This window comes from Cynocephalus volans, chromosome 10 (genome assembly GCF_027409185.1).
Source record: "Cynocephalus volans isolate mCynVol1 chromosome 10, mCynVol1.pri, whole genome shotgun sequence".
In the NCBI taxonomy this organism is placed as follows: Eukaryota; Metazoa; Chordata; class Mammalia; order Dermoptera; family Cynocephalidae; genus Cynocephalus; species Cynocephalus volans.
The window spans coordinates 57,468,952-57,529,899 of NC_084469.1; the positions used below are offsets into that span (position 1 = coordinate 57,468,952).

The following is a 60,948-nucleotide window of genomic DNA, read 5'->3' on the forward strand; positions in this document are numbered from 1 at the left end:
ATTCCTGAAGGGCAGGAGAAAGGAAAAGATATCAAAAACCTACTCAAGGAAATAGTAACAGAAAACTTCCCAGGTGTAGGGTGAGATACAGACCTCCAGATCCAGGAAGCTCAAAGGGTCCCAAACAGATTCAACCCAGAAAGATCCTCCCCAAGAAATATTATAGTTAAATTCACAAAGCTCAAAGACAAAGAATTCTACAAGCAGCAAGGGAAAAGTGTCAGGTCACTTATAGGGGAACCCCCATCAAACTAACAGCAGACTTCTGAACTGAAACCCTACAGGCCAGAAGAAAGTAAAATGATATATTCAAACTACTAAAGGAAAAAAACGGCCAGCCAAGAATTCTTTAACCAGCACAGCTCTCCTTCAGAAATGAGGGAGAAATTGTGTATTTCCCAGACAAACAAAAGTTGTGGGAGTTCACCATCACACAACCAGCCCTGCAAGAAATTCTCAAGGGAGTCATTCATCTGGATTCTGAATAATGGTGACCATCATCATGAATACACAAGAAAGAGCAAAACCCACAGTTAAAACAAAAATGCCAGCAAAAAAGAGAAAGAAGCTAAACCATTCCACCTTAAATCCCCAACTCACATTGAAGAAGAGAAATAAAAGGGGGAAATAATGATCAAAAGATATTTAAAATACCTAAATAGCAATTAAATGACAGGAATTAAACAATACTTCTCAATAACTACTCTAAATGTGAATGGACTAAACTCCCTGTTCAAAAGACACAGATTAACTGACTGGATTAAAAAGATAGACCCAAGTATATGCTGTTTTCAAGAGACCCACCTCACCTGTAAAGACACACACAGACTAAAAGTGAAGGAATGGGAAAAAATATACCATACAAATGGAAACAAAAAATGAGCAGGAGTGGCTATTCTTATATCAGACAAAATAGACTCTAAACCAAAAAACATTAAAAAAGACAAAGAAGGCCATTATATAATGATAAAGGGAACTATCCAGCTAGAAGACATAACAATCATAAACATGTATGCACCCAGTACTGGAGCACCCAGATATATCAAGCAAACACTCTTAGACCTAAAGAAGGAGATAGGTACTAGTACATTAATAGTGGGTGTTCTGAACACCCCTCTCTCCATATGGGACAGGACTTCCAGGCAACAAGTCAACAAAAAGACACAGGATTTAATCTACACCCTAGACCAAGTGGACTTGGCAGATATATACAGAACATTTCACCCAACAGCTAAAGAATATACTTACTTCTCATCAGCTCATGGTACATTCTCCAGGGTAGACCACATATTAGGCCACAAATCTAGTCTCAGGAAATTTTTAAAAATTGAAATCATTCCAACAATCTTTTCAGACCACAATGGACTAAAACTGGAGATAAACAATAAGCAAATCACTGGAAGATATACAAATAACATGGAAAATAAATAATAGGCTCCTGAATGACCTATGGGTCCAAGAAGAAATTAACAGGAAATCAAAAAATTTCTAGAAACAAATGAAAACGAGGATACATCATACCAAAACTTGTGGGATACTGCAAAAGCAGTACAAAGAGGGAAATTTATTGCAGTAAATGCTTATATCAAAAAAATGGAAAGACTCCAAATAAATGGCCTAATGCTACACCTCAAAGAACTTGAAAAACAACAACAATCCAAGCCTAAAGGCAGTAGACAGAAAGAAATAATTAAGATCAGAACAGAACTGAATGAAATAGAGGACCCCCAAAAAACAATAGAAAAGATTAACAAAACTAAAGACTGGTTTTTCGAGAAGATAAACAAAATAGACACACCATTAGCTAGATTAGCAAAAAGAAGAAGAGAGAAGACCCAAATAACAAAAATCAGAAATGAAAATGGAGACATTACAACTGACACCACAGAAATACAAAGAATCATTAGAAACTATTATAAACAACTTTTTGACAACAAATTTGAAAATCTGGAAGGTATGGATAAGTTTCTAGACACATATAAATTACCAAGACTGAACCAAGAAGAGATAGAAAACCTGAACAGACCAATAACAAGCAAGGAGATTGAAGCGGTAATTAGCAATCTTCCAAAAAGAAAAATTCAGGTCCAGATGGCTTTATAGCTGAATTCTATCAAACTTTTAAAGAGGAGTTAATACCAATTCTCATGAAACTGTTCCAAACAATTGAAACAGACTCTACTCTCCCAAACTCATTCTATGAGGCCAACATGATTCTGATACCAAAACCAGATAAAGACACAACAAAAAAAGAAAATTACAGACCAATATCCTTGATGAACCTAGATGCTAAAATCCTCAACAAAATATTAGCAATTAGAATACAGCAACATATTTAAAAAATTATACACTATGATCAAGTGGGATTCATCCCAGGGATGCAAGGATGGTTCAACATATGAAAGTTGATAAATGTGGTACATCACATCAACAAGCTCAAGGACAAAGACTATATGATTATCTCAATAGATGCTGAAAAAGCATTTGACAAAATTCAACATTCCTTCATGATAAAGACTCTCAACAAATTACGCATAGAAGGAAAATATCTTAACACAATAAAAGCCATTTATTATAAGCCCACCACTGGTATTACTCTGAATGGGGAAAAATTGAAGGCCTTCCCCTTAAGGACAGGAACAAGGCAAGGATGTCCATTCTCACCACTACTATTCAACATAGTGCTGGAGGTACTAGCAAGAGCAATCAGACAAGAGGAGGAAATAAAGGGAATCCAGATTGGAGATGAAGTCAAACTTTCCCTATTTGCAGATGACATGATAGTATATATAGAAAAACCTAAAGATTCTATCAAAAAACTCCTAGAGCTGGTTAAAGACTTCAGTAACGTTACAGGATACAAAATAAATGCCCAGAAATCAGTAGCATTTATATACTCAAATAATGAATTAACAGAAAGAGAAATAAAGAAAGTAAGGCCATTTACAATTGTCACCAAAAAAATATGATACCTAGGGATCATTTAAACAAGGAGGTTAAAGACCTCTACAATGAGAATTACAAACCACTTCTGAAAGAAATTAAAGAAGACACAAAAAGATGGAAAGATATTCCATGCTCTTGGATTGGAAGAATTAACATTGTGAAAATGTCCATACTACCCAAAGCGATCTACAGATTCAATGCAATCCCCATCAAAATACCAATGACATTCTTCACAAAAATGGAAAAAACAATCTTACCTTGCATATGGAAAAACAAAAGGCCCCGAATAGCCAAAGCAATCCTGAGCAAAAAAAAAAAAAAAAAAAGCTGGAGGCGTAACTCTGCCTGACTTCAAATTATACTACAAAGCTGTTGTAACCCAAACTGCATTGTACTGGTATAAAAATAGACATTCAGACCAGTGGAGTACAATTGAGAACCCAGAAATCACTCCTCAGGCTTATAGCCATCTGATATTAGACAAAGGCAACAAAAATCTACATTGGGGAAAAGACTGCCTCTTCAACAAGTGGTGTTGGGAAAACTGGATATCCGTATGCAGAAGAATGAAACTAGATATGCATCTCTCCCCATACACAAAAATCAACTCAAAATGGATTAAAGACCTAGGTATGAGACCCAAAACTGTAAAATTACTAAGGGAAAATATAGGTGAAACACTTTAGCGGTTAGGTCAGGGCACAGGCTTTATGAACATGACCCTGAAAGCACAGCAGCAAAAGAAAAAATAAACAAATGGGACTTTGGGAGAAGGGAGGGAGGTTTTGGTGATGGGGAGCAATAATCAGCCACAATGTATATTGACAAAATAAAATTTAAAAAAAAAAAAAACAAAAACAAATGGGACTCTATCAAACTAAAAAACGTCTGCACACCAAAGGAAACAATCAACAGAGTGAAATGACAACCTACAGAGTGTGAGAAAATTTTTGCCAACTATGCATCTGACAAGGGACTAATATCCAGAATATACATAGAACTCAAGCAATTATACAGTAAAAAAATAAATGACCCAATTAAAAAATGGGAAAAAGGAGCTGAATAGACTTTTTTCAAAGGAAGACATACAAATGGCGAACAGATACATGAAAAAATGCTCAACATCACTAGTCATCAGGGAAATGCAAATTAAAACCACATCGAGATACCACCTCACTCCAGTTAGACTGGCTATGATCAAAAAGATGGTGAATAACAAATGCTGGCGAGGGTGTGGAGAGAAGGGAACACTACTGCACTGTTGGTGGAAATGTAAATTAGTACAACCACTTTGGAAAACAATTTAGAGGTTTCTCAAACAACTACAGATAGATCTTCCATATGATCCAGCAATCCCTCTTCTGGTGTATATCCAGAGGAATGGAAATCATCATGTCAAAGAGATACCTGCACTCCCATGTTTATTGCAGCTGTTTACAATAGCCAAGATATGGAACCAACCTAAATGTCCATTAGTAGAGGATTGGATAAGGAAACTGTGGTATGTATACACCATGGAATACTACTCTGCCATAAAAAAGAATGAAATGTTCCCATTTGCAATAACATGGATGAACCTGGAGAAACTTATGTTGAATAAAACAAGCAAAGCACAGAGGGATAAATACCGCATGTGCTCACTCATACGTGGGAGCTAAGAGAGAAAGGAAGGCAGGAAAGAAAGACCACAGTAGTCCCATGATCTGACAGAGGGAGAGAACATTCCTAGGGCTACAAATTGGAGTTGAGGGGAGAGCGGGAAGGGGAGGGAGGTTGGGAGATAATTGGAAGGAGGCAAAGGGTACAATAGTAATTTCTGGTAATGGATATGCCCCCAATACGAATCTGGTCCCCACATCATGGGCAGGAGGGGGGACAATCAGCTTTATATCTCATGAATATTTGAAATAAATTAATTAATTAAAAATAAAATTAAAATTAAATCCATAGGGTTTCTTTCCAACATTAACTTTACATAAGTTAAGGAATGAGTTCTTAAGGAAAATCTTTTCATGTTCTTTACCTTTCACTAGATTTTATCCAGATAGTTATTTAAAAATTATTAATGGATGAATGGATAAGTGAGTTTTTCCTAAATTATTTGCAATAATACAATTTTCCTTTCATATCTGTAACAGTAATGCTAATAAAAGTAATAACAATGTAAAAGCTAATTGCTTACAAGCAGAAGCACTGGCCAAATACTTTCAAGAATTTTATACTATAATACATTTATTCCCTCCACTGCACTACTAGGTAATATTGTTGCCATTTTACAAATGATGCAAAAAGAGAATAAGCATCTACCCTGATGTCACACAGGGAGAGGAATGGCAATTATGATAAGTGATGTCCCTCAGGTGAAGGTTTCCTTACCTTTGCTCCAATAACAGTTTTCCTCTACTTTGAGGATGCTGAAGTTTAACACAGCTTAGTAGTGTTTGAAGGCTTTTCTAAGTTTATGGAGTTAATATTTCTAGTAAAATATCTCATGGGGAGTGAATTGTAAACATGAAGCCTGCCTTACATTCCTCCCATTCCTCCCTTTCTCACCAGAATATCTTCTCTGAACTCTTGAGTGTTCAGTGTGACGATAAAACTTCTCACATTCCTTATACTCAAAGGATCTCTCACCAGTATGAATACTCTGATGCTGAGTAAATGCTAGGCCATGACGGAAATTCTTCCCCTATTCTTTTGTAGTCATAGGATTCCTCGCCAATATGAATTCTCTGATGATGAATAAGCTTTTCATATACAGTGAAGATTTGTCATAGGACTTGTGACAATTGTGAATTTTCTTATGTCAAGTAAGCTGACCATTCACATTAAAGGCTTTCCCACATTCTTTACATTCCTAGGGTTTCCTACCTGTATGGATTCTTTGATGGGCAATAAAGACTAAACTAAGTCTAAAGGCCCTCCCACATTCTTTACACTGATATGGTATCTCATCAGTGTGAATTCTCTGATGTACTCGAAGTTCTCTACACGAGTAAAGCATTTCCCACATTCTTTACACTCACAAGTGTTCTCACTGGTATGAATTCTGTAATGTCCATGAAATTGGTAATGATTTTGAAAGGCCTTCCCACATTGCTTACATTCAAAGGGTTTTTCATCAGTGTGGATTCTCTGATGTGCTCTATGGTCTGTACCATGACTAAATTCCTTTCCGCATTCCTTGCATTCATAGGGTTTCACACCAGTATGAATTTGCTGATGTTCAGTAAATTAGTACTGATGTCTGAAGGCTGTCTCACATTCCTTACATTCAAATGGCTTCTCTCCAGTATGAGTTTTCTGATGTTGAGAAAGCTGTAGGTGAAGTCTAAAAGCCTTCCCACATTGCATTCATAGGGTTTCTCACCAGTATGAATACTTTGATGTTGAACAAGATTTGAGCCACGATTGAAGATCTTCCCACATTCTTTACATTCAGATTGTTTCTCACCAGTATGAATGTTCTGGTCTTGAACAAGATGTGTCAGAAGAGTAAAGGCCTTTCCACATTGCTTACATTCAAAGGGTTTCTCACCAGTATGCATTCTGTGATGTTCAGTAAGTCAGTAATGATACCTAAAGGCCTTCCCACATTCCTTATATACAAACGATTTCTTAGTAGAATGAATTTTCTGATGCTGAATAAGGCTTGAACCACGATCGCAGCCTTTCCCACATTCGTTTCATTCATATGGTTTCACACCAGCGTGAATATGCTGATGTTGAACCAGGTTTGGGACATGATTAAATGACTTCCCACATTCCTTACATTCAAAAGGTTTCTCACCTGTTTAAATGTTTTTATGATGATTAAGTTGGGTGGGAAGACTAAAGGCCTTTCCACATTCCTTACATTCAAAGGATTTCTCACCAGTATGAATGTTCTGATGTCGAACAAGATTTGAGCCATGATTAAAAGCCTTCCCACATTCCTTACATTCAGATGGTTTCTCACCAATATGAACTCAACAACATATTCAAATAGTCAGAAGAAAGAATAAGTAAACTTAAAGATAGGTAAATTGGAATTATCCAGTCTGAGGAGCAGAAAGAACAAAGAATGAAGAAAAATGAACAGAGTCAAAGATATCTGTGGGACACCATCAACACATTGTCATATTTGTAAAAGAAGTTTCCTAAGGGGAGGATAGAGAGAGAGGGAAAGAAATTATATTCAAAGAAGTAATGATTTTAAACTCCCCATATTTGGTAAAAGACATAAATCTGAACATCCAAGAGCCTCAACAGATTCCAAGAAAGATAAACAGAAAGAGATCCACATTGAGATGCACTATAATCAAACTGCTGAAAACAAAGAAAGAATCTTGAAAGCAGCAAGAGAGAAGCAACATACCATGTACAAGGGATCCTCAGTAAAGTTAACAGCCAATTTCTAAACAGAAACCACGGAAACCATAAGGCAGTGGCATGACATATTTAAAGTGCTGAAAGAGAAAAAAAACCTGTCAGCCAAGAATTCTAAATCCAATGTAGGGAAAAATAATATCTTTTCCTCTCCTATCACTAGTTTCCTGGCTGGGGCTCCTATAACAAAAGACAGATGAACAAGAGAAAAGCATGAAAATGTATTTAGTTTTACATTGCATGGGAGCCTTTGGAAGCAAAGACCCAAAGAAACAGGTAAACTATTATGCTTTTATGCTTAGGTTTGAGGAAACGTGGACAGTTGTGGAGAAATACGATTGGAGGACAAAAGGGTATGAGCTAATGGTAAAAACTGGGGGAAACTTAGCAGGGCCTGTTTGTTCAGATTCTTCTCGGTGTCTCTGTCTTTAGCTCCTTCCCTTCGAGCATAGGCAAAGTGTCTCTCAAGTGAGGATCTTATTTCTTGCTTCACAGGGAAAGGGAAGGAGAAGGTCAGAGAGTGACCTTGCTAGGTTTTACAACCTGCTTCAAGGCAGAACGGGGAAGGTGACAGTGACCCTCCTCCTTCTGCTGTTGTCTCACATGCCAGGGTGTCATATGTCAGGTCAGTGTGTCCTGAAGCCCATCATCAAAAAATGAAGGAGAAATTAAGATATTCCCTGATAAGCAAAAGCTGAGGGAGTCCATAAGACCTATCCTACAAAAAATGCTGAAGGGAGTTCCTCAGGCAGAAATGAAAGCCATACCTAGAAATGAACATCACGGTAAATGTAATGACATTGGCAAATTCAAAAGCCAGTGTTATCATAGTTTTAGTTTATAACTCCTCTTTTTTCCTATATAGCTTAAAAGAAAAATGCATGAAACAATAATTACAAGGCTATGTTAAGAGGCCCACATGTATGAAGTTGTAATCTGTGAAAACAAAAACACAAAAGTGGAGGGACAGGGATGTATAGGAAAAGAGTTTTCGTATATATTGAAGCTAATGTGGTATTAATTCAAAATAGATTGTTATAAGTTTAAGAGGTTAATTGTAATCCCTAGGGTAACCACTAAGAAAATAACTCAAAGAAAGTACAGAAAAGGAAATGAGAAAGGAATCAAAAGAGAAGGCTAGGAGAAAAAACAGTTACACACAAAACGAAAATTTAATTGATGTATCGAGGACTGAAAAAGGTATAAGACAAATAGCAAAATGGCAGAAGTACATCCTTTCTTATTAGTAACTACTAAGTATAAATGGGGTAGACTCACTGTATTAGTTTGTTTATGTTGCTTATAACAAAGTACACAGAACTGGGTGATTTATAAAGAAAATGAAGTTTATCGCTTACAGTTTCTGAGGCTGGGAAGTCCAAAGTCCATCTGGTGGTGGCAACAATGAACCAGGGGTCCCACATTGCAAGATGGTGGAAGCAGAGAGAGTAGAGAGAGAGGCAGACTCTTTGCTTTTAAAGTCCTCAGAACCACGCCCCTACCATCATTTTTAATCCATTCACTACTGCACAGTCCTACAATCCAATCACCTATTTAAGGCCCCACCTTACAATTATCATAATAGGATTTCCTACCCTCTTTACAGTCACAGAGGGGGCTAAGTTCCTAATACATAAAACTTGGGGGACACAAGTCAAGCTTCAATGAGTTTTGGGGGGATATAATTCAATCCACTACACTCACCAATCAAAAGGCAGAAATTGGAAGAATGGGTTCTTAAAAACCCAATCCATTTATATGCAGTCCACAAGAGATGCACTTTAGATCCAAAGATATGAATAGGTTTAAAGTGAAAGGATAGGAAAAGATATTCCATGTAAACAGCAATCAGAAGAGAGCTGAGGTGGCTGTACTAACTACTAGGGTTGGAGTGTCCCACTCAAAACTCATGTTGAAATTTAATTGCCATTGTAACGCTACTAAGATGTGGAACCTATCAGAGGTAATTAGGCTACTCTGCCCTCACAGGTGATATTCATGCCATCATAAAAGGATCAGTACAGCTTCCTTTGTCTCTTTGCCTTCACCATTCAGCATGTGAAGATAAAACCTTCCTCCCCACCTCGAGGTGCAGTGTTCAAAGTCCCGTCTTGGAACCAGAATCGAGAAGCCTGCCAGTGCCTTCATCTTGGACTTTCCAGCCTCCAGAACTGCAAGCCAGCAAATTTCTGTTAATCGTGAATTACCCAGTCTCCGGTGTTCTGTTATAGCAGCACAAAACAGACTAAGATACTAACATGAGATAAAATAGACTAAGTCAAAAATTGTCTCAAGACAATAAAAACATTATATGTTAATAAGATAAATCCATCTAGAAGATATAACAATTACAAACTTATACAAAACCAAGCAAGAGCCAAAAAATGTGATGCAAAACTGACAGAATTGGTAGAAATAGACAGTTCTGTAATAATAGTTGGATATTTCTATATTCCGCTTTCAATAACAGAACAGTAGACAAGAGCTCAACAGGGAAATAAAGAATTTGAACAACAGTGTAAACTAACTGGGCCTAACAAACATATATGTAACATGCCATCCAACAGCAAGAGAATACACATTTTTTAAGTGCACAAGGGACATTCTCTAGGAGAGATTATATGTTATGACATAAAATCAGTCTTGATAAATTTAACAATATTAAAATAATTTGAATTGTCTTCTGCAACCATATTCAATGAAACTAGAAATGAATAAGAGAAGAAAAACTGGAAAATTCACAAATATGTGGAAATTAAACAACACAATCTTAAACAACCAATGGATCAAAGAACAAATCGAAGGGGGAATTTAAAAAATATTTTAGATAAATATAAATGAAAACACACCTTCCTAAAGCTTATGGAATGCAACAAAAGCAGTACTTGAGAGGAAAAGTTATAGATCTAAATGCCTACAATTTAAAAAAGAAAGATCTAACATCAATAACCTAACTTACATCTTCAAGAATTACAAAATGAAAAACAAAACCCAAAGACAGAAGAAGGAAGGAAATAAAGATAAGATTGGACATAAATCAAATAAAGAAAACCCATAGAGAAAATCAACAAAACTAAAAGTTGGGTATTTTTTTAAAATATCACAAAAGTGTAAAAACTTTATCTGGACTGACAAAGAAAAAAGAGAGAATACTCAAATTACTAAAATCAGAAATGAGGGTGGCGACATTACTAAAGACCTTACAGAAATGGAAATGATTATAAACAATTTTATGCCAACAAAAGAGATAACCCAGATGAAATGGACAAACTCCAAGAAACACATAAACTGTCACTGACTGAAGAAGAAATAGAAGATTTGACCAGCAGTGATGTCAGCAAGAAGGCAGAATGAGACTTTCTAGTGCTTGGCCCTCACAGAAATATTAGTTTGAACAGATATCTATGCATGATAAAACCTTCACAATAGCTAAGGAATGCAGGTGACAGATTGGAGCACCTTGGTGGAGCACACAAGAAAAAAATACATCAAAGAAGATAGGAAGGACAGTTTTGCATTACTCAGTTCACTGCTCCCCCAACCTAAGGAAGCACAGTGTGCAGAGAGATACATTCCACGTAGGAGGAGAATGAAGTGAGCATCCAACTTTGCCATCGAGCCTGGCTCTGGGCCTGCTACAGTGAAATCTGGTGACATGCCAGCCCCCACAGCCCCAGACTCCAGGCTGGAACCTGCAGACCCAGGCTCCAGGATATCCTCCATGGACAAAGACTCTAGGCCCACCCAGCTTCTGTGGCCCCAGTATCCAGGCTGGCTCTTGTGCCCCATGCTGCAACAGACAGAGGGTTCAATCCCACTTCAGCACACCCAGTGTCCAGGCATGCCTCAATAGACCACAGCATCAGGCCAACACCCATGGACCCATGCTCAAGGCTGCAGGCCAGTCTCCCTGGCCCCAGGCACCAGGACAGCACCAACAGCCCCAAGCCCTGTACTGGTGCCTCTCGACTCAGGCTCCAGGCCCAACCCTGAACCAGGCCAAACCATGGCTCCAAGCTGATGCTTGTGACCCCAGGCTCCAGTGGACCCACGTCCAAACCCATCCCAGCACCAGGTCAGCCCTTATGGACCAGGCTCAAGCCTGGCCCCTGTGGACACAGGCTCCAGGTCCACCCACCTGCTGACCCAGGCACTAGGCCTGCCCATGTGAGGACTCCAGCTGCAAGCCCACCCACCAACTCCACCATGCAATCCACCCAGAATCTCTGGTGAAGCTTTCTCTGCCAAACCTAGTCTGTAAGACTGAAAGAGACGCTTACTTCTTCAAGTATTTAATACCAACACAAGACCACAAAGATCATGAATACTCAGGAAAATATGAGACCACTAAAGGAGCAAAATAAAACACGAGTAACCCAACCTAAAGAAATGAGATCTATTAACTGCCTGACAGAGAATTCAAAATAATTATCTTAAAGAAGCTCACTGTCCTGCAAAAGAAAACAAATAACACTAAATGAAATCAGGAAAATAATACACGAACAAGAATAGTTCAAAAAAGAGACACACAAAAAAGGAACCATGCAGAAATTCTGAAGCCTGATGTTTTATAGTAAGGAGAGGAAAACCTGAACTCTGGTCCAGAGGGAGACATTCCCTCATTCCTCATGGTGCCTGCTGCAAACATAGCCTTAAAACCTGGTCCAGATAAAGAGAGGTCATGCCTCTTGCATTCTTGATACACAGAGCAAGACATGTAGGAACATGAGACCCCATGAAGGACGTCAGTAGTCATAGGAAAATTAAAATTAAAGTCATACTGTGATATCATTACTGTTCGGATTTATGGTACAAATTCCTAACATAATCGGTAAAGCCTGGAAAATTCTCATTGCACCCTAACTCAATCTCAGCTTATGTTGAATTCCTCTGTTGTTGGCACATTAGGCACATGGGATTTCTTCAAGTTCTTTGTATATCCTATGGTCCTTTCTGCAAATGGTGTTCAAACATGCTTTTTCCATTTGTGTAAAGTACCCATTATAACAGGTTAATGCCTCCAAAATATTCAGGGAGCAGCCTAAGCTGTGGACACAAAAGTGTCAAAAGAAAAAATTACAACAGATACAGTTCAAAGAACTTAATTGGCTTTTATTTGCAATTTTAGGATCATTATATAAAATAGAATGAGTGTTTCAATGAGGTGGACTGAGGAGATTGGTATTAGAGCAGAAAAAGGCTGAAGAAAGCAGAAACAGAACAAAAAGTGGATTGGTCATTTCAAAATTACTTTTCCTGTAAAGGTTAAAGCAGAGGGGACTTCCTTATCATGCTGGGCTGAAGCCCACTTGACTGGGGATTTGGTTATGATCCCTCTTTCTCCTGATTTTTTGAAAGGTCAGATGAGCAACTTGCTTTCAGCTTGGTGGCGTGGAACTTGGCATGTGTAACTACATTTTAGTTTGGTCTGTTGGGCCTAGTGCAGGAGCTCAGATCAAACCAATTAGCCCCCCTTATAAATTTTATTTAATTTTTTGTATGGGTTTATATAAAGCTAAACTTATTCCACTTCACTTTAGTTTGTTTTTGTATTTTACTTATTTTAATGTATTTTTTCCATGGTACATGTTTATGGGGTACAGTTTGTTGTTTCAATACATGCATATATTGTACACTGACCTAATAAGAATAGTCAGCATATCTAACATCTAAACATTTATCATTTCTTTGTGGTTATAACATTCAAGTCCTCTTTTCTAGCTATCTTGAATTATACAATACAGTATTATTAGCTATTGTTACCCAAGGGCAACAGAAATTATTCTTCCTAACTGTAAATTTGTCCCAGTCTACCAATCTCTCCCCAGCCCCTTCTCCCCACTTCCTTTCCCTGCCTCTGGTAACCACTATTCTACTATCTATTTCTCTCTTTTTTCTCTTTTTAATTTATTTTCTTAATTGAACCATGACAATTGTATATATTTATGGAGTACAATATGGTATTTGGGTATAGCCATATTATGTGCAGTGATCATATCAGGGTGCTTAGTACATCCATCACCTCATACAGTTGTCACTTCTTTGTGTTAGGAACATTCAACATCATCTTGATTAGCTATTCAAAGATACACAGTACGTTGTTGTTAATTGCAGTCTCTCTATATTACTATAGAACCCTAAATCCCATTCTTCCTCTCTCTGTAATATTTTTGTTTTCACGGACCACCCTCTCCCCCTCCCCCTCCCCCACCAGTCTCTAGTAACCACTCTTCTACTCTCTACTTCTATAAGATCAACTTTTTTAGCTTCCACATATGAGTGAGAGCATGTGATATTTCTCTCTGTGTGCCTGGCTTAATTCACTAAACATAATTTTCTCCAAGCTCATCCATGTTGCTGTAAATGGCAGAATTTCATTCTTTTTTTACGGCTGAGTAGTAGTATATTGTGTAGATATACCACATTTTATTTATCTAATCATTCACCGAAGGACATTTATGTTGGTTTCTACTCTCGGCTCTTGTGAATAGATCCACAATAAACATGGGAGTGCAGGTGTCCCTTTGACTTGCTGATTTCCATTCCCTCGGATATATACCCAGTAGTGGGATTCCTGAATCATATGGTACTTCTATCTGAAGTTGTCTGAGAAATCTCCAAGCTGTTTTCCGTAGTGGCTATACTAGCTGACAGACCCACCAGTCATGTAGAAGCGTTCCCCCTTCTCCGCATCCTCACCAGTATTTGTTATTTTCTGTCTTTTTGATATTAGCCAGTCTAACTGGGGTGAGATGATACCTCATTGTGGTTTTGATTTGCATTTCTCTGATGATTAGAGATGTAGAGCATTTTTTCATATGCCTGTTGTTCATTTGTATGTCTTCTTTTGAAAATGTCTATTCAGTTCCTTTGCCCATTTTTAATCAGATTATTTTTATTTTTACTATTGAGTTGTTTGAGTTCTTTGTATATTCCGGATATTAATCCCTTGTTGGTTGCATAGTTTGCAAATATTTTCTCCCATTCTGCAGATGTCTTTTTTGCTCTGTGATTGTTTCCTTTGCTGTGCAGAAGTTTTTAATTTGATATAATCCCATTTGTTAATTTTTGTTTTTGTTCCCTGTGCTTCTGAGATATTATTCACAGAGACTTTACCCAGACCTATGTCCTGAAGTGTTTCCCCTATGTTTTCTTCTAGAAGTTCTATAGTTTCAGGTCTTAAATTTAAGTCTTTAATCCATTTTGAGTGATTTTGATGTATGTTGAAAGATGGGTCTAGCTTCATTCTTCTGGACATGGATCTCCACTTTATGCAGCACCATTTATTAAAGAGACTGTCTTTTCCCTAACGTATGTTTTTGGGTCCTTTGTTAAAAATCAGTTGTCTGTAGGTACATGGACTTATTTCTCAATTCTCTATTCTGTTCCAGTTGTCTCTGTGTCTGTTTCTGTGCTAGTACCATGCTGTTTTGATTACTATTGCTTTGTAGTATATTTTTAAGTCAGGGAGTGTGATACCGCCCACTTTGTTCTTTTTGCTCAGGATTGCTGTGGCTATTTGGAGTCTCTTGTTCCATAAAATTTTTGAATTCTTTTTTCTATTTCTGTGACATATGTCATTGGTAGTTTGATGAGGATTGCATTGAATCTGTAGGACAGTTTTGGCAGTATGATCATTTTGACAATATTGATTCTTCCAACCCATAAGCATGGGATGTCTTCCCATATTTTTTGTGTCTTCTTTAATTTCTTTAATCAGTGTTTTATAGTTTTCATTGTAGAGACCTTTCCCCTATTTGGTTAAATTTATTCCTAGGTATTTATTGTTGTTGTTGCTCTTGTAAATAGAATAGCTTCCTTGATTTCTTTTTCTGTTGGTTCGTTGTTGGTGTATAGAAATGCTACTGATTTTTGTGTGTTGATTTTATATCCTGAAATCTTAATGAGTTTGTTTATCCAGTCTAGGAGTTTTGTGGTAGACTCTTTAGGTTTCTCTCTATATAAAATTATGTCATTTGCAAACAGGGATAACTTAACTTCCTCCTTTGCAATTTGTATGTCCTTTATTTCTTTCTCTTGCCTAATTGCTCTAGCTAGGACTTCCAGTACTATGTTGAATAGAAGTGGTGAGCATAGACAGCCTTGTCTTGTTCCAGTCTTAGGGGGAAACTTTCTGCTTTTTCCCATTCAGCATGATGTTAGCTGTGCGTTTATCATATATAGCCTTTATTGTATTAAGATTTTTTTTCTGTACTTAACTTATTGAGAGTCTTTATCATGAAGCCATGTTGAATTTTATCAAATGCTTTTTCTGCATCTATATGGATGATCATATGTTCTTTTCTTTCATTCAGTTGATATGATGTATTACGTTTATTGATTTGCATATGTTGAACCATCCTTGCATTCCTGGGATGAATCCCACTTGATCATGGTGTGTAAACTTTTTGATGGACGCAACACCAAGCCTCTACTGAGAGCAGAATATCTGAGGGAGGATCCCACCAGGGGCCACAGGAGCATCAGGAAGAGAGTATGGGAGTGCAGCAGGAATGTGGTGAGACTGATGTGGAGCATGACAACCCAAGATGGTAGTACAGAGAGGAGAGAGAGGCACATGGCCTCACCTGCCACATCTCTGACACTGGGATCAGTTCAAGAAGAATTTTCCCTTACAGTGAAAAGATAGGTCCACACCAACCCCCGTCCTCACCACAAAGACCCATAGACCCTTTGGCAGGACAAGCCCAGAGTCAACTGTGGGGAGCACCATAGAAAACACACTGCATCACTCTAGAACACTAGTGCAAACAATGCACTCCTCATCCCCCACCCTTGGGATACAAGCCAATGGAAAACAGTGCCATCTTGAAACCAGAGCTGTTAGGGGAGTATGCCCTGTCTGGGAAGAAGTAGCCACAGTGCTTTCCCAGTCTTAAGGATCTGCCCTCCACCCAGTGCACTCCCAGGAGAGCCTAATGCCCTGATCCCAGTGGCCTGAAGCCTGGGCTCCCAGCAGCTGTGACTATTCTGCAGTCTGAGAAGTCAGCCCTATTCCTGCTGAACTGATGCACCCCCATATCCCCAGCCAGAGATCAAACAAACAGACCTTCCTTGGGTTGATCGCACTCCATTTCTTCCCCTAACCCCAGCCCCACCAGCTGACTGAGTTGTGTGTGCTTGAGCCGCCAAGCCACAAAAACAGCTCATGGGCCTCTACCCTAATGAATATACCTTCAGGCTGGTGAAAATAAAATGCACCCATCCCTCCCAGAGAAGTGGCCAGACAGTTCCATCCTGAACAGTCTCACCTACCAGCCTTGCCAATAGTCCCAAAAATGGCTGCACAGACCCCTTCATTGCAGGACTGCCTAGTGGCCCTGGCCACCACTCAGAGGCAGCTGGGCAAGCCATTTCAGTGGCAGCTTGCCTAGTGGCCCTGCCCACCACCTACAGACAGCTGAACAGGCCACATAACTGCAGGCTTACCTAGCAGCCCTGCCCACCACCCAGAAGTTGCTGGGTGGGTCACTTTACTGAAAGACTGCCTAGCAGCCTTGCCCATTACCCAGAGGCAGCTGCCCAGGCCACTTCACTGCAGGCTTCCCTAGCAGTCCTGCCCACAATCCAGAAGCTGATGGATGGGTCACTTCATTGCAGGCCTGCATAGTGGCTCCACCACACAAGAAGTTGCTAGATGGGCCCCCTCACTGCAGTCCCTCTTAGTGGCCATGCCCACTTTCTGAAAAGCAGATCAGCAACTCCATCCTTGGCAGTTCAGCTCGTGAACTGCTGTGGAAGCATGACCTCGCTGCTGCTGTTGTTACCACTACCCAGCCCCGGAAGCAGATGACCAGACATCAGTGTAGGGATACTAGGAATATAAAACAAACAAACAAGCAAAAAAACCCAAAAACATATGGCACCACCAAAGGAATACAATAATTCTCAAGTACCAGACCCCAAACAGTAGGAAATATTTGAAATGACTGAAAAGGAATTCTGAGTAACAGAATTATTAAATAAACTCAGTGAGATACAATGGCTTTTTTCCAGATGGATGTAGTAGTGTAGACTCTGTGTAGTTTCTTCAACTTTAATCCACTTTTTCTATGTCTGTGAGTGACTCAGCAACCTATTCTTTGGAGGATTGTGGTGGCAGTTCCACAGCTTTGCTGGGGGAGATATCTCTGGGTTGGTTCACAGGCTGGGGGTGTGCACATGCACTCTGTAGTTTGGTCATCTCAGGAGCTGGCTCACTGGGGATGTGGTTGCTGGGTTGACTCTCAGGGTTAGGGTATGGGCATATGGCAAGTCAGGGTGTCCAGAACTGGTTTATCAGTGGCAGGGACACTGCTCTGTTTCTTTAACCAGGAGTGTGCCCACCAGGGGCATATCAGCCAAGCTATTTCTCACACACATGCATGTGCATGTGATGGCTCAAAGACTCAGCGATGGGTCTTCCAGAGGCATGACAGCTGAGCTGTTTGAGCCAGGGCATGGGTGTGCTTCAGCTCAGCTAGCTGAATGTAGGTCTGCTGATGGCCCTTCGGCTGCACCAGTTCTTGGGACTCAATGCAAGATCATGCTTTCTTCTGCAGTTCATGAGCTGGACTGCCAAGGGTGGACCTGCTGAGCCACTTCTCAGGAAATGGGTGAGGCCACTTGTTGGCACTTATTTAACAATCTCCTCCTTTTGGAAACAATTTCCAAAATAGGGCATCAGCACTACGCTCAGTCACCAGCATTTTGGGTTTTCAATCACACACATCATTTATAGGTTAGTATGTTCTCATTATCATTTGTTTCTTGGCGTTTTTATTATTCCAACCAAACAGAGACAATTTAGCAAATGGCTGCAGGTAAACACTTAAAATTTTTTGAGAGGCAGATTACTATTGTGACTATCAGGAGAATAGTACCAAGAGTTTGGAGTATGCCCTTTATCCAGGGTTGCCATGAGCCAAATCAACTGAAATCTATTATAGGAAACGGTGAGCCTGACAAGGAATCTACCCCTTTTTAGCCAAGTAGGCTGTTTGTTCTGTTTATCCATGGGCAACAAGAAGGGATGGCAACTGATGGAAGCTTTTCAGTGTGTTCACCCCCTCCAGTATGATATTAGCTATGGGTGTGTTATATATGGTCTTTAATGTGTAGAGGTATTTTCTTTATATACCTAATTTATGGAGGGTTTTTATCATGAAGGGATGCTGAATTTTATCAAATGGTTTTTCTGCATCCATTGGCATAATTATATGGGTTTTGTCCTTCAGTCTCTTGATTTGATGATACACATTTGTTGATTTGCTTATGTTGAACCATGCTTGTATCCCTGGAATAAATCCCGCCTGATCATAGTGAATGATTTTTTTGTGTGCTGCTAAATTCGATTTGCTAGTATTTTGTTGAGGAGTTTTGCATCTGTGTTCATCAGGGATATTAGACTACAGCTTTTTTGTAGTTGTGTTCTTTCTGATTTTGGTCTCAGGGTAATGCTGGCCTCATAGAATGAGGTTGGAAGAATTGACATTAGTTATTCTTTAAATGTTTGGTAGCATTCAGTAGTGAAGCGATCGGTCCTGGGCTTTTCTTTAATGGGATACCTTTTATTACTGATTCAGTCTTGTTACTTGTTATTTGTCTGTTCAAGTTTTCTGTCTCTTGGTTCAATCTTGGGAGATGGTGTGTGTCCAGATATGTATCCATTTCCTCCAGGTTTTCCAGTTTGTTGGTCTATAGTTGTTCATAATAGTCTCTAATGACCTTTTATATTGCTGCACTATTAGTTGTAATGTTTCCTTTTTTATTTCTGATTTTTTTTAGTCTTTTTTCTTCTTGGTTAGTCTAGATAATAGTTTATTAATTTTGTTTATCTTTTCAAAGAACCAAGATTTCATTTTGTTGATTTTTTGTATATACATATATATGTGTGTGTGTGTGTGTGTGTCTATTTAGTCTCAGTTTTATTTCTGCTTTGGTCTTTTTTTCTTGATCTTCTATTAATTTTGGGTTTGGTTGTTTCTTGCTTTTCTAATTCCTTGAGATGCATCATTAGGTTGTTTATTTGAAATCTTTCTATCTTTTTGATGTAGGCATTTTTTGCTATAAACTTCCTTTTTAATACTATTTTGGTGTATCCCATAGGTTTTGGTATGTTGTGTTTCTGCTTTCATTTGTCATAAAAAAATTTTTAACTTTTGTCTTAATTTCTTCATTGATACATTGGTCTTTCAGGGCCGGCCCGTGGCTCACTCGGGAGAGTGTGGTGCTGATACATTGGTCATTCAGGAGCATGTTGTTTAATCTCCACGTATTTGTACAGTTTCCGTAGTTGTTCTTGCTACTGATTTCTAGTTTTATTTCATTGTGGTCAGAGAAAACACTTGATATTATTTGAGTTTTTAAAAATTTGTTGAGATTTGTTTTTTGGCCTATCATATGGTCCGTCATGGAGAATGTTCCATGTACTGATGGAAAGAATGTATATTCTGCATCTGTTGAATGAAATCTTCTGTAGATATCTGTAAGGTTCATTGGTCTACAGTCCAGTTTAAATCCAATGTCTCTATGTTAACTTTCTGTCTAGATGATCTGCCCAATGCTGAGAGTGGTTGTTGAAGTCCCCAACTAATATTGTATTGGCGTCTATCTTTCCCTTTATATCTAGTAATATTTGCTTTATATATCCAGGTGTTCCAATTGTAAATATACATTTACAATTCTTATGTCCTTTTGCTGAATTGATCCCTTTATCATTATGTAATGACTTTCTTTGTCACTTTTTACAGATATCCCAGTCAAAGCCTTGGTAATATAACCAGTACTTACAATTGTATCCTGTTACAGAGAGGGTAGATTCTCACTGAATTTATGTTAAGTAACTTTAATGCCATAAAAATAAGAATATTCATGAATAATTTCTGAATTCTGGAGGGATTGGATAGGGAGAAAAAGTAAATGTTCCAATTTTTGTTCACAAAAGTATACTTTACTAAATTGCAGTAAGATGTAGATAGCTTAAAAGAAAAAATTTCTTTAAATCTGGAAAACAAAACATCAAAAGTAAGCTAGCAATGTTTCAAATTAAATTCCAAATTTAAAAAGCTATGAGAACCCATAATTCTCCTTCATCAGTTCATTCAGTCTCATGCAATTAATTCTCGTTTTCCTTAATCTTGGTTAGCAGTTTCATGAACTCATCAGTTTCTTTATTAGAGTTCTGGAAATTCTTACCCAGTCTAATGATATTATCTTAAAGTTATCAGAAGTTGATACTTGTCAGAGTCTTTTACATAAATCTCCTTAAAGATACAACACTTTAAGATTATAGTTGTTTCAGGGTGGCCCGTGGCTCACTTGGGAGAGAGCGTGGTGCTGACGACACCAAGTCAAGGGTTAGGATCCCTTTACCGGTCATCTTTAAAAAAAAAAAAAGATTATAGTTGTTTGCAAAAAGCTTTCAGAAAAGCATCAGAATAAAACAATTAACTGTGAACAACAAGACTTGAAATGGTCATGGTTAAAGATATAATGAAAGTTTATTATAATAATGATGCAATCAGCAAAGAAGTTTGATTATTTCTGTGGCATACAAAAATTTAACAAAGTAACTGAAATTATGGCTGATAATATCAGATTTCTAGGAATTTCACACAATTTTGAAACACATGTTAATAACAAATTCATACAAATATAACTCAAAGAAGATTAAATATCATTTCTTATTTGACAATGCTTTCCATATAACTAACATATCAAATAAGCTTAATATAATATCTCTCTTTTACAGATCCAGGGCCTTCTAGCACATCCCAAAGTCAGGTAAAGGTCCAAAAAACTTCATCTAGAATTTGATTTTGGGAAATGTGTCAAAAATAACAAAACTTGATCAAAATAGGATCACAGGTCACTATGAAGTAATAATCATTCATTTAACCAGAGTGATAATTAAAAGACTTAAAAAAGGCAAATATAGAAAATTGTAAAAAACAAAAAATACTTAGCTGTTTATTAGAGAGGAATCAGTTTTCTTAGGCAGTCGAAGACCTAATAAAGATAACAGGAAACAGAGAGAACCACCTCCATGAAGCAGAGTCTTTGTTTCCTAGGGCAGCCACCTAAAAGGCAAAGAAAAATCTGTCAGAGTTTTCTAAGAACAGATCAATATTCCAAGAAAACCTCATTGTTTTAACACGGGTTACCAAATTCTGGTTTTTCATAAGTGTACTTTGGATAATAATGCTCAATTTTTAGAAAAACTTATCAATTCTCTTCCAATTTTAGCCAGTTTGATCACACATAAAATTCTTTTCACAAGATTTATCTTCCATAAACCTTCTACAATCTTCTTATAGTCCTTCAGTTATTTTCTCCAGACTTTTCTTTCTCATATTGGAACGACCAGTCACTCTTTTTTAGAACAAAAATTACTCCCTTTTCCTCTTAACAAAAGCATGTCTTTCATGCAAGCTTCCCTTACCAAAAACACTTCTTACTTTCCTCACGTAAGGAGTTGTTTCCCTTATTATTTCTAGTTTTAATTAACATATGGTCACTTAATGATTTTTCAACACTTGAAAATATGTTTATCTGACAAACGCCACCATAAGTTGAGGAGCATCTAGACTTAATGATGGTTCCGATTACCGGCGAGGATGCAGAGAAAGGGGAAGCCTTCCACACTGCTGGTGGGACTGTAAACTAGCACAGCCAAACAGGATGGAGGTTTCTCAGACAGTTACAGATAGAACTACCATGACATCCAGCAATCCCAGTACTGGGTATACATCCATGGGAAGGGAAATCATCCCATCCAAAGGATGCCTGCACTCCCAGGTTTATCACAGCTCCATTTGCAATAGCCAAGATATGGAACCAACCTAAACGTCCACCTACAGAAGACAGGATAAGGAAAACGTGGTATATATACACAGTGGAATACTACTCAGCCCTAAAAAAGAATGTAACTTTGCCATTCGCAGCAACATGGATGAGCTTAGAGAAAATTATGTTCAGTGAAACAAGCCAGGCACATTAAGAGAAACACCGCGTGTCCTTCCTCGTTAAGTGGGACCTAAAAAATTAACAAACCAACAGTGAAATAGATCCACTGCTTTCAGCTGATGGGGAAGCAGCTACGGCGCAGCAGCCAGGGGACCCAGGGGCAGAGGCTCTGGGAGGCAAGGAGGCTGATGGTCCCTTAGGGACACCCAAGCAGCGGGACACAGACAAAACCCCGACATGACCTGGACCGCCTTCCACCTGAGCACCCGCCTCTTCTCTCAGCCTCCACTTCGGTCTGGAGCAGCCTGCCCCGTGGCCCGAGTCCGGTCCTCTTCAGGCACTGACCCTTGATCTCGGGGCGCTCCCGTGTCTCTCAGGTGCATGGCTATGGGCACGGCTGTATGGAACATTCTAGAGCTTGCGGGTCTAGATGAGGATGCAGTCTCCGGGACCATCAGCAAGAAAGACATTATCAACCCAGACAAGAAAAATTCCAAGAAATCCTCTGAGATACTGACCTTCAAGGGGCCCGAGGGTATGCACCCGGAGGTCTATGCACTTGCTCTACTGTGACAAGAAGGATGCACCCCCAGTGCTACCCAGTGACACTGGTCGGGGCTACCACACAGTGAAGTCCAAGTTGGGCTCCAGGAAGGTGCGGTCCTGGGAGAGGATGCCCTGCACCAAGCCGGCCCACAGGGATGGAGCTATGTTCTTCCACCGGCGACGGGCAGCGGAGGAGGCTAGGACCAGCCCTTTGCTAGGTTCAGGAAGACTGTGCAAGCCCCTGCATATTCAGAGCAGGAGAACAAGCTCTGTCTCCACGACGACGCTTGGACGGAGGCGGAAACTGACCTCCTCTTTGACCTTAGCCGCTGCTTTGATCTGCGTTTTGTAGTTACCCGTGACTGGTAGACCACCGGCAGTTCGAGAAGCGTTCTGTGGAGGACCTGAAGGAACGGTACTACCACGTGCATGCCAAGCTTGCCTAAGTGCGCGCTGAGCCAGGCACGGACCTCGAGATACCAGTGTCTGACGCTGGGCATGAGCGACGGCGGAAGGAACAGCCGGAGCGTCTGCACAATCGGGCCCCAGAGCAGGTGGCAGAGGCGTACCTGCTCCGGGAGCTGCGCGAGATCGAGGCCCGTACGAGGGGGTGGGAGAAACGCGGCCAGGGCCTGCAGAAGCTGATGACAACGGCAGACACCACCGCAGGGCTGTGGCGCATGGAACACAAAGCCCGTGAGAAGAATCGATCCCCAAAAAGGAGGCCGAGGAAGCCGGCCGTTTCTGAGACTGCAGGTGTCAAGCTTCCAGACTTCAAATCCGCAGGCGTCACATTGTGGAGCCGGCAGATGAAGCTGCCAAGCTCTGTGGGACAGAAGATCGAGGCCCTGGAACAGATGCTGCTGGAGCTTGGTGTGGAGTTGAGCCCGACGACCACGGAGGAGCTGGTGCATGTGTTCAGCGAACTGTGAAGTGACCTAAAGGGGTACCTAGAACTTCATGGGCTGGAGGGAGAGCTTATATACCAATGGGTAAGGGCTGGTAGATCAAGATTCGTTGAATTGCAGTAAATATATTTAATATTCATTAGATCAAAGTTCATAATTAGTTTCAAAAGACTAGGATCCGTGGCATAGGTAAGGAAATTAATCTTAATTTTAAAGAGGGATATATTATCCACTTAACATAAATATAGGAAAAAAGAATGGGTATAAAATGAGGATTAATCTGAATTGTGGAATGAAATAGAGAGATTTCTCAACAGACGGCTTCAACTCCTCAATACACAAGCATATTTGAAAAGTGATAAGAGAAACAGAGATTTGAGGATAATTGAGAATATTTAAAGGCAGTCAATAGATAATGGCAGAAAGAGTTAAAACAGAAGAGATCAGTTGGGCAGAATCACAGCAGGAGTTCAGGTTATTTCCAATGAAATATTTATGGCTGACACTAATCTACCTAGTTGTGTATCAAGCTACACAAAATGTCCATAGTGTAGCTTTGGGGGAAAATGGGCACTAGGTTTAATTAACACTGAGTTTTCCTAGGTTAGAGTCTTGGAAGGATAATAAGAAAAGAATTGTGGACACTGAAGAATTATGGAAGAGACTGAAAAGATTGACTCAAAAATTACACTAAAGAGAGAAATAAAATTGATGTGATTTGATATGACAGAAAATGAAGAACATATATAAATGGTCCCAAGGCCAATGAGCTATGCAGAAAAGGGAGTTACAAAAATCTGCATAGAGACCCCCTAGAGTCCTCCCTGAACAATAAGTTGTGCATGCATAGGGTGAAACTCCATAAGGTTGAGCACAGAAATACCAGGAAACTTAACAGTTCCCAGAACTCATCCAAGGCTGGAAGGTGTTCAAGATATAATCAGCCAGAAAGGAAAGCTTTTATTGATCACTTAGGGCATTCAGTAGAGGCACCAGAGGGACCCTTCCTTAATAATTGAACTAAAAATCTCTACAGAAAAGACTTTTCTAAACCCATCCTAACAAAGCTTAAATGCAAGCCTCGTGGTCAAACTGAATCACAAGTAAATTAACTGCATTTCAGAACAAAGCCTAACACGTCTTTTTAAAAAGAAAGCAAAATCCAGGCACTCAACAAAGTAAAACTAAGTCCATCATCCAATGAAAAATTATTAGGTATACCAAGAAACCATAAAAATATGACCTGTAAATGAGAGAAATATTAGTCAATAAAATAGACCTATATATCTTTTAAAAAAAAAATTTTAGGCTGGCTGGTTAGCTCAGTTAGAGCATAGTGCTGATAACACCAAGGTCCAGGGTTTGATCCCTGTACGGGCCAGCCAGTCAAACATACATAAGTAAATAAATAAATACATAAATAAATAAATAGATGATAGATAGATAGATAATTGCTATCTGGGATTAACAATAGGTTACAGAAGAAGAGATTGGTGAATTAGAAGAAAAAGCCATAGAAAGTATACAAAATGGAGCAAAAGATGACTATTATCATAAAGACAAAAGATAACAAGTATTGCCAAAGATGTGGAGAAAAGGAACCTTTGTTCACTGTTAGTAAGAATGCAAATTGGTCATTATGGGAAACAGTATAGAGGTTCCTCAAAAAAATAAAAATAGAGCTATGTTATTGCTGTGAGGCGCCCTCCCACAAGAAATGCACTTACATGCCACTTGTGCAGAAAAGGGCAGTTTTTTCACTCCAGCTGGCCAGCGACTGTCTCCCAAGAGGCAACCAAGAAAGAGCAGCATCAAACTTTGGTCTCACAGGGTTTTAAAAGACTAAAACTACATCCCGTTGGCACACGGGTTGGTCCAGGTGCACAGAGCAAGCTAGGGGTCTAGGTCACAGAGGCCAAGACCAAGCAACCAAGCATACAAGTTTTCATTGTGTATGGTTCCTGTTCCCATGTAATAATTCACTGTGTATTGCTCCTGTTTTTGTGTAATTGTTTTCTGTTTCTATGAGAAAGTCAACGGTTTCTCATGCAGAAGTGGGGGTACTCTGCAGGTCAGACAAGGGGCAAAATGGAGTTACTTAGGTTAAGCAAGCAATTCTACAGAAGCAGATAGCGTATGTTACGAGGGTGTAGGGAGCTCTCCTTCATTATGATCCAGCAATCCCATTTCTGGGTATATATCCAAAGAAAATAAAATCATTATTTCAAAGAAATATCTGTACTCCTATGTTCATTGTAGCATTATTCACAATAGCCAAGTCATGGAAAAAAACCTAAGTGTCTGTTGACAGATAAATGAACAAGAAATTGTGATATATATTGCTGTAGATTGGATGTCCCCCAAATCTCACTGAGGCTTAATCCCTACTGTAACTGTTGAGGGTGAGAAATCTTATTATGGTAATTGAAAGGTGGGGCCTTGAAGAGGTGGTTAGATTGTAGGACCATGCCATAGTGAATGGATTAATAATGGTGGTCAGGGGTGTGGTTCTGAGGGCTTTAAAAAGAAAGCCCACAAAGACTTTTTTCTCTCTGCTCCACCATTTTCTGCCATATGAGACCCCTGGGTCACTGTCACCACCACTAAGACCCTCACCAGATGTGTTCCCTGCATTGTGGACTTCTCAGCCTCCAAAACTGTAAGCGATAAATTTCATTTTCTTTACACATTACCCAGTTTCAAGTATTTTGTTAGAAACAGACTAATGCATATATACACATGTAGATTCATCATAGTCAAACTGTCAAAACCCACCCAGGCAGAGAATTTTGAAAGCAGCATAAGAGAAGTAACTCATCACCTACAAGAGATCCTCAATAAGATTTTTAGCAGTTGATTTCTCATCAGAAACTATGGTAGCCAGAAAGTAGTGGGATGATATAAAGTCCTAAAAGAAAAAAAACTCAACTAAGAATTTTGTTTCCAGCAAAACTATCCTTCAAGAATTAAGAAGTTAAGATATTTCCACAGACACAAAAGCTGAGAGATCTTATTACCAGTAGACCTGCCCTACAAGTAATGCTAATGGTAGTCCTTCAGGTTGACATAAAAGTATACTAGACAGAAACTCAAAGCCATGAGAAGAAATAAAGAACACTGGTAAGGGTGACTGCATAGGTAGATACAAAGTTCAGTATTATCGTACTTTTGTTTTGTAGCTCCTTTTTTCCTATGTGATTTAAAAGGCAAATAAAACATGGTTATAAATCTGTGTTAACGGGCTTTTGGGGTATAAAAATATAATCTGTAAAAATAACAATATAAAAGAAAAAGGATAGAAATGAATAAGAGCATAGTGTTTGTGTACCATTGAAACTGAGATGGTACTATTTAAATTCAAAAAATGAGCCAAAGAAGAAAGCACAAGAAAAATTAGAAAATACCTTGAGACTAATTAAAATAAAAACACAATATACCAAAACTTAAGGCACGTAGTGAAAGAAGAAAATGTATAGCTTTAAATACCCACAATAAAAAGAAAAAAGATCTCAACCTAATTTGACACCTTAAGACATTTTCCAGTGTCTTAAGAAGAGAAAACTAAACCAAGAGCTAGCATAAGGAAGGAAATAATAATGATTAGATCAGAGACAAACAAAACATAGAATAAACACAACAGAGAAAAATCAACAAAACCAAAATTGCTTCTTTGAAAAGATCAGCAAAATTGACAATATCTTGTCCCGCGCTACCGTCTCGCCAGCAAGAACGACGCGGCACACAAAGGATCCTTCTGCAGATCAGCTTTAATGCATCTTGAGAGGGAGAGCATAAGCTTGCCAAAAATGGAGACCCCGAGCGAGGGAACCCGCGCCCTTTATATAGAGACTGCTCCTCGCCTAGGACGTGCTCCTACCTTATTGGTGGCTGCCTAATCGGCCCAGGCGTGTTACCGAGCAGCCCTGCCCTCCACCGGAAATCAGCGCCATCTTGTAATGGCAATTTCGGGCAGCTCCTCACATCTCCCCCTTTTTTATCATTTAAAGCGGCTGGTACAAGCTCGGCGGTCACGGACAAATTAGCCAGCGTTCCTGTCCTAGGTCGTCCCTCCACAGACTTTGACCTTACCCGTCATAGGTTGACCCTATCGCCACCGGGCACCATGTCTTAGGTTGGTTCAAGTCTGGGGGAAGTTGCCCGTCTCTGGACACACTGGAGCCTGTTGTTACACATAGACCTGTTTGAGCAAGGGCGAACTCCTCTGAACAAGCTTCAGGGAGGCCAGCCAACAGGAAGGGGGAAGGGGAGTCAGAGCAGGCTAATCCTTAAGCATGGACAGCCAAACGTCAGGGTTGGCCCCCTGTTCCAGGGCTAGAAATGCCTGGGCGATGACTACCCTGTCTCTCTGGGTCTGGGCTTTTATCTGCAGACCAACCATAGTAGGAGCACAGTTCCCCCACATAAGAACATGCCAACCCCAATCACTCCTGCCCACTCCTTGAAGTGGGACACGGCCGTTTTAATCCATGAGGACAGTCCGGCTGCGAAGGAGACATCCACTCTTGTTGAATTCACGGACACAATGGCCATGCGCAGCTGGTTTATCAGGTTGTCAAATTCTCTCGTCCAACCTGTTGAAAGATGCTGGGATAATTGTTTAGACAAATTTGCAGCTTTGGTATACTTTTTATATTGGATACTGGTGACACATAACCCTGAATATTTCCATTGACACCCCAATTGAGCAATTTGCCATAAAACGTCTATTTGTTCCTGCACAAGATCCACCCGCTGGTTAACCACCATTAATCCTCCCTTCAGCTGAGCGTTTAGCGCAGTCTGTGTTTCTAGGGCCTGTGTTACCGCGGAGGACAAATTATTCAACGTGGTGGCAGTCTGTACCGTGGTAGTCAAGGAGACGGCAGCAGCTGTGGCTGCACCCGCCGCCAGGGATACGGCGGCGACTATTGCCGCAGTGAGACCAAAATCCCTCCTCTGCCTGAACAAGACCATAGTATTGGGAGCTTCTACTGGGACAGGAATCCATCTAGGCATTCGAGCAACTATGGCCAAATTGAACAGCGTAGCATTCCGGCACTGTGCATAAAAGCAAGTATAGTTATCACAAGCAATCTGACTCCTCTCATCACTAATATTAGTTAAAATAAACATGAAAGGAGGATAAAGGCAAACTGGTGTTGGCGGGACAGAGTAATTTGTTCCAAGCTGTTTTATGGACACAGTGGATTCAAAGGACTCAGTCACATTCCACTCAAAAGAGGCATTTCCCCAACCACCGCCTTTTGAAAAGGCAAACGGTGAAAGGTCCGTGCAGCTGCCATTTACCCCACACAACAGCCAAACATCAAATGGGTTGGAACGGATCGCCATCGTGGGGTTTTGATATGTCCAATTTAGGCCTGAAGAGGTAGCATTATACTGGGTACCCATATAAGGCGAAAAGGTAAAGTAATTTTTTAGTGCCCACCCCGCCTTTTTAGACTGGCAGCCCGTCCAGGGCGGGGTATCTCCCTCCCTTCTGGGGCTCAGGCAATCCTTTTTTAAATGTCCCTGTTGACCGCATTTAAAACAAACTCTCTGGTTCCGCCCCTGTCTTGGCTGTCCCTGTCTAGGCAGTCTCTGCGACTGGAGGATGGCAGCTGCCAGCCCTGCATTGGTCAGGGGTCCCCCGAGTTCTCGACAAACTCTGAGCCAATCCTGTACACCTTTACCTTTTCTGGGCGCTATGGCCGCGCGGCATTCCTGGGTCGCCTGCTCAAAAATCAGTTGTTCAACAAGAGGCGCAGCCTGATCAGGGTCCCCAAAGATGCGCCCCGCTGCTTCTGTCATTCGAGCCACAAAATCTGAGAATGGTTCCTGAGGTCCCTGAATGATCTTAGTAAGTTGTCCAGAAGCTTCCCCTTTTTTGGGGAGTGCCTTCCAAGCCTTAATGGCAGTGCTAGAAACTTGAACATAAGCACCCCATGGGAAAGCCGTCTGATCAGCGGCAAATGGGCCCTGGCCTGTTAACATATCAAAGGTCCAATCTTGCTGCTCGGGGGTCAGTGCAGCAGCGTTTGCCCTGGCTTGAGCTTGTGCAGCCTCATGCCATAGCGCCTTCCATTCCATGTATTGACCCATGGTAGGGAGCGCTGCCTTAGCCAACATTTGCCAGTCAGCGGGTGTCATAGCCACACCAGCAAACCTTTCTAGCATTACTAGAGTAAAATTGGCATTTACACCATATTTTCTAACCGCCTCTGCTAGATCCTTAATTTGGGTGTACTCGACGGGGGCATGAACTCTCCCTCCGCCCTCAACCTCAAAAACTGGGAAGGCAGCTTGAACCTTTTTCCTCACTTTATCAGAGAGGAATGAGAAGGGATTAGAAGACTGCACGTAAGGAGGAGGCGCCGAAGGCGCAGGCCGTGCGGGGGCCACTGGGGGCGGCCGGCATTTCCACTCCCCGAGTGGTCTCCGCCGCCTGTCGGGATGATATCTCTCCTCCTCGTACCTGGCAGATTCCTCACTAGGGCTGAGGGGATCGGAGTCGGACTCATCCAGATTTAAATCTTCTAATTCTTGTTTTAAGGCCCCCAGCTCTTGCATAGGGTAGAGGCCTCCTTCTTTCCCTTCCAACTTTTGTCTGGGTTTTGAAATCCCTCCTTTACCGGCAGATGTGCCGGGAGTGTCACTTTGTTGTTTTAGAATCTCTCCCTCGTCCGTAGACTTACCGGGAGGGCCCTTTTTCTTATGGGAGACGTCTCTCCTCCTGCGGGTACCCATCCTCTCACTCCGTTCAGTTTCTGACATGCTGTCTTGGACCTCCTCTAATGTATTTTGCCCTACTATCACTACCGGTTTACAGCCCTCATCTTCTAAGCAATTTTTAATAAACTTCCAAATGGTCTTGGTGCCCTGACGGAGGTCTCCCTCCGCGTACTTGCGGTCAAGGTCTCTGCCTAGTTTGTTCCAAGAGCTCAAAGTCAAGGAGCCGGAACAAGCAAACCACGGCGCTACACGATCTACCTCTTTTACAAAATTTTTGAGCACACGGCCCCCTACCTTTATATCACGTTGTCTCAGCACGGCCTCTAACGCGGTAACCATGGACTGAGTGGAACCCATAACGCGCCCCACTCCGTGGGAGGCGCTGTGAGACGCGCCGTTCCCTTACGTACTAGAGGCTCACACAGGTCTCTGGTGCAGCTGCTTATCTACGTCAGTCTGACCACACCAACGGGCGATTTCAAAACCTTTTAAACCAACCGGATTAACCCCAGACCAAGAACAGGCATACCTCTCCGAACTTACCCTTCTGCAGTTCTGAATCCTCCCTGTCTCCAGGGGGTCTCCGAAGGTGCTGACGATGACACAAGTTCCCGCGTTTCGGCACCAAATGTCCCGCGCTACTGTCTCGCCAGCAAGAACGACGCGGCACACAAAGGATCCTTCTGCAGATCAGCTTTAATGCATCTTGAGAGGGAGAGCATAAGCTTGCCAAAAATGGAGACCCCGAGCGAGGGAACCCGCGCCCTTTATATAGAGACTGCTCCTCGCCTAGGACGTGCTCCTACCTTATTGGTGGCTGCCTAATCGGCCCAGGCGTGTTACCGAGCAGCCCTGCCCTCCACCGGAAATCAGCGCCATCTTGTAATGGCGATTTCGGGCAGCTCCTCACAATATCTATGGCTAAATTGATTTGAGAAAAAAAGAAAACTGAAATATCTAAAATCAGAAACAAGAGTGAGGACATTACTACCAACTTTACAGAGATAAAAAGGATTATAAGAGAATATTATGAACAGTTGTACAGCAACGAATTGGATAACCTAGATGAAATGGACAAATTCCTAGAAACATATACTCTACCAAAACTGGTGAAAGAAGAAATAGAAAATCTACATAACCTATAACTATTAAGAGATTAAAACAGGGATTAAAAAGAAAAAAAAAAAAAAAACTTTAAAAAATTCTCAACAGAGCTTTTCAAGATGGCGGCGGCTGCGGCGGCTGGCGCGGAGTAGCTGAGGTGGAAAAGGCGGCCACTGGGACTCAGGCAGCCGGAAAACTTGTGGTCCTTCCTCTCGCCATCTCTTAAGGGAGGACTGCTGCTGCTGACCGGTCGTGGGGGGTGACCGCCACTTTGCCCCCGGCAGGAGAGGCTGCCTCATTTACAGACAACAGCTTTAAAGTGTGGAGCAGGAAAAGAACTGTTTCTTAGCTGCAAAAGTGAGTCTCGAAACAGGGAACACGGCGCCAGGGCTGCTGTGGATGCAGCCAGGATCCCGGAGGCTGGGGCCGCGCTGAAGGCGGCCAGCTGCCCTATTCAGGATTCGAGGTTTCAGGCCGGCATTAAAGAAGATTCCTGGGAGCGCCCGAGCCGTGCCGCGACTGAACAGCCCGAGGCGGCAGCAGCCGAGAACTGGGAAAGGCGGCAAACCAGAGACAGAGAGCGAGCGCCCGACCTGGCACAGCACTGTGAGTGATCCCTGGCACAGCTCTGTTCGGGGGGTGGATGCCCAAGAGGCCCCCGCCAGCACCACCAGCCCACTCACCGCCGGTGCTGCCTCCATTTTCCCAGGTGCGGACAGCTCCGCCCTGCTCGGCCATCACTGAGCCCTCCCACTTGCTGGCCTGGCGCCAGGCTTTCCGGAGCTTGCGACCGGCCTTGGCTCCCACTCCCTCCGCGGTTCTCTGGCGGGGCTGGTGGTGGAGGGCGTCCCGGGCCAGTTTCGGGAGGGCAAGGAAGTACGGGTGGGCCGACTGTCACTCCACCATACCCTGGACTCCGGCCCCAGGTAAACTCCCTGTTACTGGGAGGCAGATACCATCTGTGCGGCCACCAGTTTGGAAAAAAGCCTAACGAATTTCTGGTTGGGAATAGTGTGGTAGGAGAGTTCCCAGGTCCGCTTGAACCTGCCGGAGACCAGGCTGCAGGTGGGCGCTAGACTCGGTTTATCCTGGGGGGATACAAAAGTGAACAAGACCCGAGAAAGATCTACATAGTGCCACAAAGGCACCCAGAGAGACTGGTCGTCTGTGCCCAGCAGAAATCTGGTAGACTTCCTGGGAGAGGCGGTACCGAGCAGGGTCTTGAAGGCCCAGCTGTTAGACGAGGGGTGCAGAAGACACGCCCCAGCCCAGCACAGTGCGCACAGAGTGGGGAGACGTGTGGCCAGGGAGGCGGAGACTCGACAAAAACCACACACCTGGTGTGGTCGCTACTGCACGATCTAACAGCCTGGGCCAGAGCACACGGAACAGGGAGAAGTCCTGCACAGGAAGTGAAAGCTCAACAGAAATCACACACCCTGTGGTACGTGACCCACCAGCCCAGCAGAGTCCAAGCTGACCAGAAAGGTGGCTCCCCGGAGAAGCCCAAGACCCGAGGCAACCACACACACAAGGCACTAGAGGCCAACTGAGCAGTCACGGAGGGAGCCATACGAAATTGGCAACCACAGCAACATCCTAGTTAGTCATTAGTCTCAAACCGGTGGACTGTGAAACCCCCGGCCACAATGAATAAACACCAAAAAAAAGATACCAGAAATACAAAAAATCAAGAAAGTACACCACCAAAAGTTAATAAATCTCAAACTCTAGATCCTATAGAACAAGAAGCCCTTGAAATGACTGACAAGGAATTTCGAGTGATAATTCTAAAGAAACTGAATGAGATACAAGAAAACTCAGCTAGACATCATGATGAAATGAGGAAAAGTATACAGGATCTGAAAGAGGAAATATACAAGGAAATCAATGTCCTGAAAAAAAATGTAGCAGAACTTGCTGAACTGAAGAAGTTATTCAACGAAATAAAAAACACAACGGAGAGTTTAACCAGCAGGCTTGTCGAAGTTGAAGAGAGAACCTCTGAACTTGAAGATGGGCTGTTTGAAATAACACAAGCAGACAAAAAGAAAGAAAAAAGAATCAAGGACATTGAAGAAAATCTGAGAGAGATATCAGACAACCATAAGCGCTCAAATATCCGAGTCATGGGTATTCCAGAAGGGGAGGAAAATGGAGATTCCATTGAAAACATATTCAACAAAATAGTGGCAGAAAACTTCCCAGGTATAGGAAAAATCACAGATCTTCAGATCCAGGAAGCTCAACGATCTCCAAACGTATTCAACCCAAAAAGGCCTTCTCCAAGACATGTCATAGTCAAATTGGCAAAACTCAGAGACAAAGAGAGAATCTTAAAAGCTGCAAGAGAGAAGCGTCAAATCACCTATAAGGGAGCCCCAATCAGGTTAACATCAGACTTTTCATCACAAACCCTAAAAGCTAGAAAGGAATGGGATGATATTTTCAAAATACTAAAAGACAAAGATTGCCAGCCAAGAATACTCTACCCTGCAAGGCTATCCTTCCGAAATGAGGGGCAAATAGTATATTTCTCAGACAAACAAAAACTGCGGGAGTTCACTACCACACGACCACCCTTACAAGAAATCCTCAAGGGAGTACTGGGTTTGGTTCCTGAAAAATAACTACCACTGCCATAAAAACCCAAGAAAAATCTAAACCCGCTAGTACAATAAAAATGGCATTCATGAAGAGAAAACAAGCTAACAAAAACACTATCTACAACCTAAGGAACCAACAAACACAGAAAACAAACAGTAAATCAGAAAGCAAGGAACAAAAGACACTTAAGACAACCAAACAACCAATAAAATGCTAGGAATAAATCAACACCTTTCAATAACAACTCTTAATGTAAAAGGCTTAAATTCCCCAATTAAAAGACACAGACTGGCTGACTGGATCAAAAAGCAGGACCCAACTATATGCTGTCTACAAGAGACCCACCTCACCCACAAAGATTCACACAGACTAAGAGTGAAAGGATGGAAAAAGATTTACCATGCAAACAGAAAAGAAAAACGAGCTGGAGTAGCTATTCTTATATCTGACAAAATAGACTTTAAACTAAAAACCATAAAAAGAGACAATGAGGGACACTACTTAATGATAAAAGGACTGATCCATCAAGAAAACATAACAATCATAAATATGTATGCACCCAATGTTGGAGCAGCCAGATTTATAAAACAAACTCTATTAGACCTAAAGAAGGAAATAGACACTAATACCATAATAGCAGGGGACCTGAACACTCCACTGTCAATATTAGACAGATCATCTAGGCAAAGAATCAGTAGAGAAACACAAGATCTAAACAAGACTCTAGACCAATTGGAATTGGCAGATATCTACAGAACATTCCACCCAACAACCTCAGAATATTCATTCTTCTCATCAGCACATGGATCATTCTCCAGGATAGATCACATATTAGGTCACAAATCAAGTCTCAATAAATTCAAAAAAATTGCAATTATCCCATGTATCTTCTCAGACCACAATGGATTAAAACTAGAAATTAATAACAAACAAAACTCTGGAAACTATACAAACACATGGAAATTAAACAGCATTCTACTTAATGACATATGGGTCCAAGAAGAAATCAAGCAGGAAATCAAAAAATTTATTGAAACTAATGAAAATAATGATACATCATACCAAAACCTGTGGGATACTGCAAAAGCAGTATTGAGGGGAAAATTTATTGCATTAAACGCTCACTTCAGAAGAATAGAAAGATGGCAAGTGAACAACCTAACACTTCACCTTAAAGAACTAGAAAAACAAGAACAATCCAAACCTAAAGTTAGCAGACGGAAAGAAATCATTAAGATCAGAGCAGAACTGAATGAAATTGAAAACCAAAAAACAATTCAAAAGATCAACGAATCAAAAAGTTGGTTTTTTGAAAAGATAAATAAAATTGACAAACCATTAGCATGGCTAACAAAAAAAAGAAGAGAGAAGACTCAAATAACAAAAATTAGAAATGAAAAAGGTGATATTACAACTGATTCATCTGAAATACAAGGAATCATTCGAGACTACTACAAAAAACTATACGCCAACAAATTTGAAAATCTGGAGGAAATGGATAAATTTCTGGACACACACAAGCTCCCAAAACTGAACCGTGAAGACGTAGAAAATTTGAACAGACCAATAACAATAAAGGAGATTGAAGCTGTTATCAGAAGGCTCCCAACAAAGAAAAGCCCAGGACCAGATGGATTCACAGCAGAATTTTACCAAACATTCAAACAGGAATTGACACCGATTCTTTACAAACTATTCCAAAAGATTGAAACGGACGCAAATCTCCCAAACTCATTCTATGAAGCAAACATCATCCTGATACCAAAACCAGGTAAAGATATAACCAAAAAAGAAAACTACAGGCCGAATCCCTGATGAATATAGATGCAAAAATCCTCACTAAATTACTAGCAAACAGAATACAGCAACACATACGAAAAATTATTCATCACGATCAAGTGGGATTCATCCCAGGGATGCAAGGTTGGTTCAACATACGCAAATCAATAAATGTGATACACCATATTAATAAACTCAAACACAAGGACCATATGATCATCTCTATAGATGCTGAAAAAGCATTTGATAAAGTTCAGCACTCATTCATGACAAAGACCCTCTATAAGTTAGGTATAGAGGGAAAGTATCTCAACATAATTAAAGCCATATATGCCAAACCCACAGCCAATATCATCCTGAATGGGGAAAAGCTGAAAGCTTTTCCTTTAAGAACAGGAACTAGACAAGGATGCCCACTCTCACCACTCCTATTCAATATAGTGTTGGAAGTACTAGCCAGAGCAATCAGAGAAGAGAAGGAAATAAAGGGCATCCAGATTGGAAAAGATGAAGTCAAACTGTCCCTGTTTGCAGATGACATGATTCTATATATCGAACAGCCTAAAACCTCTACAAAAAAACTGCTAGAATTGATAAATGATTTCAGCACAGTAGCAGGATACAAAATCAACACTCAAAAATCAGTAGCATTTCTTTTCTCCAATAGTGAACATGCAGAAGGAGAAATCAAGAAAGCCTGCCCATTTACAATAGCCACCAAAAAAATAAAATACTTAGGAATTGAGTTAACCAAGGAGGTGAAAAATCTCTATAATGAGAACTACAAAACACTGCTGAGAGAAATTAGAGAGGATACAAGAAGATGGAAAGATATCCCATGCTCTTGGATTGGAAGAATCAACATAGTGAAAATGTCAATACTACCCAAAGTGATATACAAATTCAATGCAATCCCCATCAAAATTCCAAAGACATTTTTCTCAGAAATGGAAAAAACTATCCAGACATTTATATGGAACAATAAAAGACCACGCATAGCCAAAGCAATGCTGAGCAAAAAAAATAAAGCTGGAGGCATAACACTACCTGACTTTAAGCTATACTACAAAGCTATAATAACCAAAACAGTATGGTACTGGCATAAAAACAGACACACTGACCAATGGAATAGAATAGAGAATCCAGAAATCAACCCACACACTTACTGTCAGCTGATCTTTGACAAAGGCATCAAGCCTATTCAGTGGCGAAGGGACTGCCTCTTCAGCAAATGGTGCTGGGACAACTGGATATCCATATGCAGGAGAATGAAACTTGATCCATACCTCTCGCCGTATACTAAAATCAACTCAAAATGGATTAAGGATTTAAATATACACCCTGAAACAATAAAACTTCTTAAAGAAAACATAGGAGAAACACTTCAGGAAATAGGACTGGGCACAGACTTCATGAATACGACCCCAAAAGCACGGGCAACCAAAGGAAAAATAAACAAATGGGATTATATCAAACTAAAAAGCTTCTGCACAGCAAAAGAAACAATTAAAAGAGTTAAAAGACAACCAACAGAGTGGGAGAAAATATTTGCAAAATATACATCTGACAAAGGATTAATATCCAGAATATATAAGGAACTCAAACAACTGTACAAGAAGAAAACAAGCAACCCAATTAAAAAATGGGCAAAAGAGCTAAGTAGGCATTTCTCTAAGGAAGATATACAAATGGCCAACAGACATATGAAAAAATGCTCAACATCACTCAGCATCCGGGAAATGCAAATCAAAACCACATTGAGATACCATCTAACCCCAGTTAGGATGGCTAAAATCCAAAAGACTATGAACGATAAATGCTGGCGAGGCTGCGGAGAAAAAGGAACTCTCATACATTGTTGGTGGGACTGCAAAATGGTGCAGCCTCTATGGAAAATGGTATGGAGGTTCCTCAAACAATTGCAGATAGATCTACCATACGACCCAGCTATCCCACTGTTGGGAATATACCCAGAAGAATGGAAATCATCAAGTCGAAAGTATACCTGTTTCCCAATGTTCATCGCAGCCCTCTTTACAATAGCCAAGAGTTGGAACCAGCCCAAATGCCCATCATCGGATGAGTGGATACGGAAAATGTGGTACATCTACACAATGGAATACTACTCAGCTATAAAAACGAATGAAATACTGCCATTTGCAACAACATGGATGGACCTTGAGAGAATTATATTAAGTGAAACAAGTCAGGCACAGAAAGAGAAATACCACATGTTCTCACTTATTGGTGGGAGCTAAAAATTAATATATAAATTCACACACACACACACACAGAGACACACACACACACACACACACACACGCACACAAACCGAGGGGGGAGGGGAGAAGATATAACAACCACAATTATTTGAAGTTGATATGACAAGCAAACAGAAAGGACATTGTTGGGGGGGAGGGGGGGAGGGAGAAGGGAGGGAGGTTTTGGTGATGGGGAGCAATAATCAGCCACAATGTATATCGACAAAATAAAATTAAAAATAAATAAAAAAAAAAAAAAAAAAAAAAATTCTCAACAAAGAAAAGCCCAGAACCAGATGGCTTCATTGGGGAATTCTACCAAACATTTAAAAAAGAATTAACATCAACTCTTCTCAAACTCTTCCAAAAATAAAAGAAGGACCACCACCTAACTCATTCTGTGAAGCCAGCGTTACACTGATACTACAGCCAGGCACAGGCACTGAAAGGAACTACAGAGCAATCTGCCTTACGAAGGTAGATGTAGAAATGCACAGTAAAATGCCAGTAAATCAAATTCAGCAGCACATTAAAATATCTATGCATCACGACAAGTGGGATTTAGCCCCAGAATGCAAAGATTGTTCAACATACAAATATCAATCAACACAGTATACTACATTAATAAAATGAAGGAAAAACTCATGATCATATCGATTGATGCAGAAAAAGCACTTGACGAAATCCAACATCCTTTCATGATAAAAAATACTCAATAAATTAAGGATACAAGGGAATTTTCTCACCACGATAAAGACCATATATGGAAAACCAACAGCTACCATCATACTCGGTGGCGAAAGACTGAAAGTTTTTCCATAGGTGATTAAAATGTTCTAAATTTAGATAGTGGTGATAGTATTTCATAACTCTGTGAAATATTAAAAACCATTGAATTTTATACTTTTATAAAAGGGTGAATTATGTTCATTATATATCAATTAAGCTGTTATTTAAAATGAATATAATGTGGCCTCTGCCAACAAGAAGCATAGAAACTATTTTGAAATGCTAAAAAATTGAAAACGGTCATTGGTTCGCATCAAAGTCCTTATGTATAAAATTAAGTGATTAATATTCCCCAGGTGCTATTATAAGAGCTATTATTGTCATTAATTGTGATTCTATATTGAGAGCTATGAGGGAAGTACTCTGTGTTGCCATGATCCAACATTTTCTGTATAAATACTCATAAATGCTTCTCAAATTAATTTATGTTTAGATTATTAAAGTTTCCCATACTCGTTATGGAGCTTTAAAGCCAATAAGCAGAATGGACATTTACTTGGGTCGTATTGGTAGTTCTATCATCAGAATTTTGACAAAACATAGATGCTCCTTCAAAGGGGTAAATGGAGAATAATTGAATAAAGAGACTATTTACAAAAAGGTATGGACATGGTCAAGGCAAACTAACAAGGGATAGCACACTATTTGGGGCAAGCAACACCTAGAGCCATTGCCCCTTCTGGGCCAGAAGGAGTTGAAGAGAAGATGGTTACCAAAACCCAGGACAGAGCAAGACTGCACAGCCTGGCAGGGAGGGGCTGGAGGAATGAATACAGTGAATGTTCTGACCTCATTGCATCCCTTCTGATCCCCTGCTGGGGCCTCCCACTGACTGACCTCATCCATAGCCAGAAGGTGAGAGTCCACTGATGTAATCTACACAGGTCAGCCCCAAGGCACATAGTGGAGTGGTGAAGGGTAGAGTGGACCTAGGAGGGAAAGTGAAAAACATCTAGCACAGACCATTCTGTTTGCTCTTCAACTTCTACTTGATCCTTTTCGTCCAGATGAAAAACTCTGTCAATTCAGCCATCAATCCATCAGAAAAATATTAGAGGTCTTCATATAAGGAAGTAGAGATGTGTTAAAGAAATAATTAGTAAACATAAAACATGGCTGCTGTAGTCATCACCACTTCTGTAACTGGTCCTGAGGCCTGAGTGCTGAATGCTTAATTAATTGATTGATTAGGGCTGCAAGAGGCTATACTGTCATTAACTGTGATTGTGCTTGGATTAGTCCGTTTCTGCTGCCTATATCAGAATACCTGAAACTGGGGAAATTATAAAGAAATAGAATTTATTTCTTACAGTTTGGAGGCTTGGAAGTCCAAAGTCCAGGGAACACATCCGGTCAGGGCCCTCTTGTTGGTGGTGACTCCCCACAGAGATGCAGGGTATCATATGGAGGGTGGCCCAGCAAGAGAGAGCTAAGCTTCTTACTCATTCTCTTTATAAAGCCTTCACAACAAAGCGCATACTTCATGAATGGATCAATCCATTCACAAGGGTACAAGTCCTCACCTCTCAAAGGTTCCATCTTTCAATTACCGTAACAGGATTTCCCACCCTCTTAACACAGTGGGGTTTAAGTTTCTAATACATGAAACTTTGGAGGGCACATTCACCCCACAGTAGTGCTCAAGCAGCTGCCATTGATGTTTCCCATAAAATATTTTACTACCTTAATTATAGATGTTCCAAAGGAGAGCACCCTGAGTAAAAGGTGTGGATAGCTCTCATTCTTTTTGGCTACTTAGCATATGGATACCTTTTTGTGTTTAGGGAATTCCCATTTCAAAGTGAAGATCACTTTATTCTATAAGATGGGAAATGGTAGGCACTTGCTTTCTCAGCATCCCTTGCAGCAAGTTCAAGGCATGTCACCGAGGCTCTGACAATCTGATGCAGCCAAGACAGATTTTTACCAAAGAGCTAAGGATGCAAGAAGAAAGAAATGAAGAACTCTCTGTTGGTGCAGTGACAGTATTTGCTACAAGATTGAATTCCTCAAGCACAAGTGGCAGCAAACACAAGCAAACTGTACATGTATTTGCTGGCAGGATGGCTTGTACCTCATCAGATCATGTCATTGTCATGTTTTGAGAATTGTTCTTGGGAGGTTAGACTCCCAATAGTTTGCTAAGGAACTCAATTTTCTTATAATAAGCTCTTTGTATTTTAAATCAGCCTGATTAAACTTCTGCTGTATGTCTGTGACGAAAGGTAAATGAATTTATACCATGTTGTATAATTAAGTGGGATTCAAAACAGGCACCTGCCCTAGAATCTGCCTAAAGAGGACTGATTACCTTAGAATGAACAAGCTGCTCCATGTTAGGCACCATGTTGGGAAAAGATATGAAGATTATGCAGAGAAGCCCAGAGCTCTGCTCAGATTAACTAAATTTCCAAGCTTTAAGATAATTACCCCATGACCCATAATCAAAAGAAAAGAATCATGACCCTTGAAAAAAAACCTATAATACCCAGAATAAGAAACAGATAAAGGGTAAGGGAGATACCACTTTGATCATCCAATTATTTGGAATCAAGAAAATTTTTGCTGCAAAATTGGCTTTCATTCCTATAGAAAAAAAAGGGGAAGACAGAAAAAAATATACTGGTGCATAATTTTTCATCAGATGTCTTTGAAGTATTTTGTATTTTAACCTGGTCTCTGATGGTCCAAAATCTCTTCATCATGACTGGCAAGATTCATGTGGCTGGGATGTTAAACAGAAAAGTAAAGAGAAATGATCCCATCGCAGAACCTGAGACGCATATGGCAGATGTGGTTGGTTCAGGAGATTAGATTTAGCTCTATTATAATATAGAGAAGGGAAACCATTACAGGATAGTAACTTGAAAATCAAGAATTCTGATGCAGAGTTAGCTCCTCCAGGGCCAAATTTATGATTGACCAAAAGGTAAAGCTTTTAAATTGTTTATGGTCCCAATCCCCTGTCTGAAGGTAAGTTCATATACCCATGTGCAAGTATATTTGTATATTACATTTTCCATCAGAAAGTACTTTAGACATCAAGCTCTCATTTTGGGCTGGCTGCGTGCACTAGACTGTTTCTGTTGCTTATAACAAAGTACATGGAACTGGGTAATTTATAAGAAAACAAAATTTATTGCTTACAATTTCTGAGGCTGGGAAGTCTAAAGTCCAGGGGACACATCTGGTGAGGGTCTTGATGGTGGTGACAGTGATGCCGGGTATCACATTGTATAATGGCAGAGCAGAAAGAGAGTAACTTCCTCATTCACTCTCCTTTTAAAGCCCTCAGAACCAGGTCTCTGACCACTATTATTAAACTACTCACTACTGCACGGTCCTACAATCCAATCACCTCTTCAAAGCTCCACCTTTCAATTACCATAATAGGATTTCCCACCCTGTTAACCATCACAGTGGGGGCTGAGTTTCTAATACATAGAACTTGGGGGACACAATTCAAGCTTCAGTTAGTTTTGGGGAGACATAATTCAATCCACTACACTGCATAAATTTATAGTCCACTCTATAATAAGGGGTAAGCATAGCAATGAAAACAACATCCCTTAGGAATTAATTGATCCTCTATTGAGATATGGTACCATAAGTGTAGGATAGAAAAGAATGGATTCCTGATTCTGTCGTAGTCTATAAATTGGAATGAGAAGACAGTTCCCACTTCCACATGTGTTAGCTACATTTAGGAAATGTAGAAAATTATAAGAGCACAGCCTTTTAGAATAAAGAATATTATAAATGTTATAAAGAATATTACTTAGGGCACAAACAACAGGGAAAACTCAAATCAAAATGGTTTAAACAACAAGGGATTTATTTAGTTATCTCACTTATAAATAGATAAAATGTAGGGCAGGCTCCACTATTTACAGCCTAAATAGTCCCCCATGTTCTCTGTATTTCTACCTTACTATATAAAGAGAAAAAAAGGAAACATTTTAAAAAGTAAAAGTTATCCACATTCTCATCCTTTTATTTAATTACGTAAAACAAGAAGTGAAAGTTTTCTGACCCTGACCCCAGGAGGTAACCACTTGTGTTAGCTCAGCTGCCATAACAAAATATCCGACTGGGTGGTTTAAACAACAGAAATTTATTTTCTCACATTTCTGGAGCCTGGAAGTTCAAGATCAAGATGTCAAACAAGAGCGTTTTGTTTCTTCGGAGGCCTCTCTCCTTGGCTTACAGATGGCTGCCTTCATGCTGTGTCCTCACACGGCCTTTTCTGTGCACACACACACTCCGGGTGTCTCTTCCTCCTGTTATAAAGACAGCACTAATATTGGATTAGGGCCACCCTTATGACCTCATTTAAACTTCTCTAATCGCTCTTTCTCCAAGTATAGTCACATTGGGGGTTAGAGCTTCAATTTTGGAATTTAGAGGAAACACTATTTATTCCATAACAGTCCGTCCTCTGGACCCCCAAAATTCATGTCCTTCTCACACAGAAGATACATTCACCCTTATCCCACCAGCCTCAAAAGGTGAGGGTTAACCCATTGCAGCATCAATTCTAAGTCCAAACTTTCATCTAAATATCTAAATCAGGTATGGGCGAGACTTGAGGTATGATTTATCTGAGGCAAAATTCCTCTCCAGCTGTGAACTGTGAAACCAGTTGAGTTACATGCTTCCAAAATACGGTGGTGGGACAGGCATAGGATAGACATTCCTACTCCAAAAGGGAGAAATCAGAAAGAACAAAGGGGTGACAGGTCCCAACTAAGTTCAAAACCTAGCAAGGTAAATTCCATTAGATCATAAAACTCAAGAATAATCCTCTTTGACTTGATGCTCTGCCCCCTAGTCCCACTGGGGGTCCCTCATAGCATTGGGTGGTGACCCTAACCCCGTGACTCTGGGTGGTGGCCTCTGAGGCTCTGGTGGAGGCAGTTTAGCCCAATACCAAGGAGGATATAGCCTCATCCTTTGAAACCAAGAAGAAGATAGCCTTCCTTTGTTTTGTCCCATCTCAGGCCCTTTAGTACAAGCTGGCAGTCTCTCTTCTGGTATAATTTCAGCTCTAGTTCCCCTCCTGCTGAAATGGCTGATAAATCCATGAGTTGCATTCATGATCTCTTTATCACACCACTTTCCAGCCACACCCTTGGTGTTCTCTCTAGAACATGCTTTCTCATTTTTGCAGTATAGGTAGGCTAAGAATGTTCCAAATCTTCAAGTTCTAGTTCATTTTTTCTTAACAATTTCTTCATTTTACTACAAGTGGCAGGGAAAAACCAGACCATACATTCAAAACTTTGCTGATAAATCTCCTTAGCTAAATATCCAAGTCCATCACTTGCAATTTCTACTTTTTACAAAACATTAGAACACAATTTAGCCAAGTTCTTTGCCACTTTATAACAAGGATTACCTTTCCTCCAGTTTCCAATAACATGTTCCTCATATTCCATCCAAGACCTCACCAGAGCCACCTTTAACATCCATATTCCTACAACAGTCTCTTCAAGGCAATCTAGACTTTTTCTAGCATGCACCTCAAAAATCTTCCATTCTCTATCCATTACCCAGTTCCAAAGCCACCTTCACCTTTTTCAAGTATTTGTTACAGCAACACCCCACTTGTAGTACCAAAATCTGTATTAGTCTGCTAGGGCTGCTATAACAAAATACCACAGACCCAGTGACTTAAAATCCAGAAATTTATTTTCTCACAGTTCTGAAGGCTGGAAGTCCAAGATCAAGGTGCCAGCAAGATTGGTTTCTCCTGAGGCCTCTCTCCTTGGCTTACTGATGGTTGCCCTCTCTATGTATCTTCTTATAGCCTTTCCTCTGTCCATGCACATCCATGGTGTCTCTGTTTCTTCTTATAAGGACAATTAGTCCTATTGAATTAAAGCCCTACCGCTATTACCTCATTTAACCTTAATTACCTGTTTAAAAGCCCTGTCTCCAAAACAGTCACATTGGGGGTTAGGGCTTCAATACAGGAATTCGGGCAGAATACAGTTCAGCTAACAACACTATTGCTTAGAATTTGGGACTTTTTCACATATTTTTTTCTACCCACTTATAGACAATATCCATAAGTATTACATATACAGAGCTAGGCAGATACATGTTTTAAAAAATAAACCATGCTATATACATTGATTTAGAAATTAGTTTGGCTTTATCTGGAACAGATATGCCTAATCTATAGAGACGGAAAGCAGATTAATGGTTGCTATGAGCTGGGGGATGAGGGAATGGGAAGTGACTGCTTAATGGGTACAGGGATTTCATTTGTGATGATAAAAAAGTTCTAGAACTAGATAGGGGTAATGATTGCACAACATTTTGAATGCACTTAGTGCAACTGAAGTGAACTCTTTAAAATGATTAAATTGGCAAAACCTTATGTAATGTGTATTTTACCACAATTCTTAAAAATGGAACAAAACAAAACACTCATATGCCTAATGAGGACAGAGAAAAAAGGTAAATGAATGAAGAAAGCCAGGTGTAGAGCAATAAGGAGGGATGGGGACTGAAGCAAACTGAAAAATTCAGACCTGATATAAAGGGGATCATCACTACTCAGCTCAGTTGTCACCATTGTTATCCACAATGCACCCAGTGTAATCATGCCTTGGGATTTTTTGAAAGAACACAGAAACCTGAATTTTATATGAAAACCACCATTTTAGACATGCAGCTGCTAAGTGAAGCTTTGAAAAACAGAGCGTGGTCCTCACCCCCATTACGATGGCTCCTATCAAAAAACAAAAACAAAAAAATATCAAGTATTGGGGAGGATGTACAGAAATTGGAACTCTGTGCACTGTTGATGGGAATGTAAAATGGTGCAGCCAATATGGAAAACAGTATGGCAGTTCCTCAAAAATTAAAAATGGAATTCCCATATGATCCAGCAATTCCACTTCTGGATATATACCCAAAAGAATTGCAAGCAAGGACAGGAAGAGATATCTGTATGCTCATGTTCATAGCAGCACTGTTTGCAAGAGCCAAAAGGTAGAAGTAACTCAAGTGTCCACTGACAACAGGTGAATGGATAAACAAAATGTGGATATAAAAAGGACAGAAACTCTGACACGTGCTACAATGTGATGAACTTTGTGGACGTTATACTAACTGAAATAGCCAGACACAAAAGAGAAAAATACTGTATGATTCTACTTATGTGAGATGCCTAGGGGAGTCAAATTATTACAAAGAAATTCATAGAAACAGAAAATAGAATGGTGGTTTCCAGGGGCAAGGGGAAGTGGGTATGGGGAGTTATTGTTTTAATGGGTACAGAGTTTCAGTTTTGCAAGATGAAATAGCTCTGGAGATGGAGGGTGGTGATGAGAGCATAACAATGTGAATGTACCTAACGCCACTGAATTGTAACACTTAAAAATGGTGAAGATGGTCAATTCTATGTTACATGTACTACCATTAAAAACAACAACAACAACAACAGAATGCGGGCCTACAGGTCCCCAACTTACATCTTCTGCAGCAGATCACCTTCAGGCTTCAGCCAGTCTGCTCTAGAAATGGGGTACATCACAGCAGAGCCAGGCACAGGGAGGTATCCCACGTGGGCCACACGTACTCTGCCTCAGACGCAGTCAGCTTGTGGACTGTGGGAAAGAGCAGCAGCCTTGTAGATCAGTCCCAGAGTATAGAGTCCCTACCTTTTGTTTGGATTGTTCAGCAAACATTCATTCCCTCCTGGTTCCACAGTGGGCAGAGTTTACTTTCTTGACCCATTGATGCTGGGCATGGCCACGTGTCTTGCTTTGGTCAATGGAATGTTAGCAGACATCACGGTATGCAAAGGTCTTAAACGTGCTTGGGTAATTAGCTTGAATCTTACACTCTGGTGATTGCCCTTGAGAAAAGCATGTCCAGTATAGACACTACCCCTTCAACATGAGCCCTAGAATGAAAAAATCTGAAACCAGTCCACAGCCAGAAGCCAAGCCCAGCCAATGTGGGGGCTGAGCCAGAGTCACCCAGGAAGCCCATTCTAGATCAGTCACACCACAGCTGACATGCCGTCCAGTGATTATGAAGCCACTGAGCTTGTGGGTAGATTATTAAGTAGAATTATTGAGGCGATGTCTGACTAATACACCACCCCTTGGAGCAGTGATCTGTAAACCATGCACCAAACCCCAGTTCAGTGGCTCTCGGGTTTAGGCTATCTTTACACTCTTGAAAATTATTGAGGACTCCAATAAGCTTTTGTTTATGTGAGTTCTATCTGTCAATACTTACTATATTAGAAATTTAAACTAAGAAATGTTTAAAACACAAGAATGCTCCACATCATTAGCCATCGGGGAAAAGCAAATCAAAATCACAATGAGATACCACTTGACACCCAGTAGGATGACTCTAATCAAAAAGACATAATAATCATTGGCAAGGATATGGAGAAATTAGAACATTCACACACTGCTGGTGGGAATGCAAAATGGTGCAGCTCCTTTGGAAAACAGCCTGGCAGTTCCTCAAAAGGTTAAACATGGAGTTATAATATAACCCAGCAGCTTCACTCCTAGGTATATACTCAAAAGAAATGAAAATGTATGTCCACACAAACTTGTATGCAAATGTTCATAGCAGCGTTACTCATCGTAGCCAAAGGGTAGAAACAATCCAAGTGACCCTCAGTCGATGAATGGATAAATATAACGTTATACGTCCATATCACAGATTATGATTTGGCAGCAAAAAGGAATGAAGTACTGATATATGCTGTGATGTGAATGAACCTTGAAAACATTAGGCTGAGTTAAAGAAGTCAGTCACAAAAGACCACATACTGAATGCTTCACTTACATGAAATGTCCAGAATAAGCAAAGTTATAGAGACGGAAAGTAGATTAGTCCTGCCAGGGTCTAGGAAAGGGAAGGGAACAGAGAGTGACTGCTGACGGGTGTGGGATTTCTTTTGGGGGTGATAAAAATTTTTTTAATTGATTTTAGTGACTTTAGCATAATTCTGTGAATATGCTAATAACCATTTGATTAAACACTTCAAATGGGTGAATTTTATGATGTGTGAACTATATCTCAATAAAGCTGTTATTTTTTTTAAAAAAACACACATGCGTATTTCATTGGCCAGCAGGATAATGACATCATCACTCCCATAAGCTCTGGAAAATTCCAGTGAATCCTCATGGAAGAATAACAGTGAAAGGAAGGGAAAATCTTATTATTATAGAAATAATTTGATAGAGCCCCAGACTACTCTTTGAGAACCTCAACCCCAGATGCTGGGGAATCAGGATTAAGGTCCCCAGGCCATCTCTTTCAGGAACCCTGGGGTTAGGACCCCTGTCCCTGCCTCTCCATAGTTACCAACTCTTGGGACCACGCTCAGTTCCTGCTCCATCAGATAAGCACCTCCAAGGGATTCCTGCCACCATCTCCGTCCCCTCAGCCTTTCTGCCTCCTGGGACGCTACCAGGGAAGGCCTCCCGGAGTAGAGACAACCAGTTCTGAGTCTTGACAGAGAGTTAGCCAGACACGGAAGAAGAGAAGGGGGCTCCCTGCCCGGAGGGACCAGTCTCGTGGATGAAAAACGATGAGTCATCCAGAGACCCCCAGAGAGGGTCTCAGCTCTGAGCGTGCTTTCTCCCTGCACTCATTTTGTTCCTGTTCGTAACAACAGGGATTGTCATTCCTGCTACCAGTGTTGAGAGCTTCCCTCCCATATGCTTGGCCAGTTTCTTCCTTACTACAGTTATAGGGAAGCTAGGTGCTGGGTTAGCCCCAGTCTACAGCTGAAGAAACTGAGGTACAGAGACACAGAGTCACAACATAGGGTGTCAGGTTTGTCAGAGCCACGATCTGGATTCGGCCAGTTCACATTTTGAACCACACCGTGTCTTGGAGGGTCTGAAGGAAGCACAAGAGTAATCCATTTTTGCCAAGAATCCCACACGCAGCCTCTGGGATAGGCTGAATCAAGGTCCGCAAAGATGCCCATATCCTAACCCCCAAAACCTGGGAATATTTCCCTTCTGTGGCAATAGGAACATCGTACATGTGATGAAGTGAAGGATCTTGAGATGGGGAGATTATCCTGCGTTATCCAAGTGGGCCCGTCTTATCACAGGGGTCCTTATGTGAGATCCGTTTTAGACTTCTGACCTCCAGAACTGTGAGAGAATAAATTCATGCTGTTTTAAGCCCCTGAGTTTGTGGTAGCTTGTTACAGCAGCCACAGAAACCTAATACAGCCTCTACAATGGAAGACGCCGATTTGCCTCCCCCATCAGACTCTCATAGCTGAGGAACCTCACAATGTAGAAGAGATGTCTGGCTCCTCGGTAGGCCGAAAAATGTAAGATGTTAACTACCTACATCTAGGGGGACTTTTGTGTTCCCTCTAATATTTGAACATTTCCTAAGAATCCATTCGCATTCCAATAGTGTAATTAAAATTACAGGAGGAACAAATTCACTCAATATAGAGGTGAGTGCTACAAAAAATTCAATCTTGGATTCATTTAAAAATATTTCTTGGAGGGCCGGCCCATGGCTCACTTGGGAGAGCGTGGTGCTGACAACACCATGTCAAGGGTTAAGATCCCCTTACAAGTCATCTTCTAAAAAAGAAAAAAGAAAGAAAAAAAAACTTTAGACAAATTAAATTTAATATAGTTTCATTGAGCATATTTTTAAAAAATAAAAATTAAATAAATAAATAATAATAATAAAAATAAATTAAAAAATAAAAATATTTCTTGGGTCAGGCACTGTTCTAGTGTTGGGGTCTCAGCATGAACAAAGATGTGGAAGGTACTAACATTAATAAAGCACATGTATTTCACAGGGCCTTATCCTTTAGCCTAGTAGGGCCACAGCCCTTAGATCAGAAGGACCACAGTCCTTACATCAGGCTGTAGCTTAGTGGGATCTTTATCTTAGTAGGACCACAGTCCTTAGCTGTTAGAAGGGCCAAAGTCCTTTAGTTTAGGCTGTAGCATAGTAGGGCCACAGCCCTGTAGTTTTAGCAAGGCCAAAACCTTGTAGTTTGAGGAATAACCTAACTTTTTAGTATTGCACATAGAAATGCTAAGCTTGGGAAAAAACAGAAAACTTTCACAGGACTATAACGTCTCTGGTGTGGATATGAAAATTGTAACACAGCAAAAGTGCTTGCTCTAAGAGCAGATGCCCTTGGTGCAGCTAAACCTAATGATGGGAAAAGTATGTGTGCTAAAAGCTTCAAGGCTACTCTGCCAATTAGTGGTTGGTTCCACATTTCACCTTCAACTGCTCTAAGTTTCCTAGGGAACTAAGTGTTGCCGTAATGATTATCTCATTGGTTCTTCCCTATGTCACATAGCTTAGTTTTATGACTCCTTTGACGGTAAGTTGCTTAAACCATTTTTAAGTTGCACCTGCTTTAATGAAAATTGTTATGTAGCCAGTTCGTTTATATTTTCACTCTGACTGATTAACCACCTGCGTTCTTCTCTGTAACTTTCTTGGCTGGGCAATAAAAACGGAGAGAAAACCTAGTTCAGGGTCAGTTCCGAGGAAGACTTCTCTCTTGAAGAAGTCGTCTCCAGGAATTAACCCCTTCTGGGCCTCTCACTGCTCTGGAAAAACAGGCTTTGAGTAATCCTTTGTGTCTCCATCTCTGTCCCCCTGGGGGAGAGGTGACAAAAGGGGACACAATTCCCTGCCCTTGTGCATCTTATACATTCTGGTGGGGAGGCAGATGATAAAGAAAATGAGTAAGTAAAGGATGTTAGATGGGGAGGAATGCAATGGAGAAAAATAAGCCAAGGAGGAGATGACTCTCAAGGAGCGGTGACAGTTTAAAGGGGTGGTCAGGGACACCCTCAGTGAGAAGGGGACATTTGAAGGGGGGGCAGTCACAGCAGGCCTTGTTGGCCATTGAAGGGAATGTGGATTTTACTCTTAGTGACTATGAAGCTGCTACAGGCACCAAGGTCAGCTGCCCTTTCACCAGAGACAAAAGACTCGAAAGTCAAACATTGATGCCAGGATTGGAAGCTTTCTTATCAGGTGCCTGAGGAGACAGCCAGATTAAGCCTGTCTCAAAGGCTCAGGAGCCCCAGCAAGGTTTTTAAAGGGAAAAGTGTGGGGGGGAAAGGTGGAGGTTATTCCCACAGGGGGCTGCTCTGTGCCATCTTGCAGACTCCGGGCTATTCATTATATCATGGTCAGTCTTGTAATTCTTCAGTTTATCCTTGGAACATGGGTGTTATCTAGTTTCCCACAAGCTGGATGGCACCAAATTCTGCAGTGTTTTCCCATGAGCTATGCTCAGTCAGAGTTACAAAAAGATATCTTTATGGCTAGCATTCTGCTTAAAGCTGTACTCTACAAAATGGCTCTTCTAAGGCTAATTATCCATGACTATCTGTTGTGGTGGGCTCTTAAAAAGCCACTGAGAATATGCAGAGAAGGGACAGGATCTGATTTGCATTTCAACAGGGGAATAACTTAGCAGGGCTCGGGTAGAAGCAGAGAGCCTGGTTAGGGAACTATTGCAATAACCCAAGGAAGAGACGGTGTGTGTCCTGGCCCACAGCGTTTGCATTCTGGATATTTTACAAATAAAGTCAATAGGATTTGCTGACAGATCAGATGCAATGCATGGAAGAAAGAGAGGAGTCCGTCAAAGATGACTCCAGGGATTTCGGCCTGAGAACAGGAAAGCAGCAGCTGCTGTTCACTGAGATGGGAGGCCTGCAGGATGAGCAGGTTTAGGAGGGAAGATCAGGAGGTCAGCTTTGGGGACAGGTAGTTTGAGAGTCCATTAGACATCCAAGGGCAGAATTCAGAGGAGAGGTTTGCACTGGAGATAGAAGCTGGGGACCAATGGAGGACATAGATACCCTCCCCAGATCCTCCTTCCGAGCAGGCTTGGCTGCTCCAGGCACGGAGAGTGCTGTCAGCAGGCAGCTTCCTGCCCTCAGCTCCCTCAGGGTCGGCCTCAGCTGCAGAGGGCCGCCTTCCCCAAATGTAGGCCCTTCCCGGGACGGCCCCAACCAGTGACTGATGGAGTCAGGGATAAAAAGCCCAGCAATTCGAGCCAAACAGGAGAGAGCTCTAATGAGCTACTGTCTTAGTTCGATGATGCTGCCAAAACAGAATGCCTGGGACTGGGTAATTTATAAAAAACAGACATTTATTTTCTCACAGTTCTGAAGGCTGGGACTTTAAGATCAAGGTGCCAGCGGGTTTGGTATCTGGTAAAGGCCCCGTCTCTGCTTTGAAGATGGCACCTTCAAAGCTGCACACTTTGAAGGGGAAAAACACAGTGTCCTCACATGGCAGAAGGAGGAAGGGCAAAAAGGGACAAACTCTCTCCATCAAGCCCTTTTATAATGGCATTAATGTGAGGGTGGAGACTTCATTACCTAAACACCTCCCAAAAGGCCCCACCTCTCACTCTAGTGCATTGGGGATTAAGTCTCCAACACAAGAATTTTAGAGGAACAAAATCAGACCATAGCAGCTCTCTGTGCTCTAGAGCTCTTGTGGGGTCAACCAAGGTTGATGCTGTGCCCACATCACAGTTCAAATTCTCCATCCACCCAGCCTGGTTGCTCCCTACCTTCCACAGATGTCAATCCCTAACAAGCATCTTGTATCCCAAACTGCATTCTGGTGTCTGCTTCTAGAAAACTCAAATTGTAACAGCACTCATCAGCACACATATGGCTACGTAAAGCCTAGAAGTTGCATTTAAACTACATACAGGCCCTAAAGTATTTCAGGCCTACTTCCCAATAATACACTCTTATCTGTACTGTGAACTGACATCCTGACCTCTAGGGACAAGAGTAAGATAAAAAATAGCTGCTATAAGCATTTCACAGAGGTCACAATGGGAAAGACCAAAAATGCCCAACCTCATTAGTATTCAGAAAAATTTGAATTCAAACCACAATGGCATATCATTTAACACCTGATAGATGGCCAAAAATGTAAAATCTCTCAATATCAGGTTTTAATCCATAGAATAAAATAAATATTCACACTTCCATACTGATCTAAATAATTATGTAAATAAACACATGGAGAGGAGGAAGAACTTTGCCTTTCAGTAATTTCCAATTAATAAATGTAGGAGGAAAAAGGAACATGAAAATTTATCTTTAGGCAAATGCCACAGTAATAACTGTTGGAGACAAGATTCACCAAGAGATGCAAAAATTAGTAAGCAAAATTTGAGGAGAAACAAGACTTGTATAGTCTCAAAGGGTTTTCCCCAAGATAGTTATTAATCACAAAGGGAAAGACAGTAATCTTACAGTGAAGAAGTGCAGCAGACAGCACCTTAACCAAGCAATCGAGGTCAATGTCACCAGTAATAAGACATATTGGAATCATGTGCCTCCTGATATGATACACTGAGAAGGACACATCATTTATGTGGTATTCTTGGCAAAAATGCATAACTTCACTCCAACCATAAGAAAACATCAGATAAATCCAAACTGAGGGACATTTTATAAAATAACTGATTAGTACCATTCAAATGCATCAAGGTCATAAAAGACAAAATACGGAGGATCTGTTACAGTCTAGAGGAGACATGACAACTGAGTGCAGTGTGGGACCCTGGATAAGATCCCGGAACAGAAAAAAGAACATTGGTTAAAAAAATAAAGGCTAAAATCCAAATAAGGTTGGTAATTTAGTTAACAATATGGTACCAATGTTAATTTTCTGGTTTGGGTCATTATACTATGATGGTAATATTAGGGGGAGCAGCATGAGAGATTTACAGGACCTCTCTATACTATCTGCAACTTTTCTATGAATCTAATATTATCTAGCATTGCAGCTTCCACCTCTCTCTCCCTGGGTTCACTTGCTCTGTGGAAAGCCAGACCATGTCCTGAGGACACTGTGGAGAGGGACTCAGGGTAAAGAACCAAGGTCTTGGGCCAACAGCAGCACCATCTTCCAGGTGTGTGAATGAGCCGCCTTGAAAGGGGATCCTCCAGCCCCATTCAAGCCTTCTAATAACTAGAGCCCTGGCCAATATCTTAGAACCAGAACCAAGCAGATAATCCACTTTTAAATACCTGGCCCACAAAAAATGTGTGAGATAATACACGTTTCTGCTTTGAACACCAGATTTTCCAATTTGAAAAATTGTTGTTGCATATAGTGGCCACCAGATGGCGTCTGGATCACAAGGATAGAAACAGGCTGCCAACATCACAAAGGGGTTAATTGCCCTTGAGTTAGTTTACAAATTTACCGCAATCCCAATAGCATCTGGGTTTTTTCTAAAGCTAGACAACTCGATTACAAGGTTCATTTGGAGGGACAACAGATAAATAAAGGGTAAAAAAAAGTGAGAAGTAGCAGCACCAACAGCCACCAACAAAGGGGGGGTAGCTCTACCAGATACTAAAAACAATATAAAGCAGTGTTATTGGTGATGAATAAGCAGACAGATCAAAGGAAGGATTAAGAAATCTACAGACACAATTGCTTATGGAAATTTATTATATAATCATCAAATACTTTTTCATTTAGGAAGGGACTTTTGGGAAGTTTTTTATTTACTAGTGTTATAACCGTATGAAAAAAAGAAAAGCTTGAATCAATTCCTCACACTATATACTAGATTAAATCCTAAGTGTATCAAAGAGCTAAATAGAAAAATACAACCTCAGAAATAATAAAATACTGATGAATTCCCCTATGACCTAGGAGTGGGACAAAATTTCCAAGCTATTCATCGAAGTCCAGAAGCAATAAAAGATAATTTTGTTAAATGACCAAACAAAAATGAAAACCTTTTACATACCCCCAAAATAAACCCACCTGCAGGTAACAAAGTGAGAAAAATATTTACAGCTTATATCACAGACGAAGGGTTAATATTCCTAAACTATAAAGAGCTTCTAAAAATTAAGGGAAAAGAGACCAAAAAACCTTACTGAAAGTGGGAAAGAACATACAGCTCACATAAAAAGAAATGCAAATGTGCCCTCAATATATGAAAATATGCTTGACCTCATTCACAATAAAAGAAACACAAATTAAAACTACCCTGAGATCTTATTTTTTACCTATCAATTTAGCAAAAATCCAAACGTGTGACAAGACTCTGGGGAAACAGGGACGCTCACTGGTGGAATGCAAAAAGAAGGAGGAGAATTTGGCAACATCTAGCAAATTTGCCCTTTGACCCAGCAGCCTCACTTCTAGGATTCTATCCCAAAGACACACAGTCAGAAATATGGAACTCCATATGAATGTGCTGCTTCTTTGCAGCACCACTTGTAATAGCAAAAAACCAGAAACTATTGACATGGCCATGTAGGGGGTGCTGGTTAAATTAACTATGCTACATTTACAAAAATAGAGTACTGTACAGCTGTAAAAAGAAATTATATATATTAGGAATATGTATACTCAGAGTCAAATAAAAATATCAAGACAAATCTCTAAGTAAACATTTTTTATTGGGGGAAAAACAAGCTTGCAATGTAGGGCATACACACAGACAGTGGCAGTCTCAGTATGTCCAAAGAAAAAAGAAGTTTTATTAAAGAGAGAAATGCTATGTACTGCTTTGAAAGAAAGCTCATTGACACTAGTCAAGTTTTGGGGAGTTGGCAGGCTTTGACTGGTGAGTGACAGACATAGGCAAAATTAGTCTTAGAGTCATGGCAGGTCATTTCCGCAGCTACTAGGTAAATCTAGTCTTAGAGTTTGCAGCAGGCTGTTTCAGCAGCTGAGCTTGTAGAAAATTCTTCTTGGAGCTGATGCTATGTACCTGGAGTGCTTTTTCCCCCTGCCCCTCAACTCTGATTTAGTTTGGGTATGACGAGTGACGTAATTTGTATAACAAATTTTCACTATATAATATATATATATATATATTTTAGATGTGTGTGTATAGTGTGTGTGTGTATACATTCTTATGTAATGACCTCCAAAACATAGTTAAGTGAAAAAAAACAAGGTGAAAATTGGTGTGCAATAAAGATAGAAGCAAATACATATGTTCATTTGTTTATGTTTTCCAAGTAGAGAGAATTTCAAATCATTTTTTAAGATTGGGTTCAATCACCCAGAGAATAATATTTTAAAGTAATTTAAGACATATTAATTTGACATACATCCCTAATGGGATATAAGCTAATGGAAAAAGCACTATAAGAAAAAACTATATTCGATAATCATATTATTAGTAATAATGATATTGATACTTTTAAACTTTATATATATACATACATAGATATATTTGCATAAAGAAAAAATTATGTTAATATCACTAAGAACCAACATTTTCTGAATAAGAAAAAAGAGGCATAATAATATTTTGAAAGTTTTAAAGGGCAAGACTAAACTAGGAATGCACGCTCGGATGAGAAATTACTATAAAAAATAGAGGTGATTTCTGTAAAAGTCAGGCTGGGTTAATTTTGGTGGAGGGAAGGGGTTGAGACTGGACTAAGCTTCTGAGTGGCTGGCAAATTCTATTTCTTGACTTGGATGTGGTTATAAGCGTTTTGCGTCAAAATAACAATTATTTTTGTTTTTGCTGAATTTCAGGAATTTCTATTTTAAGATCTGCCCAGTTTTTTAAGAAAGAAGTATAGTACTTAGTTTTCCAAAAGGAAGATTTGTATTGTATTAATCAATCCCTAATAAATGAATCAAAACTTTTTTAAAGAAAAAGTTTCACGAATAAGGAGGTCTACACTTCTCCAGGGCAAAAATCGCCACCTGATATCACAGAATCAAAAACAAAGGAATAATTGTACAGATTTGGAAAGCTGGGTACTTGCAGTTTTGTTTTCATTTTAAATGAAAAGCGCTGGTTGACCAAGTCAAGGCACCCTTTGATAAGAAATGTACTAGATGTCTTGATAAGCACTATTTTGTACCTCTGTAATGTTAAATAATTTTGAATATAATTTTGTTTCCACAGTCATAAGCTAGCTGTAAAACCACTTGAAATGTGGCATTTCCTGAAAATTACATAGATCCTCTGCAGGCAATTTTCCTTCTTTCTAACTTGTTGAGAAATAGGCTTAGGTGAAGAGGAAAATCATTCGATATAATTCACATAAGCATTTAGAAGTTTCTAAACGTAACCTAAAAGATTGACTTCTGGTCAAGATGGCGGAATACACAGTCCCCAGCATCACTCTCTCCCACAATCAACCAATTTACAACTACTTAAAAGCAATGACAGCCAAGGTGGGGCTGCTAGAGCTCAGGGGAAGAGGAGGAGAGACCTACGGAGTGCATGAAGGCAGGAGAAGCCATGATGAGAGAAAGAAAGGACCATTATGACCATTTCAAGCCCAGGATGCTTCAACCCTGGCCCTGGTGAGCACATGGAGCAAGAGCTGGCAAAAGCTTCTGCTGTGCCCTTTGTATGAAGTTGCTTGGAGGCTGCCGGGGAGAAGAGGGCCTTGGTGATCCCGAGGCCAGCAAGGCTACTAACAGTGTTCCTGTAGACCCACATAGGAGAGAGGGGCCACAGACCATTGAAAAAAGGAGCTACTCAGAAGCCAGTGAGCCATTGCAAGGGACCAGTGTATGGTCCATCCCATGGGAAGTGTTTGGAGTGTGGGAGGTGGTGGAGACAGGCCCACCAAAGGAACACTGGGGCACAGCATGGACAGCTGATCTGCCCTCCAATTAGCACAGGACCGCTCAGTGGAGACTGGTCAGGAATATAGAACTGCCCAAGGTACAGTTTCCTGAAAAGACTCAGACCCAAACCAGAGTTTCCACACAACCCAGGTGTACTGGACCTCACAAGACCCAGAAGTGATTACAAGGTCAACAGTTAAAACCCAAGCTGCACAAAAAGCCTTCCCCAGAGAATCAGCAGCAAAGCAGCAATTTTGCTCAACCACAGGGCTCAAGCGCTGGTGCCCACAGGAAGTTCCCTCACTTTAGAAGTAAGCAAAGGGCAACAAATTAGTTCCAGTGCAGAGTTTAATTGGTGGGAACAGCAAATAATCCAACAAAGAACTGAAAGAAAAAACAAAACACCCACAGGTCAGAGACAAAGTTCTGATATTAACCAGTAAAGGTCTAACACCACCAAAGAACACCTATAGAACCTAGAAGGACTGGAAGCCTCCCGGGCTCCCAAGCCAGGCTGGTGGGGTCAAGGGCTTCAGCCATCCCCCCCCCCCATGTCTGCACTCAGCCCAGTGACAACCACTGAGTTGCCACCAGAAGCACCCCGGGCTCCCCTGCTGTTATGAGGGAGGTGTCACAGGCCTCAGCCATGTCCCCTCTTCCTCCCACCCTACCCCCTTCCCCCTTCCCCTCTCCCCCTCCTCCCCAACTGCTCTGCGACATCTTAGAGTGTAAAATTAAGAATAATAATAAATAAATAAATTTAAATGTACTCTAAAGGGTGCAATTCTCTCTCCACTTACAAGATTATAATGAGATCAAATGTGGAGAACTTAGTTCATACAGAAGCAAACATTAGAGGCAAGGGGCATAGTGATTAAAGTCCAGCTGGTCTGAATTCAAATCCTGGCTCCCTCACTTACTAGCTGTGTGACCTTGATCAAATAAATTAACCTCTCTGGGTGTCTATTACCACACCCATAGAACATGGCATGATAATGCCTACTTCATAGAGGTTGCTGTGAGAATGCACTGACTTAACAGAGGTATGACACTCAGGACAGGGCAATGCTACCTTGAGCTTTATCAGTCCATGGGACTAGAGAAACTCATCTTAGACCCAAGCCCTTCATATTGGGTGGCCATGCTGTGAAATCCAAGCACGGCAGAGGTTAGGTTGAGCAGCACCTCTGTATTAGTTGCCTGCTGCTACTGTAACAAACTGCCACAAACTTTATGGCTTAAGCCTAATAAGCTGCATAGATTTCTCTTACAGTTTGGGAAGTCAGACGCCTGAAATCAGCTTCACTGGACTAAAGTCGAATGGTTGGCAGGACTGGTTCCTTCTGGAGGCACTGAGGGGAGAATACACATCCTTGCCTTTTCAGCCATTAGTGGCCTCCTGTATTCCTTGGCTTGTGGCCCCTTCCTCTATCTTCAAAGCACATCCCTCCAATCTCTGCTTCCATCATCACATCAGCATCTACAGTTGTTAATTTTAGGTGTCAACTTGACTAGATTAAGGAATATCTAGAAACTTAGTAAAGCATTATTTTGGGATATGTCTGTGAGGGTGCTTCCAGAAGATTTTAGAGTGTAAGCCCAAGTGGGCTGGGTGGGAAAGATCTTCCCTGAATATGAGTAGGCACCATGCAATCCACCGGGGCCCAGAGAGAACAAATACAAAGGAAAAGGTGAATCTCTTGCTCTATCCACTGGAGCTAGGATACACTCTTCTCTCCTACCCATGGACATCAGAACTGAAGACTCTTCAGCCTTTGGGTTCCGGGGTTTACCCCAGTGGTACATTCAGCTCTTAGGCCTTTGGCCTTGAACTGAGAATCACACCATCGGCTTCCCTGGTTTTGAGGCTTCTGGACTGAGACACACTATCAGCAGCCAAGTTACAGATGGCCCAGCATGGGACTCCTCAGCCTTCATAATCTCATGAGCCAATTCCCCTAATAAATCTCCTCTCATATATGTTGGGGGGGGGAGGTTCTGGCTCTCTGGAGAACTCTGGCTAATACAACACCATCCCTCTCCTGTGTCCCTTTTATAAGGACCATTATGATTCTATCTATTCAGGACCCACCCAGATAATCCAGAGTAATCTCCCCATCTCAAGATCCTTAATTTAATCACATCTGTAAGTCTCTTTTACCATATAAGGTAACATTCACATGCTCTAGGGATTAGGATATAGATACTTTGGAGGCCATTATTCAGCCTACCACAACCTCAAAATGTGGTCTGATTCTATTCTATTGGCTGTTTTATTTCTCCTGGTCTCAGACCTACTCTGTACCTCTGGGTGCTACTTAGGATGGAGGTCCAGTCAGAGGTCAGAGCAGGCTACTGGATCTACTCCTTGCTATCCTACATCATGACTGTGCAAATTAGGAAAAGATTTCCTCCCTTCCTCTGCGTGAACATGGCCCTACAACAGGATGTATGGCTGGTGAAAGGGCACAGGTTGCATTTCAGTCTCCACGTGCTACCTGGGCCAAGCAAATTTGTGCAGTGCACAACCTATACAACCCTACTTTAGGGCACAGCCCCCCCCCCCCATTGACTAAAATAAAAAAACAAAAACCTGGGGAAGTATACCCAGTCTGATTCCTATATGTCTGCGTAAATTTTAGATTTGTACAAACTTCTCTGCTGCTTCTCACGATTCCTGAAACTCTGGAGCCTTCCAGTTGTAAAAGCACTCAGACCTGGTTGTTCAGAAACAGTGACTACTTCAGTGGGCCAGGCTTGGAGGACATTGTGTGGGTCTAGGCCTTTCCTTTATGAGGCAATGGTTCCTGCAGGGCTGCCTGGTACCTGTGGGAAACTCTCTGTGACTTCATAGAGCCCCGCCGGGGTTGGAAGAATTGTACCTCTGCTCTTTTGCCAGTGGCCACAGCTTTGGAGCCTGAATAAGCGGGGAGCGGTGCAATGAGACTCCAGGCCAGAAGGTGGCGCTGTCCGGAATCCCCTCCTCCCTGGTTCCCGCGGTCCCGCTGGAATCACTGCTCTCTGCTGTAGGAAGTTCACACTTCAAACCCTCCACGCGTCGGGTGTGGGTGGGAGGGTGAGAGCAGCGCGGGGCTCCGCGAAGGCTGCCCACGCAGGGACGCTGCCAGGATCCAACTCGGTAAAGAACGTGGACCCGGGGAGGAACAAGCACCACAGCCCCGTGGGTCCTGGGATATCCCCCATCATCTTTCATTCTCTGGAACATACTAAATGGAATTTAGTCACTCTGAATGGAATTATAAGTAATTTTAAATTTCCATTTGCGTGTTTTTGTGTTTTGGTTTGTAGCTTCCAAATTTTCA

At 41.0% G+C, this 60,948-nt stretch overlaps 1 pseudogene; it reads left to right on the forward strand.

Moving 5' to 3' along the window:
* The first annotated feature begins 22,662 nt into the window (after positions 1–22,662).
* Positions 22,663–60,550, forward strand: LOC134387412 (DNA methyltransferase 1-associated protein 1-like; annotated as a pseudogene).
* Positions 60,551–60,948: the final 398 nt, after the last annotated feature.